General features: G+C 37.6%; 2 protein-coding genes across 4 annotated transcripts; one reads left to right on the top strand and one right to left on the bottom strand.

Annotated features, from left to right (window-relative positions):
* Nucleotides 1-2,856: 2,856 nt before the first annotated feature.
* LOC120782222 (glutamate receptor ionotropic, kainate 2) lies at nt 2,857-23,759 on the bottom strand. Of its 3 annotated transcripts, none has more exons than XM_040114385.1 (15): nt 23,439-23,759; nt 21,062-21,228; nt 20,756-20,981; nt 20,494-20,684; nt 20,239-20,431; nt 17,110-17,267; nt 14,208-14,426; nt 13,734-13,940; nt 11,363-11,447; nt 9,430-9,706; nt 8,991-9,192; nt 8,699-8,921; nt 6,553-6,668; nt 5,327-5,476; nt 2,857-3,343 (listed from the first exon to the last, which is right to left on the bottom strand). In XM_040114385.1, exons 1-15 carry the CDS (start codon nt 23,572-23,574, stop codon nt 3,119-3,121), a joined length of 2,775 nt encoding a protein of 924 aa, XP_039970319.1. In that variant the 5' UTR covers nt 23,575-23,759; the 3' UTR covers nt 2,857-3,118. The 3 variants fall into 3 exon arrangements, with proteins under 3 accessions (XP_039970319.1, XP_039970318.1, XP_039970320.1); XM_040114384.1 differs by lacking the exon at nt 5,327-5,476 and adding an exon at nt 6,287-6,436 and having other exon boundaries at nt 23,439-23,758; XM_040114386.1 differs by lacking the exon at nt 5,327-5,476.
* A 29,530-nt stretch (nt 23,760-53,289) lies between these two features.
* LOC120782401 (BTB/POZ domain-containing protein KCTD12) lies at nt 53,290-56,276 on the top strand. Its single transcript, XM_040114647.1, has one exon. The coding sequence runs from the start codon at nt 53,977-53,979 to the stop codon at nt 54,658-54,660; it is 684 nt and encodes a 227-aa protein (XP_039970581.1). The 5' UTR covers nt 53,290-53,976; the 3' UTR covers nt 54,661-56,276.
* Nucleotides 56,277-60,948: the final 4,672 nt, after the last annotated feature.

The following is a 60,948-nucleotide window of genomic DNA, read 5'->3' as shown; positions in this document are numbered from 1 at the left end:
TTGAGAAGCTAATCAAAAAATATGACATAAAACTAGCGTTTAAATATGAAAATGAAATCTTACTGTAACTGATATTTGAAGCAGAACTTTGTGAGCGTGAAATAAATACCTTTTCCATTTCTAAGTGTCTAACTGAATGTGCATATTTGGATGAAACTAATAAAAATTACTGAAAACGTTGAAACAGCGTTTGATTTATGCCGCTTTAGAATTGCTAACATTTATTAACCGGTTGAGTAACCAAAACCCTCTACAGTGGTCGTAGGTGTGAGGTGAGTGTTTAGTTTCATTTTAACCTAATTAAAAACGGGTTTTCCAATAAGAGTGCTACATAAGTTTTTTTTAATAAAAATAAAAACGGTTTGGGATATCAATAAAATTCTTTATTCCTGTGAAGGTACATTCGATGGCATTATTATTATTTACGAGGATTTTCATGCATAAATCGGCCGATACTGCTGCAATTTCGCTTTCGATATTCGTACAAAGTTCATCAATCATCGCTGGCATATGGGAATACATCATAGACTTGACGTAGCCCACACAGAAATAGTCTAACGGCGTCAAATCGCGCGACCGAGGCGGCCAATTGACTGGGCCATTTCGTGATATAACACGTTCACTAAATTTGGTTTTCAATAAATCGATTGTGACATTCTCTGTGTGGCTTGTGGCGCCACATATTTTCGAAGTCCATATTATCCAATTCGTGGGATTTCCATTCACAGTAACGTGCCGGTCTTGATCATTACGGAAGATGCCGCTGCCGCCCCATAAACCGTACTAAACCGTAATTTTTTCGGGATGCAATGGTGACTTATGGAGTATTGCTGCCCAACCAATAACTCACATTTTACTTATTGACGATGCCACTCAGCCAGAAATGAGCCTCATCGCTGAAGATGATTTCCGATAAAATCCGGATCAATTTCAAGTGAGGACATCCACGCCTTGACTAGCTTTGAGCGCACAGTTAGCGAACTCAGAGCTAGTATTGCCGCTCTACTGTCGAAGTGAAGGCTCACCTCTTTGAGCACCTCGATATCAGCCACCTTTGCCTGGAAAACACTACATTGGCTTAAGTTAGGATTATCAGAGAGCTCCTTACATCCGTGAAAAAGTTCATTACACCTTTCCTCCAGCGACTTCACTCCAACCACATATCCCTCGACGGAATGTGAGCAGAGAAGTGTGCCTTAGAGTTCCTTAGAGCACTCTTCACAGCCATAGACTTGCAGGCAATATCCACAACTTAAAGTGAGTATATATTTTCGAGCGGTCTCAATCGGACGAATATCCCATAGAACATATTCTCCAATTTAATTATGTTTGTATATTCGATAAACAGTGAAATCTCCCATAATGGACACTGGCAGAACTAGCCTTTCTGTGCGGTTAACAGAGTTGTCCGCTTAATATATTGTCCTTAATAAACATCAAATAATATTGAGACCGTTTGTTACTGTTGTAGCGACAGAAATCTGTCGAGTTGACAGTCCTTGGCCGGATATATATTCGGGTCCGTTCCGGTTGCGAAGAGCCTACTGTCATGGAAACGGTGTTATTGTGTTGGGACCAGTTAATGTGCACGGTTAATTGAGATATCCGCATTATAGAGATCTCACTGTTTAAACAAAAAAATTATTTTTTAGAAATTCACAAGTGGATATATTTAAAGCCTCAAATGATTTAGAAAGAATTCAATAATAAGTGGCTGATGCTTCTTTCGTTTTTAAGGCACTAACATAGTTCTCTGTGTGTGTATAAGTCCAGGGACTTCGGCTATACGTAAGTAAGTATACGTATACATAAGTCTCTCAATGAAAACGTTATGTATTCGTATATAGTACTTGTATGTGATGTGCTTCAAAACATCTTGGAGCTTTTGGAAACATAAGCTTTTACTTCTTAGTCAATGTTGTGCTTAAGTGGCTTTTGAAAGCTTTTTGCTTAATAAGTTTCAAAAGCTAAATGTTAAGCTTTCACACCAAATAAAAAAAATATATTCCATGACTTTGCTAAGCACTGTGCGAAATCTCCGGAAAGAAATTTTATATTAAATAATACAGAGTGTCTCAAAAGCAAGAAAATATGTGGAATTTAAAGATTTGCAAATTTGGCAAAAAACAAATATTTTGAAATCTTCAAACTATATTTAACTCTCCTTATCGGACGGGTTGTCCGTTAGTATTAGTGCAACATAGGAATTCGCTCATTTAAAAGGTCATCCATTTCGACGTTCCCTACTTTTTTAAAGAGAAAACACAGAAACTTTAAATTTAATGGGGAATGTTTATTATCATTCGAAAAAACATTCTTTGGCATTTAGTCTGTGAAGATGATTTCTTGCAAATGTTGATCGTGGCATCTCAGATGGTCTATCCGTTGAGTCCAATTTTCAAGGACTCGTTCGTACTTCGACTGGTAACTAGTGGATCGAGCGGGACATTTTGCATAGGCCTTAGACTAGCGGTGTGATATCACGCGATCTTTGTGACCACTCGACCGGCCCAAAACGTGAAATTATCTGCTCACGGAAGTGTACTCACAATCAATTGATTGATGCGATGTGTGGGAAGTGACTATCTTGTTGAAACTAAATGTCGCCATGATCGCGAGATTCAATTTCAGGCATCAAATAATCGGTTATCATATGAATACGGTTACGTTCTCGACGCCATCATTTTTGAAGAAATATGGATCGATGATTCCACTGGTTCACAAACCACCGTTGTTTTTTCTGGATGAAATGGTAGCTCTCGAATCTCTGAATCGGGTAGCTGAGAGCTAGCAAAGAACTTTCAATAGTATTAAAATTATGCCTTGCTATAAAAACATTTTAAAATCAAATCCGAATTTTAATTTTTAACTGGGTTTATATTCAGTAAACGCTTTAATTTATACTTAAAAAAACATACAAGTGAATAACGGCAACAAACTCCCTTCGTGAAAGTGTTATTATGGCACAGCAGCTTAAAGTAAATGCCGCACAACGAATATAATAAACAGCATACTTAACGGTAAAATACGAATAAGAGTAAAAATTCAAGTCAAGTCATTTAAAGACACGACGCTAAAACTTTCACTTTAGCCTGTTTCCTGTCCGTGCACCGTGCACTTACTTGGCGTGCTTGGTGTGCTCGCTAATGTGATGTAATTTACTCTCATCCATCGGCAAAGAATCTACGGACAATGTAGAACTCTTCGAACTGGAACGAGAATGTGAGCGGGAACGAGAACTGCGACTGCGACTCGAATTCTTTGGATATTTTACGGGTCTTGTGTTACCGGAGCATTGCATAACGAAGCGGAACTCCTCGATGAGTTCGGCCTTGAAGGACACCTGCGCGTAGTAAGGCCGACGGAAAGAAATAAATGAAAGAAATCATTAGATTATCTCTAATACATCATACAATATATAAGCACAAATATATATACACATACTCGGTGGGTGCAAGCGAAGCGAAGCAGTGAGTGTGTGCTTAGAGCGAGACTGAGTGAGTGAGTGGGTGAGTGTGGCAGAGTGCTGGTGAAAGCGGGGTTTTTAGGCTGATGCGCATGTAAATATGTGGTGACATGCTATATTTATTTATTTACTTACAAAACACACAGACAGAATTGACATAATTGTTAAGTAAACCTGCATTGAAAAGTACAATATTTGCATAATTTTTAAGAAAACATCATCGACGACAACAAAGCCAGAAAAATTATTAATTTGTTTCACGAAGTTAGCACACATAAAGGCATGCATGGTGGTTGCTTGAAAAGTTTTGGCAAAGTCCTTATCAATATTTTATAATAAGTCCGAAGAAAGTACTATAAAAGCTCGAAGTGTTACGTTTCTGCGGCTACTAAGAGGCAGTGAGACCTAATGAATGAATAAAAAAACCGATCTTAAATAGAAAGCGTACAAAATACAGCTTGTGCAAGAATTGAAGCCGCTTGACCTTCCCAAACGATATAGCTTCGCTGTATGGGCTCTTAAAAAGTTCAAAGAAGATCTGACATGTTCGGACCGAATTTTGTTCAGCGATGAGACCCATTTCTAGTTCATTGGGTATGAAAACAAGCAAAATTTCAGCATTTGGAACGTAGGGCAAGAGATTCAGGAGCTGCCATTTCATCCAGAAAAACCAACGGTTTGATGTGGTGTGAGAACGTAACCGCCATTGCGCGATAATAATTGTTTGATACCTGAGATTAAAGCTTGTGATCTAGGCGACATTTGCTTTCAACAAGATGGCGCCACTTCCCACACATCGAACTACTCAATAGATTTATTGAGAGAACACTTCCGTCGATTGGCCACCAAGAACGTGTGGGGATTTGTAAAATCTATATTCTACAGAGATTCTCCGAAAAGTAATAGGACTGCAGCGCAGCCAGTGCGATTTCTAAGCATTGAAGGCTTCACGGAAGGTATTCTGCGGAACTCTGTCGTCTACATAATATTTGCCCTTTATCGGCCTTTTCATGCAAGAAAACAAAAAAAGTCCTACCGGCCTTGGTTACGTGTTCACAAGAAAGCCGATGTGAGCTGGAACGTTGACGTGGTGCAACTTCCAATCAGCTGCGATGTCTTTTCGGACCCGATTGACGTTTCGTTGGAGTCTCTTGAGGACTTCCACGTAAAACTTTGCGTTGACGATTTGCCTAGGAGGAACAAATTTCATGCGAAAATGTTTGTTCTGACTTTCCAGGTGCTCGGAGACAACTGACCAACCGCTCGTTCGTTAGCTAGGAACGCCGTCTACCGAATCCAGTCTGTGCGCACATGCTCCGAATCACAGTCCCGGCGGGAGAAAATCACTCCTATTACTTTCCAAACCATGTATGTGAACAATCCCGCTTCGATTCAGCCCATTCGCCAGTTACCAATCGAAATGCTCAAACGAGTCATAGAAAATTGAGCTCAATGGATGAACCATCTGAGACGTAGCTGGGGCCAACTTTTTATAGAGATAATCTTAAAAAAATAAATGGCAAAGACTGTTCTTTCGAATGATGATAAACATTCTCCATTAAATTTGAAGTTTCTGTGTTTTTTCATTAAAAAAGTAGGAAAACTCGAATTGCATCACCCTTTACTTTTGTTTATAAACCTAGAAATGAAGTTTAATTTCACCCCCACAAACAACCATTAAAGAAACAAAAGTAGCAACATGTTGCTAAAGTATAAAATTCCATTCAACTTAATTAGCCTTGTTTATTATCCAGCCTGCGCTAATCCGAAAAATTAATAAGAAGCACAAATCGAAGTCTTTTCAAGCAACCTTGCGGTACTCATATACCAGGTGTAAGTATGGTATTGCCACACGTGTACCTTGTTGCGACGCGCTGTTCCATAAACATGACGAAGCCACTCCAATAAGCCCCAGACGCTGGCGAACACACTGCCAACACATAAGACAAAAAACACGCCACCCAAATTGGCGATACCCAACTCCTCGGCGCCGTCGTTCTCGCCCTCTTGCTGCAAACGCACGCAAAACGCCAAGTGGGCGCGTGTTCGATTGGTTGGGATGTTGTTGGTTGTTGTTCAGGTTGGTTGGTTGATTATTTAGTTGCATGGTTCAGCGATGGCGTTTGCATGGACGGATGCATCATGACGATCGCATGGCGGCGATGGTAGGCGGGCAAGACAAGGTTGTTGCGGTGTGTACATATGTATGTATGCAGATTGGTGTTTGGTAAACGCAAGCGGAGAGTATGTATCGAGTGTCCACGGCAGAGCAAAGGAAAAATGGAAGCGTGTCGTTTTCGGTAACGTTGTTGATGTTGTGGATTTATATTACATTTTCGATACATCAATTGTATTGAAGTGGAAATCGTTTGATGGTTCGTATTTGTTTTCAACCAAATTCGCCAGAATGCGTTGGAGAAAGCAGTAAATAAATGGTGGAAAAACGAAAGTAAACTTAAATTGAAATATGAGAGTGTGCAAAGTGCAGTGAAACAAAAAGAAAATATATTAAAATAATAAATAAAGACTACAAATGCTATAAAACAGAGTTTATTTCAAGTGCTTCGAGTAAAACGCACTACAAGCTGTTGCCTGGTTCACACCAACAACTTTACTACAAACTACGTCTACTACCACCAGTGTGGAAGCTTTGAACACTACTTAAAACAGCACTATGCAAATAACTCTGAGAAAATGCTTGCTTTGTGTGCATTCGCCTATGTAGTGTATGTAAATGCTGTTTGGAGGACTTGAAAGCATTGGCGCATATTTATAATAAATTCTCAAATATCGATTTTCTGCTTTCTTCGGTCTGTCTACCTTATTCTCATCGGAGCGTTCCTTCACACCCAATACCATTTCAAGGAATGCGACCAACACACCAAAGAAAGAGCCTACAATCAACACCAAGTAAACGCCACCTAAGTTGCTTAGCTCTAAGGCCACTGCGCCACCCTCACTGCTGGTATCCTTCGGAAATAATAGCATTTTAGCATTGCCTCTTTATTTTGCTTGCCACAATATTTGGTTATTTTCCGTAGTTTATTTTAGCTGGCACTTTATTAGTTTGGTAACTGAACACTTACCGAACATGCACCGCCGCCACGTTTCTCTTTCCACCATTTCGTTTTCATTTTGGTAAGGACGCCTTGCTCCTGCAGTTCCAGCACAGCCTGACTGAGCGTATCACGGTAGGGCCAATCTGTAATGTGTTGCAAGATTTTTTTGGAGGGTTAAGTATTTGTTGTAGTGTTTTCAACTGAATTTCGCTTTAAAAAATATTAGTGAATCTGAAATAATGAAGGCATTTGTTTTCTTCTGAGTTTTAAGCTCCTAATTTCAAACCCTAAAAATTAGTACTCAATATGTTTTAATCTGGAGAGAAGAGCAGGTTTTCTATGATATGCTACCATCTCAGGGAACTTCATCTTGTACTCCTAGATATTATTTCCCTCATCGACGTAAATGTTTGTGAAAGCGTAGCTCTCGGTTAAATCCAAAAAGAACTGTAACATATCCCCTAAGCAGCCATATAAATCCGGCTTAAGGTTTTTCATTTTTGAAAGCATTAATTTCGAAAATAATTTAAAAAGAAAAGAAGCAATTAAGTTGAGATATCTATATTTCCCTTCATTGGAATTTCCGAAATAGTAAATTACTTTATTACTTCTTTAACAAGTGTTTTAATGAAACAACGTTTTTTGTTAGTCCGTCCTTTTTACCTTTTCTGAGACAATTTTGGGATGTAACACGTCAAAAATAATATTAGATCTCATCCAAATGATGTGTTTCCTACTTTAATTCTTGAAAAATTATATCAGCTATCTACTCGGTCTATTTTCAGCCTTTAAAAACTTTAAAAGCTTTTGTAGCTTCAAATTTCAAATCAAAATTTTATAATAACGGGTGAGCCAAGTAGACGTACATTTTTCCATATCTTTTTTGACCCTCTACCCCTTTACAAATCGTTCAACTTTATCGGCCTACAGAGCGTGCTACGAGTATTCGCAATGATTGATTATTGGATAATATTTGACCGAATAGACCAAGTTCAGCTCGCACTGAAGGAAATATAGCAGTGTGTACACGAAGGCCGTAGATATTCCATTCGTAGCAACTAGTACTAACGTATGGAATGACTCGACCTTCCCAAACGACATTGATTCGCTCTATGGGTTCTTGAAAAGTTCCAAGAAGAATCGACGTTTCAAGTCAAATGTTGTTCAGTTGCTCAATGGGTATGTAAACAAGCAAACTTGTCTCGTTTGAGATGAAGAGCAACCTGAAGAGATTCAAGAGCTGCCATTACATTCAGAAAAGACAATGCGTGTCATTAGCCAGTTACCAGGCGAAATGTTCGAACGAGTCATCGAAAATTGAACTCAACGGACGGACCATTTGAGATGTAGCCGCGGTTAACATTTTGAAGAGGTAATGTTCTAAAAATAAATGCCATTTCGCATTAAGTTTAAAGTTTCAGAAAATGGATCACCCGTAATATACGAATAGACCTTCAAAAATTCATCTCCGGTGTTAAGCTACTCCGATCCTAGAATCAAGTAAACAGCTGCTTTTAACGGAAGTAGAAATAAAGCTGGCTTTAGTTTGCCATTGCACACTTCTGTAACTTTGGGCTCTGCTCATTTTTCAAAGTATTTACAGATTCGGAGTTTGATACAAGTTTTATAGGGATAAAACTCAAACTTGCGTTCTTCAGTGCTGCCAATTTTTTTTTTTTACAGATTTTAGACAAAACTATTGCGAATAATACAAATAACAAGCTTCGAAATTGTTTTCAGCTGCGGAGATAAGTATTCCTCTTCTAAATCCAGCCACTCTATCGTAGTTTACTGAACCCCAATTCAAAATTTCTGCATCAAACATAATCGTCTACATTAACCCCCTTCTTTATACCAAAGATGTACCACTCCTAATCCCATTTTTGGACCCTCAATCCAAGTACTTTCGGGGACTCTTTCTCATTACCGCCTTATTGAGGAGCTGAAATAATGTGTTCGATTCGCTACTCTCTAACGCTTGGCGAAGCGAAGAAGGCTGTTTTAGTAAGCTGCCTAATATTTGTAATTGAGAAATTCAGAACTTGACTTCTTTTATTTTTTTGTAGCAAACTCGAATTATATTTTCCTTAGTTTATAGATAACTCTCTCAAAGAAAACTTAATTAATGGTATGTTTTTGGTTTTGAACTTTTAAGTTCCATTTCTTTACTTACTCTTTCGCATTGCAATGCCATAACCCTTCTCATCGAGCAGTGAACCGACTTGCGTCAAACTGCAACGGCGCTCGGTGATATATTCAATGGTGGTTGACTCCATTAGAAATGCGTAATTCTCATTTTCCACACGATCCACTCCTTCCGCATTGGTTGAGGTCATATATTCCGGATGGTCGCGCATAAATTCATACATTTTCTGATACGTTGGATACTTAGCATCCTATGACAGTAAATATGTGCAACACGCATTAACGTTAGACGCCCACACACACCACTAAATGAAGCTCACCTGAAAGAACGTGAACGTGCTGCCACCGACTTTGGCGCCATATTTAACGCCACCCTTGTTGTTGGCCAAGTCCTCGGCATTCTCTATGGGGCTGCTGAGCGATTCTATCGTCAGGAAAGCAGCCAAATTTGCGGTGTACGAAGAGACCAAAATCAACGTGAAAAACCACCAAATTGAGGCCACAGTGCGCGTTGAGTATGCTCTGGAAACAAAATTAATTTCTTTGATGGCAAAAGTACACCGGCGCTTTGGTGAAAGCGAAAAGCGGCAATGTGCAAATATGCAAATGTGGTTGTGTGCTTGTGGTGGCTCAACGTACCATCTGTATAAATCTACTTGTATATAAAGCATACCTGTAAATGTGCTCAACGCTCACTTATCTACATGCTTACTTACATACTAAGTCGAACATACAAGTAGCCGTTAGGCGTGTACTCACTTTGGCGCTAATTCAGAGCCCTGTTGCAACAGTGCACCGATGGAGAACCACAAGCAATTAGGAAAACTAAATTGGTTCTCCAATTCTGTGGGCTCTTCAATGCAAGGATACGGATTATCCCATTCGGTCGGTGAGATGCGTCCCAAAATGAAGAGCGTGAGTGAGACACTCATGTAGGCGATGCCCAGCCACATCCAAACAGTGCCCGAAAATGGTGACATGAATGAGAAGAGTTTCGGCGGCTCCTTCATCGGTTTGCGAAATAAAATGGCGATACCTGTTGGGCAAGAAAATGCAGTGTTACTTAGAGATGATGAGAGAGATGAATTGTTGAGTTCAAGGACGCAACTTGTGTCCGTTTCGAGCATATGCAATATGATTTTTTTTCGAAAGTAAGCTGGTTCAACTTTTTCAGCCAGCATACGCTTATGCTTATATGAAGATGTTGATACATGCGTAACCGATAAGTAAACTGGAGTCGAAAATGTGCTAAAATTTGCCGTAATTCAAATAAAACTACTTTGTTGTAAAAAAGTCTTAAAACATTTTATTGTTCATTAATATTTATTTTTTCGTCTTCAACGTAATCCCCACCAGATGTAATACATTGATGAAGCGATTCTTCCAGTCCTTGAAACACTATCCATAAGCACTTTTTGGGATACCCTTCAGCTCCTTCTGTGAATTTTGTTTTATCTCTTCGATCGACTGAAAACGGGTTCCATGGAGCGGCAATTTCAGTTTAAAGAACAAGAAATAATCACACGGAGCCAAATCTTGAAAATACTGTGGTTGATCGATGGTATTTATTGCGTTTTTGGCTTTAAATTTGGTTACAATGGAGACTTGTTGCGGTGGTGCGTTATCATCGTGAAAAATCCATGAATTGTTCTTCCATAATTCAGGCCGTTTTCGACGGATGTCCTCACGGAAATGATCAATATTACCAAATAGAACTCCTTATTGACCGTCTGTCCCTCAGAAAAAAGTTCATGATGTACCAAACCACGAATATCCAGTAAAACAACAAGCGTCACCTTGATTTTTGAACGGCTTTGACGTGTTTTTTTTGGTTTCTGCTCGAGTTTTCACTTCATTCCGCTGACTGTTGACTTGTTTGCATGTCAAATTCATAAACCCATGTCTCATCGGAAGTTATAATGCTCTCCTTGAATGTGGGATCGGAATTCGCACGATCAAGCATGTTCAAAGAAAACTGTTTACGGTAATCTTTTTGAAAAAATTCAGCTTTGTCGGAACGATTCGAACAAGAACGCGTTTAATTTCATCCAAAAATCCACTAAAATCATTCGGTCGGACTCGCGAGAGATGTAGTGCTCTCTTGCCATCTCTCTAACACTTAGCTGACGATTTTTAAGCATCATGTCATTCACTTTTTAATATTTTTTTTTCAGTTGAAGGGGTCGAAGGTCGTCCCGAACGAGGCATGTCTTCAATGATTTCTCGACCGTCTTTGAAGGCTTTGTACCACTCGCAGGTTTGTGTTTTGATAAAACTGAATTGCCGTAAGCCTTTTCCAACATTCACAATGATTCTGCACACGAAATTCGGTTAGATATACAAAATTTGTGACAAATTCTTTGTTCGATCTTTTTATCCATTTTAAAAATCACAGCACACTACAGAGGTAAGCTGACTTTAGCAGCTTCTATTAACAAACTGGTTGACAGATCGTGCTCATACTTGGCATAGTAATTAAGGACGCTCCTACTAGCATCGGTAGGACACATGTATCAACAAATTTTTTTGAAATATCATTTGCCCGGGGAATTTAATTACATTCACCCTAAGAAAATGGCTATTTTTGGATACTTTTTTTGCCATATTATATTTGTAGGTTTATAATAATTAATGTGCACGAGTTAATGATTTATGACTGATAGACTGTAGAATTAAACCTTTCTTAAATCACCTAAGTTCATAAACGGTATAGTGAAATCTACGCCTTCCTCACGTATGGATGTCATGGTCAAGTCCGTGATGCCCATGTCAGCTCGCTAATATGAAAAAATAAATAAATGAGAAAGTTTCAAGCTTTAGAGAAATGTCTTATAATACAGACACATACATATATAATATGTATTTGAATTGTTTTACTTGATTATTTAGGATTTACAATTTATTTGGAAGGGATTGGACATTGGTAAGCCAAGTATATAAATACATGGTTTGTGTAGGTACATAAGTATTGGGAGTAATTTGCGTCACTTCCAAGGTATATGTAAGTATAGTATTTTTGTAGGTATATGGTGTACGGCATTCCCAGATAACAATTTTTAGACCTCTTCATTCGTAGGAAGCCAGTGATACACGAAACTTATTACTAGAATTATAAAAATTAAGTAAAAATAATAAAAATTACAAAAAACTGTAGACTCTGGAATTATAAGAACCTCATCAGAGGTACGATTTTCTGTATAGCCTATAAATATTAAAATCAGTCTTCAAAGTGCACATTATTCTTAGGGAAACTTGACCTGGTAACTTTTTAGTTCACTAAATTATTCATATTGTGTATTCTATAACTGAAAAAAGTCATGCGAATGTAAAAAAAATGGAATTATATGAGCTCGTTCATATTAAATGGAATTCTGGCGGAATTCTTTCTTTGATGAAGCACAGTACTGGCGGATTCACCTCAATCAGACCATTCAATGCTGATAAACAGACATCCAAGTTCAACTCAGACTCTGATGAAAAACTGTACTGAAAGTACACCGTCACAGGTACTCTTAGACAACATGCAAACAGACTATCTAGGTAGCATTTGAGGCTTACTTGGTTACCTCTAACAAACCATGAATGCTGCATCTACACAAATTCGGTTATTTATTGGGATAAGCTATTCATCATTTACTAAATATCTCGGTAATACAATGAAAATAAATGCCAACCGCAATTGTGGTTGAATTAATTACGCAAAGCTGCATAGTGAAATGCGGAGACGAAGTATTATGTTGATAAAATATAGGAGATTTGCTGACCAACTAAGCAACATTTTCGGCCAAGCACGTAATATATATTTATAACAGTAAACGTACTAGAGAATATACCCTGTAGGATATTATATCCATTAATATGATGTGCCTCATTGTCAAGCGGTAGTTTGAATATTTATTAAAAGATAAAAAGAGAGAGAAGATATGAAGTTTGCCAGAGAAATAATACAATCATCGACAGAATGCGCTGACTTTTCGTTCAAGTTAAGGGTCATTCAAGAAACTTATATCGAATATGTCAATTGAGCTATTCAAAAAAAAAAAAAAAATCTATAAAATTAATATTCCTATACAAGAAATGTTCGCTTTTCCATCCCTAATCGAAGGATTCGTGCCATAAGCTTAGCACGTAAAATTTTTAAGGGGTTTATCTGGAAATTTATAGACTTAGATTTTTTTTTTTTTTTTTTTGGTAAGATAACTCGTGTTCTCAGCTTTTCTGTAGAAGCACACTTAAAATAGTGATACCTAGGCTTGACCCAAATTTTATAAGAAAATTTCCAAAAAAATTTTAAGTTTTATTTTCTTTACTTCCAGAATAATTCCCAATATTAGGACTTTTTAAGGACTTCGGGCGCGCCTAGCACCTTTCGTAAGTTCATCGGAACTGTAGCTGCATAACATGCAGAGTTTCCTACTGGGCATTAATTCTATACAAGTTAATACAAACTCAGCGCTGTATTCATGTATGTGTATATAAGACACATACATACATATGTATTTACTCACTCAGCTTGACAAAAGCCGCACCATTTGAATGACTTACTCGGTAAGCGCCGGGAAATGTGGCAAGATTAATATAGACTGCTGTATATGATTTTGAATGAACGAAAGCCATTTATGTTAATGACGGTCATTTGATTTCCCAAAGAGGAATTGATAACTTTATCTGCTCATTAAAATATTTTCAATATCAACCACACACAAATGGGTCCCTTGAAATCACGGTAGAAATATGCTTTATGCCCACTTAGCTAAGGCGAAGACTTATTGATATAAATTTTTGTTATTTATGCCTGTAAGCTGCCGGCTTTCAAACCAATACACACGCAATAAATCATATAAATCGCTTCAATTTGTTGGTGGCTTTTATATACAGTTACATGCTGAAATAAATATGGAACCACATAACGGTGCGGATATTGTTTACTTAAATAAATGCGCTCAACTCGTCAGCGGCGATTGACAGGAAAGACGAAAAAAAATAAAAATATATTATGAAATAAAATCGCATGCAATATATCAGACAGACGACTGCCTCAACGTGTGTCAACGGCTACTCACTTCTTCGATTATTTCCAGCATCATGCCGTCATATTTGCCAGTTTTCGGATTGAACGAACCGTATTTGTTGTCCACTTGCAGACGGAAAGTATAAGTGAAACCCAATTTCTTGCCCAGCTCCTCGATTAACTCAATGCCGAAGCCTTCGAATTGATCATTGCCCTCCAATTTAGCAGGCGTCTCCTTCAGCATGCCGTACGGTTCGCTCTGAGTGTAGGGAGACGAAAATAACAAATTTAATAGGAATTAATATATACCGTTATACATAAGTAAAAGGTAGAAGAAAATAATTTGAAAGGAAAAATGTGAAAATCTGCAACTTTAACTAAGCCAGTTGCCAGGCAACTTAAGCTACCAACCGAAAAGTAATCATCGTGTGCAACAGTTAAGCAGACATACACGTGTTCGTATATAGCAAAGTTTGCATGTGCCTGCTAAGCTTGTGCTAAGTGAACTTGTGAAAGCAACACTTACTATGGCTGTGATAACCACGAAGCTCTTATTCACCAACGAACGCTGATCCACCTCCACTATCTTTGGCGGCGGTCGATTAGCGAAGAAGCCGTCCTCCGTCTTCCATTCACCTATTTTCTGCATACCCGACATAGTTAACTCAATAACGTCCAGTACGAAGTCGGTGCGCAAACCTTCGTAGTCGAATTTTACTTCACCGGTGAGTCCAGTTAAGCTCAGCTGAAAGTGTATTGAAAATGTGAGCGTTAAAGCGCTTACAAGTGTAGATAAACATATACATACATACATACATACTTATAAAAAGTACTTATTAGTAGATGAAATGGTAGTTGAGGCAATGAAAATAGTTTGTGATAGTGGAGAGTTCGAATAAACCTGTTATGTCTATGATTCGGTAATGGAAGTCCATTTCGACATTTTGTTATGTAAGTATCTCTGTTCGTGAATTCGTAAGTGAAGTCTTTAATTCCAGTACACGAACTGGGAATCATGTTACTACCTCCTAACGATGCACTGTGGTATTTAAACAAAAGTTATACGGAATACCGATCGATTATTGTCAAAGTACAGAGCCGCAACGAATTTCTCAAGTTGCTAGCCGGCAGCACAAGGGAAAAGTGCAAAGGAACGTTGTTGGCAACATACATGGCAATCGGCCGGTCGGTCCTTAACTACGCCGCGCCAATATGGTCGTCTGTATGCAATGAAACGCAGCCGAGAAAGCTACAATAATGTCAGAACACTCCGAACTATTAAAGATGCCTCGTAATATCTCCTATCGAACATATGCACAGTGAAGCCCGCATGATGTTCCTAGTTAAGGAATATAAAGAACTCCGCTCCAAGCAGTTTCTGCTGGAGTGTTTTCGTATAAATCATACCTGCAATCATTTGCTTGAAGCGGAACCGCCTCCTAACAGCATCAAGAGGCACTTTCTCAACTACGTCGGCGACATAAAACAATACGCCTACCAGATTTCGAACGCAACTAACTTCAGACATGCACTGACTGCCATTCTCAGTGGACCCATATACACCTTCACGGACTCCCTCTCATTAAATGGCGTACTTGGAGTCAAACCACCACCCATTTCAAACGAAGAGCTCGAGTTGCCGCGAGTATCAAGAGTGACCCTTGCGCAGCATCGTTCCGGATACTGTAACAGGTTAAACTCCTACTTATGCAGAATCGACCTTGACATATCAATCATATGTATTTCCAGCATGCAACGAGTCCCCGTATTACTCTAACCGCCTCTTTGCATGCCCAACTAACCCCTATGGTCCGACTCCATCGAAAGAGTAGGTTTCCTGGACCTACCGTCGGATGGCCTCGATGACAATTTTTCTGAACCTTACCACCCTAACAGAAAACAGATTACCGTTAAAACAACACGGCTTTTGACGGCTAGTGGCGGACAGATTTGTTTACGGATTTGTGTAAAACTGTTAATTTCGAGAAATGGACCTGTCAAACGGCCGCAAAGATCATCCGACTGTACTACTTTCTCTGTCGCAATGTTAAACCAAAAGCCTACGCCAATGAACCGGAAATCTTCGAAGATCTCGAAGACAACATTCAGCGCAGTATTGCCGAAGTTCCAGCCAAGATGTTGCACCGGATCATCTGATGTAAATATGCAAACAGAGTCGTGACGGCCGACCTTTTATTCAAATAATGAATGACAAAAAATTATCTGCATAACAAAAAAATTCAGAACCCATTTTGATCAAATTTTAGTGGTTTATTTCATTTTATCATCAACCTTTCTTGTTGGTAGGCCTTGTACTTTCCATGCGAATAGGACGATAAAATACAAAAGAAAGGTATACTTGCATGGAAGACAGTGCTTTTGGTGTTTCATAAACTCAACCCAATCAGCGAAGTCATAGTCGGGATATATTACTCTCGAATATTCTCAAAGAAATTGGACCGGACCATGCAGAAGTTGTAATTATCATCATCTAAACCACTTAGTCCTGCAATAAGATCTGTTACAAATTCCATAAGATCTGTTACAAATTCAGGCCGTTATATTGTAAATTGGTATTGGCGACGCTGTTCGAATCAAAGATTTCTTGCGACTCTCCAAATTTCTCCAACTCAGGTCTTTAGTCCAATGGATTGAAATGTGAACTTACAGGCGGCCAACCATCTGTAGTTAGTAAGCCGAGAATATTGCTTTAAACCCACTGCTGTGAGGTTTTAGCCTTGTATGATTGTGCAGAATTTTACTTCAAGATCGAATGCACTCCATCCAACGGAGCATTGCTTAACTGATTTACCACGCCTTCTAAAGCATCCAGCTAACACAGAAATGGTTAGTTGCAATGCCTTTACAGAAAACTCTCCACTTGACATAAAGACAACACTTAAGGTTCTTGATAGTCAACATAACCCTTGGGAAACCCAGTATTTGCCGGATTTTATTTTAACATGGTAAGAGTGATCTTAAGACAACCGGTATTTAATTTATTAATCATCGTTAGCTAGATTATACTTTCATAATAATTTGAACTGAAATCTGAATATCGTTCTTCCGCAAGCATGCCGTCGGTCACTTAAATCCGTATATTTTAATTCGCCAACATAAACACACACACGTTTAGAAGAACTATTTAACGAAGCACACCGACGCAGACCGGCTATTACCCCAACGCATCAGATTTCGTCTATACCATAAATGAAGGTCAGGCGTCAAGTGAAGAGTGGTAAAGTAGTCGCTAAGAAAGCGAGCGGAAATCACAAAGCACAGAAGTAGAAGTAGCAGCGTGTTATGCTGAGCCAATTCAGGCTTAAGATGAGCACACACACTTCTTATGTGCTCGACTAACTGTAAATGTGTTATTGTATATGCATGCATGTGCGTGCGTGTTAGTAGTTGTCACTCCATTAACTCACCGATTTCATGTAGTTGACGAGCGTGTATCCCTTATCCCATGAGCTGGCGTCGTTACAATTTAATGGCACCGCACGGAACATAACATGTTTGAATGTCTCAGCCAGCAACTGAACACCGTCGTACACCAATGCCATGCTGGTGGTCAAAGGACACGACACTGCAAATATAAGTGACATAGAGATACAAGTCTAATGTGGAGCCATATAAAGTGTAAGTACAGTTGAGGGTATCGACAACAAAGTGGGAATTGTGTATATGTATTTGTAATGTTTACATTTGTCGCAATATATTCGATATGTGTGTGTTGGATATGTATACGAGTATGCATACGTGTGTGTGGGATTTCAAGTGTTCCGTGAAAGAGGAATTTTGATATCTCTCCTAAGTGCGCCACTTATTGCGGCCAAAGTGCTAGAGCACATCTAATAATGGTGGCAGCAGCGGTGACACATAATTAAATAATCATAAATAAAGTGTAGTTTTCTTTGGCCTCTCCACAAATTTTTCGCTTGGTCCACTTATTCTATAAAAATTACATATATGCGATTGATTATTTGTATGTTTATGCAAACTTGTATATATATTTGTATATGTGTTTGTGTGTTTGTGTAATCGTGTGTCAAAAGTTGAGCATTGCATCATTTATCATAGATTTTCCTTCCGGCTGTGCGAAATTCACAAATTTGTGAGATAACATCACGAAGAATAAATTATGCAAATGTGGTAGTATAACTATGTATCTGTGAATTTAAGTAGGGCGTATTCCAGGAAAAGGCCTTTGAATAACTGAAACATATGTGAAGGTTGTTCTAGAAATTTTTAGTACAAGCTCAATAGATCTCGAAAATATCTGATTATATCAGGGCGATCAGAAAAGTACTTACGCTACAAAGAAAAGTATATGAAAATTTGAAAAAATGTCGATTTACTCCTTCTTTTAACGGGTGATTAAAGTATATGTACTTTTTCAATAGACCTTTTGTGACAGATTACGCATGAGTCGTGTCAAGCTGTTTTGATATTTTTGTTCAATATTGTGTGACATTTCATCATGGAAAGACTTAAGCCTGAAAAAGGTTTACAAATCGTTGAAATTTATTACGAAAATTCACGCTCATTTTATGGTCAACATAATCGGCCTACTGATCTTACTATTCGCAACAACATCACCCATCTTGAGACCCAGCATTCATTATTGGACAATACAAGTAATTGATCGAGTAGGCCACGTCCGGTATGCAGTGAAGAACATATAACTGCCGTAGTTGAGAGGGTGGAGAGTCTGTTCGGCGCCGTTCTCAGCAACTCGGACTGACGTATCAAACAAGAGACATTGAATGGAAAGCATACCAAATATAGATTGTGCATGAACTGAAGCCGCCCGACCTTCCCAAGCGATATCGCTTCGCACTATGGGCTCTTGAAAAATTTCAAAAAGGTCCGACGTTCCCTCTTCATTACACCCAACAAAAAAATGGTTTGGTGTGATTTGTGGCTCGTTAGAATTATCGGTCCATATTTCTTCAAATATGATGCCGATGAGAACGTAGTCTTCTATGGTGACCGTTATCGTGCCATGATAACCGATTATTTGATGCCTGAAATTGAAGCTCGTGATCTTGGCAACACTTCGATGAGATGATAATTTCACGTTTTGGATCGGTCAATTGGCCCCCAGGATCGCGTCATATTACAGCGTTAGACTTTTTCCTAATCTACAGTCTGAAGTCTGATGATTACCGCCATCCTTTGCTTATAATTTTTGTCCATCTAGCTCCTTTTCCAAGTTTCGAACAACAGGAAGTCGCGTGGGACCAAAACTGGAGAGATTGCATTGTATGAGGCAGAAATGTGTTGTTGTTGTAGAAGGAGAAAATGTTCCTGAAGTTATTTGGACGAATGCTGGCGGTTCGACAGTCCTTGGTCGGATAAGAATGCAGCTTCGTTCCAGCTTCGTAGACCCGACTGTCGCTGAAACAGTCAGTGTTTTGTATTTTCGGCGGAAATTCATAGTCTGATTGAGCTATTTGGTAGAGGGCATGCGCTGTCATGGTCCAAAACTACTTTTTTATTCGCCAAGTGGCACACTTTACGCATGGTAGAGCTCTGTGACTGCTTCTTTCCTTCCCAGATAGTAAAAATCGCAACTTATGAATCTCAGAAAGCGATGGTTAACAGTATTCCAACTTGTAGGACTGCCTTCTCGTTCCACGGAACACGTTCGCTGATAAGACCCCACTATTGTGAACGTCCTTTGGCATCTGCTGTGTACCATCGGCTTGAAACTACTGTGACCAAATTGAAAGGTGAATTTTGTCCATTTCATCTCCTTCAATCTCCTCCCGCTGCAATATACTTATGCCTACAAATTTCATCATAGCACTTGGAAAAATCCTCCGTCGTGATGGCCATCAGAGCCTTCTTCGATTTGGCTTTTATATTCATTGTCATGAATAGCCAGAAGTTACACGGAGGCAAATCAGGCAAATGCGGTGATTGCGGCACGATATTAGTTGAAAATGTGGGGAAATGATCACGAATAACCAATGTAGTATGAGACAGTGCAGTATCGCACTTCTTTGTTCAATAAATTCAGACATAGTAAAAATCGAAGAATTCACTTTTAGAGTCTCACAAAACGACGTGTATCTCAAATACTAGTGATTACTTTGACGTGAAATTTGTGCTTGAACAATGTGAAAGTGTTCGTAATTAGTCTCATCGCCTCTCTAGTTGATTTGATTGAGCAAATGCGCAATGCGGCGAGTCGAAGGTTTCATCATACCAAATATGCTAAAACTGAAGTTTTGACAGTAGTCTTCTACGAAAGTGTAATACGTGATAGAGATTTATTTTGGAATAGTGACAGTGGAACAGTGAGACCATGTACTTATCAGAACGCCAAAGGCGTCGAAAATAAAATGTTTCAGATGTACGCAAATGAATCACACCATTTTCTTTGGAATGCACCATCATAAAGAAATGACACCCAAGCAGAAAGAGCTAAACGCATTAATTCACGCATTTTGACATATCCGACAAGACAATTTATGGATTTAGATGGGTACAACACATTTATGTTTGAGTGTGGCAAATTCTAAACGTTTCTTGACAAATGATTTCCTTACCATTTTGAAAAGGCTCTTCCGTTTCGTATAAAGTTTTTGCAAGATCTTGCACGAGCTTTTCATCCGGCGAGACCAAGCGTATGCCAGTTATGTTAGTGTCCCCATGTTGGAAGGGCTCCAGGTCCATGGTTTGGAAGTCTAAATTGCCGACAATGTAACGATAGTCATCAGTCATGAGACCAACTTGTTGCGCCTGACAAAAAATCGCCAAATGTTACCACAAAATAAAGCACATCTTCAACACACAAAGCCTACCTGCTTAAAGAATTCCGGCAGCGTAGCCATCGAGCCCACCACGACAAAAGAGTAATCACCAGAATTTTTAATGCGTCGCAGCACATTCCGGTAATCGCCATTCAAGTCAAGCTCATAACGTCGCACAGTAATTGTAGGCCCCGTAGTGCCGTACATTTCCAATAATTCGTTTACCGTCGGCAGAAATTCACCTGTTGGCGCATATTTACGAAATTCAATCACGTTACAGCTTTCAATGTCATCGACTTTGCTGGGTACATACCCGTTTCATAGATGATTGTAAAGGTATCGGTCCATTCCAGCGCCACAACCAAGTCTTTTAGCGCCACCGCCAGCTGTGAGGCGTGCGGATACAAATTAACGGTTGGCATTTGCACAGCAAAATCCCAGCGTGTATCGATGAATGGCAGCTCTTTGGCATCGCAAATGCTCATCGCGTGCTTTGCGGCCAGATCTGTGGTGGGCCCAAATACGGCCACTAGATTTTGCTGTACATCAATGAAAATTTAGTGGAGAATAGCAGCAATTACATACATACATTATATACTTGTAGCGTAACTGTGCTTACCCGCAACATTTTGCATAGCTTCTTTGATGTTTCGAAGGCATTGCCAGGTTCAATGGCCACAGCGATGCCGTGCAGCTCGAGCGCACCACCGCTCTCTTCGTTCGCTTTGTCGATTGCTATTTGAAATATTTTCTCCATATCGGGGTTGTCGCTTTCATAGATAAGACCTGTAAGAGATTGTGTGTGTATGTAAGTAGATGTCTCAATAAAAAAGTTACATGGATTGGAAGGAAAGGTTTGTGACTTTGGAAACTCAGCTTTATATTACAGATACGCTATATTTTACATATATTAGAATTAAAAAGCTCTTATACGAACTAATTAAGTTTAAAATAGCATATAAGCAATAATAGCAATAGCATATTCTTCTTGTTTACCGGCGTAGAAAGCGCTAACGCGGTTATAGCCGAGTTAACAACAGGCAAGATGGCCTGTCCTGGTCCTTCTCCACCTGGTCTTTCCAACGGAGTGGAGGTCTTCCTCTGCTTTCTGACCTAGCTAGCGTAGCCACTGTCTCTTAATTCGCTGAACTATGTATGTCAACTTTGTCGTATTTCTCATACAGCTCATCGTTCAATCAAATGAGATATTCCCCGTGGTCAATGCGCAAAGGACCATAAATCTTTCGCAGAACCTTTCACTCGAAAACTCCTAAGACCGAATCATCAGATGTTGTCATTGTCTATGCCTCTACACCATATAGCAGGACGGAAATAATGAGTGAATTACTTCTCAATTGCCTACTCAGAGTTATTCTGCTTTGGATTTCCGAATTATGAATCAAATTTTCTGGCTACCCAGAGAATACTTGGTCTAAGACCGGAAGCCGTGGGCTGCTTGAGCCATATGTAAAAGAATCATTTCTGGCCACTCCCTAGTGAATGGCAATCAGAGAACTTTCTTCACTTGCGTGAACTTCTGCACATGACTCCTACAACACTCATCTGAATATTGGTTCAAAACAATGTTTTTCGAGAGATTGAGTCCAAAGCAAATTGCCTTAAATTTTTCGGAATAGGTTTTATTTGCTGCCCTGCGAAGGTGGAAAACCGTAAAGATCATTTTGTTCATATTTTACCGAAAGGTTAAAAACTCGATTTAAGCAAGGCGAAAATTTTGGTTCGACAATTTCGATATTGAAGACGCACGACGTCCTGGAAGGCTTCTTTTAGTCGATATGGATAAAATAATATCGTTGGTCGATGCAAATCGTCGATTTAACAAGTCGAGAGATTACTAAAAGATTAAATTTCTTTAACACGGCCGTTTACAAGAGCTTGGCATATATGTAGGTTCCTCATGTTCTTACGGAAGGAAATTCGCTTTGTCACATTAACCATAATGATTTGCTAATCAGAAGTCAAAGAAGTGATACATTTTTGATTCGCATTGTTATTGGAGACAAAAACTGGGTTATTTCCAAGAGGGTAGAACGCAAAAAATCATGGTCTAAAGAGGATTGACCAGCTTAAACCACTTCGAAGGCCAATAGTAACCAAAAAACGGATTGCATTCAAACAGAAGAGGCCAGAATTGATCAACAGAAAAGCTGAAGTGATATTTTGAGACCTCCAATACGTTTGATGACTCGCCAAAAGCTTTACTGCTTTAATGGATTATGCTATTAAACGCACCATATTCTCTCGACTAGGCGGTTTCGGACTAAAACTTGTTTCCGCCTATGCAAAATTTTTGAAATCTTCGCATAAAATCAGCAGGTCAGAAGCCACTTTTTCCCATTTTTTTGCTTCAAAAATTCTAGCAGCGAGGAATCTATGCAAAAAGTATTATATCAAAATAGAGAATATATAATTTCATAAAATCATTTGCACAATAAAAAGTTCGTGTTAAAATTTCACTAAAAGAACGAAACTACTTAGGGAACAACTCAATACTACCCATCATTTTGTATTTGTTGTGTTCGAATTGTTTATTTTGCCTTATTTTTTTCATCCACCAAAATGCACCAGCCTCTTTCACTTTGTTTTTGTTTTTATGCAAGACGCAGCAACGATGCAAAAGCGATCACAACGTCAGCGTCGCGCCAAATGCCAACTACTTTGGTACTTTGGCGTCTATCCATAGATTGGCGTCTATCCATGTATTCTTAGATATTGTTGTTTTTGTTTTTTCATATGTTTATTTGTTTTCAAACGCAAAATGCCAGGTGCCTTGAGAGCTGCAGCGAAGAGCAAAGCGTTTTTGGATGCGCTGCTTAAGTGGAACACTTTGGCGCAAATAACTGCATTGCACTGGGGAGCCGCCGAGCAAGAGTGGCGCAGCGCCGATTTTTCAAGATATTTTACGTAACCAAATTGTGCATATGAAAAATATTTCTACAAATGCCTGACAATTTCCAAAGCAAAATACAACTCACCGACGTTTGTCTTCTGCGAAGCTGCAATTTGCAAGCAACTTAAGGAACTTAATGCTAGCAAAAGTATTAGAGTTATGCGGGAGCAACGAGTTGTTGTCGTAGAATGGGGTAAGCTGTGTCTATACGGCCTGGCCATGTTGTGTCACTTTTCGTTTTGAAAATTTACACAATTTTACTTCGAAAAACTTTTTAACAAATTAAACAGTCAAGTTTATCTGCTGGTTAGCATGTGACTTGCTTTTTTTATTTATTTGCAATATTTAAGACTGAAAACATTTTTTTTCGTTAAATTTTAATAAGCTTCTCTCCACACGCGCCACGCGAACAGTTGAACGAACAGAGCTAAACTGATCGCGAAATCGCAAGGAAATTTTGAACAATGAAAAGAGAAGTGAAAGTGAAAATCGCCATTAATAAATTGACAGGGTGATTTTGAATATTTTAAAGTAAACAAACGGCATTTGGAAAATATTTCATTTAAATGTTAATGGTACGGATATCTATGAAAAGTTTATGGTGTATATGCAAGGTAGACAAAAAAATCTTTTCGTATTTCTAATCAAACTTCAACTTATATTTTTTATAATGGGTTGTCAAAAAAGTCTTGCGGCATTTTTATTGAATTTTTTTTATTGAAATTTAAATGAATTTTTGATGCCTCATACCCAGCTCTTGACCGATGCTACGGCTGCTACTATGCCGGTCTCTTTCTACCAATTCAGCGATTCAGCGAAAATACCGCAAGACTTTTTGACAACCTATTATTTATAATGAACTTTAACGAACCAAATATGTAAATTTGCGATTTTGCTAGAGACATTATTCCATCAGTGTAAAACTTTTCTGGTTTCTCTGCGAAAAACTGCGACAAGTAATCTTCACAAGCTTCTCTTGAAGCCATAAAGGCAGTTCTGTATTGACCGAAACAAATGGTAGTCCAATAGTGAATGCATCAGAACTTCCCAGCCAAGCTCTACCAGTTTTTGCCGAGCCATCAAAGATGTGTGTGGTCTAGGGTTGTTCTGATGAAAGGCGAAGCCCTTTCTGTTGATCAATTCTGGTCGTTTTTTTCGATTGCTTGCTTCAACCTCATCAGTTGTTGACAGTAAAATATAGAATCAAGCGCTCGACCAGGCTGGAGTAGCTCATAGAGGATGATTCGTTTCCAATCCCACCAAACACACAGCAGAACCTTTCGAGGCGTCAATCGAGGCCTTGCGACCGTTTGTTGAGTTTCACCACACTTGGACCATGATCTTTTTCACACATTATTATCGTATTTCATCCACTTTTCGACTCCTGTTACCCTTCGCTTTAGAAATGGTTCGATTTCATATCGTTTCAGCAAAGAATCGCAGATGTTAATTCGGCCCATTAAATTTTCCCTAGACAATTCATGTTGTGCCCAAAACATTGAGCTTCTTTTTGTAGCCAGCCTTTTTTAAATGATTCAAAACCGTTTGATGATGAATGTTAAGTTCCTTAGCGTTGTCATGGCTGCCTATGTGATGGTCCTGGAAAATCTTTTTCATAATTCCATCGACTTTTTCAACGTAAAGTCGACCACAGCGATGTGCTTCCTTTACATAATTTTTAATTCAAAAATTTGAAAATATAGCGAATTTCTTCATTATTTACATATATACTCATTTTTGAACAGCTGTAGCTTTCACAATAACAACAACAACAAAGGGATATATAAAAGAGAATATTGCCCGTTCATTAATCTCCAAAAGCCTAAATCAATCAGGCAATGTGGAATTTTATATCTCACAAAGATCTTTCATGATCGTTGTATCGTACGAAAAATTTAACCGTTATGATTTCAGTTTTTTTTTTTTTTGTTAAGAAAAGTACTTATAAGAATTTTTAAATTTTTGGAAATATATGTGAAAGTTTCTCATCCACAACCTGATCTTTGAAGATTTGGCCACATTGGACTCAGTTCTTTCAATATTGTTAAACACTATGAGCCTCAAATAAATTATATGCACTTTTTATATTTAGGCACTACTTTTATTTCGAATTTGTAAAATGATTTTGTTCTTAAAAACTTTTGAGAAGATCTAAGGGATCGCACTCTGTCAAATGCTGACTCTTTTCGGCGATGTGCTCCTCTATACGATTCGCAAACGAAACTTCCGAGAAATTGCAACAATTGCGTATGGCCCTACTGCTTTTCACCTCCTTTCCTGTACAAATCAACCGTTTCACCCTCCTACATGTCCCGATCGCCGATTTGTATCGCGTTTTGGACTTTGGCCTCACCTACCCTTGCTTTTTATAAGTACAGTTTTCTTGTTGCCAAAGTTGGAACTCTCGATCACTGAGGAAAGCGCGGAAGCTCTTCCTTTTCTTTTATTATATTAGCTAACAGCGCTTTCTTGGTCCAAATCTTTATGAACAAGTGCGCTGTAGAGCTGGCTTGGCAGTACTTTACTTTATAGTACTATAACCCCGTTGCAGTGGAGATGTGGTCGCTGGCGGATGGGCCCGCTCGTGGTATCAGCTTGTCTCCCACCGACGTTTGGGCTGATAAGCTAGACCTTCATCTCTTCCTTTTTTCCATATTGAGTTCTGACTTCGGAACCTCATTAAGATTTGCTGTTGTATTCCGTCATTCACAAGAAGATGAATGGGGAAATACACCTCGCGGGATGACGCCTGCTTGCAATGTCATGACCCAGCCAGCCCAAAGGCCGTTAAGACGACGACATTACAAGCAGCGACTCAGTTAACACTCGCGCGAAGAATACAGCTAGTAGTTTTATCTTACTTAGCAAGGTAAATCTTCTTGGAATCTATTGCTTGTTTATCTAACTTCAAAGTCTCAGTCAAAATGTAAGTACCAAAAGTCTTACATGTAGCCTTCTGGAGAATCAACAGCGCAGCAAACAAACAATTTAACTTGTAGGGATGAAGATCAATCCACAAACGTTAAAAATTTGCAAAATTCGATTCAAACGTTGTGATTCATTACACCTTTTGAAAGAAAAGTACCTATGATTGGAAATATTTCAATATTTATACAAAACCTTAAGTTTCAAACCTTTACATAATAACAGTTTTGCACACACTGGATTCTGATTCTTGAATATTGTTATATACTCCGGGACTCCAATAAATTTTGAAGTATTCTCCATTGAATCGTAGCAATCCTTTATTCCTAATCCATAACACGGCTTTGTTCATAAAAATATCGTAAAAAGTTCGGAAAATTTTATAATTCTGTTTACCAATGTACTGGGACCATCATTTCGGTTACAAAAAAATACCTAAGCTTCTCTTTCTGTTACTTTCGACAGTTAGCATTTTGCCTTTAATCCACTCATTACACGCTCGTATGCGCCGCAAGACCATTGAACGGCAAAAGTGTCAATATTAATTAACTGCGATGCATTTGAGCTCCTTTGAGCCATCATTTAAGCCAACTAACATCAAATTATTGCTATCAATGGAAGCTCTACGTGCCAAGTTCACACTTTCCAAGCATTAAACGAGCTGACAGCCGCCACCACTGAAGCAGTCACGCTTCGTAATTGGCAATTTAATTCCATCAAAGTCGCTATTGGCAGCGCTTAGCAAAACCAGTATCCAGTTTATGAAAAGACAACGCCGACAACAATAACACTACTACAACTGTGTCCTCAATGCATATATACAATTCAAAAACGCATTCCCTTGTTTCAATATATAACTGTCGTTGTACAGTATAACGGTAATGAAAGTCACTACAGTACAATGGAAAAACTTCTATTAGCGAAGGCTGAAAAGCCATAAAGTTGCAAAATTGTAAACTGTCAAATGAACGTTTGTGGCGCTTCAGTAAAGCGCATAACTTGACAGCTCAGCTTAGTAGCAACACTGAATCCGGCGAGCTACATGCCTCATGGCAGCAAGGAAATGGCAATATTTCACTTTAATCACAGTGCATATCCAAACAGAAGTGCAACAAATATGGCTGCTTGCAACGCTAACTGAGCTTATGAACGAGTAGACAGCTTTAGCTTACATAATTGCTTCTACAGGGTAACATACGCAGAATCATGTGCATATTATTGCTCGCAGAAAGTTGCTAGTCAAGGTTTCATATTTCGTAAGAAGATTAAAAGCTGAAATTTAAAGTCAGACATTTTTTAACCTTTCTAAGTTCCTTCCGAGGTTCTCTACTTTTTTAAAGAAAAAACAAAGGAACTTCAAATTTATTGCGGAATGTTTATTATTATTTGAAAAACCATTCTTTGGCATTTATTGTTTGAAGACTATTTCTTTCAAATGTTGACCATGGCTACGTCTCAGATGGCCGATCCTTTGATGTCAATTTTTGAGCATTTCGACAGGTAGCTGGCGTATGAAACGTGAAATATTTTGCTGCAAGGCCTGAATCGAAGCAGTACTATCCGCATAGTTTTTACATATCCCCACAGGAAAATTCCAACGGTAAGATATCACAGAATCCTTGTGACCAATCGATCGGCCCAAAACGTGAAATTATCTACTTACCGAGGTGTTCTCTCAATAAATCCATTGATTGTTGCGATGTGTGGGTAGTGGCGTCGTCTTGTTGAAACTACATAAATGTCTTCGAGATCATATTTTTCAATTTTAGACATCAAGTAGTCGGCTATCTTGACGCGATAACGATCGCAATTGACGGTTACACCTTTCGAATCAAAATTTTATAGTATTTTTTCCGACAAACAAAAATTGTCGAAGTTTGACTTAAATTTTCGAGTACTTTTTCCACTAAATCAAGTCCTATGTATTGGAGAGCACGTCCAATATTGACTTCTAAAGCTAGAAGAGAGCCTACTTTATTGCTAAAGACTAATGACTTCAAATATGGCCACAAGAAGTAAATTTATAGTATTAAACCACAACTTCTGGGAAGCTATTCAATGTCACAATTTCTTGAAATAATCTCCAAACTTTTCTCGCAACAATTCGGTTGTTGCACGTGCTGTGTGGTACATAGCCTGTCTTTTTGGAATCAGATGTTGTCAAGATCAACTTCTTCCAATTGCTGTCATAAAAAGTAACAGTATAGTAGAGAGACAGTAACGGCTTCACTTTGAAAGACGTACGGACCGATGATTCCACAAAACCAAAAACCACACTAAACTATCACTTTAGATGAATGTAATGGATGTTCATGAATAATTTGTGGATATTCTTCGCATCAGAATCGAGAGTATTGTTTATTTACCGCACCACTCAGATGAAAGTGGGCCTCATAGGAGAAGATAATTAAAAAAAAAATCGTTATCGTTTTCAGGTTAGGCTGAGAGGGACCTCAGGGTCCTCAACTACGTACTAAAGCGTTTTTTTGCGACCTCATCGTTTGTGCAAAAGATACAGGTCTCTTGGTACGAGTGCAGCATTGACCCGCTTTATACCGAAAACGTTAACGACACATTAGATAAGTTTTTGATGATTTGATTAGTTTATGTCAAAAATTATTGTTTAGCTATTAAGCCGTATGCACTAACAATTGTTGTATTTTCTATGTCGAATTTAGCTCATGTACTTGTATATGCAATAGGTATATTGAGGACATACAAGCCATACATGAATGAATTTGTGCGTAATTAAGCTTTATAGCTTCCCGGTTGCGTGCATCTAAACCGATCATTAGTGTGCGCATAAGCGATTATTAACGTTTAGTGTCCCATGTACATTGCCGAAACCGCATTGTTTATGCGTAATTAATAAATGCAGCGAGGCATAACATCAAGCCAAAACATCAGCAGAAATAATTACCCATTTTAATGTGGTTGTGGGTGCAAAAGACTTACCGCCAAAACTAAGTCACTTTAGAATTGTGATTTATACTCAAATCATACAATTTCAATCAACAAATCTTTTTCGTAAGCGAAACTTAAGAATTCTACCAAATTTAATAATATATTTCATTTTATTATACCCTGAACAGGGTATATTAAGTTTTTCACGAAGTTTGTAACACCCAGAATAAAGTGTCGGAGACCCTTTAAAGTAAACTATTATATATAAATGATCAATATGTTGAGCTGAGTCGATTCCGTCTGTCTGTCTGTCCGTCTGTCCGTCTGTCTGTCTGGATATATACGAACTAGTCAATCAGTTTTTAAGATATCCTTTTGAAATTTTGCAAACGTCATTTTCTCTTCAAGAAGCTGCTCAATTGTCGGAACGGTAGATATCGGACCACCATAACATATAGCTGCCATATAAACTTAACGATCGGAATCAAGTTCTTGTATGGAAAACTTTCACATTTGACAACGTATCTTCACGAAATTCGGTATGAATTATTGTGTGTAAAAATAATGTGATATTCGAAGAAATTGTTTAGATCGGCTTACTATAGCATATAGCTGCCATACAAACTGAATGATCGGAATCAAATGCTGGTATGGAAAACTTTTGCATTTGACAACATCTATTTACGAGATTTGGTATAAATTATTTTCTAAGGCACCAATGTAATCTGTGAAGGGTATATTAGCTTCGGTGCAGCCGAATTTATACAATTTTAAACTTAATAGATATCACTTATGGGTATCAATTGTTTTGCTATCTTCTTGCAGTATTTTTAACCTCATTATACACATAAAAGGGTTAAGAGTTTCAATTCGCCTTTTCTCAGCTTGGTATCTTTGAACACTGCTGTTAAAAAATTTACTCATGATAGCAACAATTTAGTTAACGAGTTGAAAAAGAGAGTAAGAGGGGAAAAATGCATGATTAATTTAACTGTGAAAGCATTTTTCTCGAAACACTTTTCGAATTTGCTGCAGTGATTACTCGGAGATAAATAATTTATCTGTTTATAGTTCTCCATGCAATGGTTTTCCAGTATTTTGAGAACAGGTTACCATGATGATTCTAACTCCCATACTTAAATATAAATATATATATGTATATTACTATAACAGTATTAGTTGCCTTACAAAATTAACTAAATTAAGTTCTTGCATACAAACTTCATATTTGACGGAGAATCTTTTTGAGCTGTCGGACATCGCGTGTTACTCGAAAAATATTTAAGTTTTACTGAAAAAATTTTATTATGTATTCTTAAACTGTGTATACTTGTATTCCTAAAATTTAACAACTAAAAACAATTAATACATTAATACATTAATTGTTTCACAATCTCCTAAATCATATAATTTGGGCCACGCTAGATGTGCCCCTTTAAGTGGCATATCCGCGATCTTCAGTGTTACAAAGTCACCCAACTTGAGACGCAGCATTCATTGTTGAATAATATTCGAAAGAATAGACGTCCAGCGCGCAGTGAATAAATAAATTATAGCAGCCGTAGCTAAGAGTGTACACGAAGACCGTAAAGATTCGATTCGGCGCCGTTCGTTGACGCATGGAACGACTTGGCGCATTTTACGTCGAGATCTTGTATTAAAAGCATACAAAATACAGCTTGTGCAAGAACTGAAGCTGCTCGACTAAGCGACATCGCTTAGATCTACCTGTATGGGCTCTTAAAAAGTGCAAATAAGATTCGACGTGTTCGAGCCAAAGTTTTTCCAGCAATGAGGGTCATTTCTGACTTAATGGATGTACGTATGGACCATCTGAGGCAACACTTGGAAGAGAAAGTCTTCGAAAAATAAATGTTCTTTCGAATGATAATAAAACTTTCTCCATTAAATTTGAAGTTTCATTGTTTTTTCTTTAAAAAAGTAAAAAATTCGAAATGGATAACATTTTATTTTATAGATATATGGTGGTTAGTTCAAATCTGCAGCAATGCTTCTATTCTCTGTTTTTGTTAAAATTTTCACACATATTTCCAACCCTCCTGAACTACGCTTTTCGATTGCCTTATCTGAAATTGAATTCATTTTCAACACAAACTTATCATACTTAACGCGCAGCGTTGCATTTCCTCTAAGTCGAGCTATAAATTTAAGCATTTGCAATAACAGTAATATTTGATAACAATTTTGATATGAGTACATGCATTTCACGACGAGCTCCACTAACACACTACGAAGTCAACAAACCCATTTTCATAAACTGAATTCAAGAAGGGAGTGGCGATGCGCATGCAACGCTGTCGTAAGCTCTAAAACAAAAAAATCATGGTGTTACTTGTTTAGAAAGCACATCAACAAAGTCTTCGGTAACCTTGCGCACAACGCTGCTGCTTTTACTCTACCTTGCCACATTTCCGCACCAAACAGGCGTTGCACTCACATGTTCTTTAGCTCGCTTTTTGCTGTCTTTTTGTTGTTGCTTGTTGCTTTTATTGTATACACAAAGCTAGTTCTATATGTATGTGTATACCTCATAGGAAATTCTAACGCGCTTTACTTTCTTATGTGCTTGTCACCATTCTTCAGCTCTTCCTTCATCCGCTTATGAAGTAGTGTACGTACTGGACCAAAAAGGTCTTTGCTATATGCATCAGATCTAACAATATATGTACATACACTTATCGCTGCCGGCTTAGCGTGTCACTGTTTTATTTCTCACTCTTCCTTTTGCCATCTGCTTTCTTTTACGCGCGCCGCGGGCAAACGCTATTCTGCGAATGTTGCATGAATATGTTGCAACAATGGCGCATCATGCCACCGGCGTTGTGCCATTCACACTCGCTTGTTCTGTGCGAAATTGCAAACGGTCGCAAATAGCCGGACGACATGCAACGAGCTTAACGCTACTAACGGTAAGCTGTGCAACATGCTTAAATCTAAATGTGTGTGTGTGTATTCACACACATATATTTGAGCTGCCATTTGTAAAGGGAGTGTAGTACAAGAGATGCCGCTTGCAGTTGTTGCTTGTGAAAGTAAAAATTGTTGAATAATAAATGCATGCAAGCATGGACACACGCCCACATAAACATAATACACGCGTACATACAACTAACTGTATGTGAAAACACTAACCGTTGCAAAGGCGCCATCAAGAATGTGCCGTGTGACAACAAAATAAAAACGATTACCAACGGCAATCACGCTGTGGCACAGTGGGAGACAGTGGAAAATCTGTTCTTGACAAGCGGACAATATCGGTCATCATGAATAGGAGCATGACCAAATGTTTTTCAAGCGCAATTCGGTTTTTGTCACCGGATATTATATAACTGTAAGATTTTTTGCTTTATTTCTCTCTCTTCTTCTTTATTGGCGTAGACACCGCCTTCGCGCTTAAGGTCGAATTGCAAATTACAAGTGTCCTTCTCCATCTGGTCTTTCAAATGGAGTAGAGGTCTTCCTCTTCCTTTGCTTCCCACGGCAGGTAATACTCTCAGAGCTGGAGTCTTCCGCAGAACCTTTCTCTCGAAAACTCTTCACGTCGACTCATCAGATGTTATTATCGTCTATGCCTCGCACCATATAGTAGAGCGGAAATAATGAGTGACTTGTAGAATTTGGTCTTTGTTCGTCGAGTGAGGACTTTACTTCTACTCAGTCCGAAGTAGCACCTGTTGACAAGAGTTATTCCGCGCTGTATTTCGAGGCTGACATTATTGTTGGTGTTAATGCTGGCTCCAAGATAGACTAAATTACCTACGACTTAGAAATATTGACTATCAAAAGTGACATCGGAGCTGTGTCGCGCTTGGAATGACTGTTTGTTTGATGACAAGTGATATTTCAACATGTTCTCGTTCACTATCAGACGCATTTGTTTCGTTTCTTTGTCCGACCTAGGGAAAGCAGAGCTAATAGCGTGGTTGTTATGGCCAATGATGATTATATGAAAATAATTAATATTTCCTTCCATGAATGAGGTTTGTTGTGCACCATTTATCCCACTGTTTTTAGATACTCATATGGTTGATCGGCAGTATTATTTATTTTAGCCTTACTATATATGAACACAAATTCAAAATTAGGCACCAGTAAATACCACTGTATAGCGAGGCAACGATAGGACATCTGAAACTTCTTAAAAAATAAAATTGTTCTCTTAAAGTCCATATCAGACGTGGTCGTTGATATACTGCATGCTGCAGATCTTTCACTATCCGATACTCAGTAAAAATCGGCACCAAACAGTTTTTCGGTTGGTGTCGCTATTTTCGATGATATGCATCAACGGAATCAACTAGGAAATGTCAAATTTCTTCAAAACTTAAAAAGCCCAATATGGCGCTCCTTGCGGTATAACGATATGCTGCATAACTATTTGTAAACCTCAAGAAGTTTCAAATTACATTCTCAAAACTATTCGATCTTATTTCAAAAAAGGCAGATTTCGTAGACACTATCAAATATACATATCTTGGGTACTTTTTCAAGCGCTCCTTTCGACATTTTGTACTCAGCTTTATTTTGTCATTTCATATCAAACAGACCAAACGACCATCAAGCGTATAACATATTCGTTGAATGGGCCCAAAACGCAAAACGAAATAGCCACCGACATCGGTTAGGCGGTTCATTAACAAACAAATTGTCGCCTTTGTAGAGATAATAATTCACAAGTCATTATTGGGTCGCCGTTACATCCAAATTACTTTAAAAATGAAACTGGTTATAATGTTAGAGTCAATGGAAAAGATTACAGAGCCATGATTAATGACTTTTACGTGCATGAATCGGGAAAGTTGATGTGGATGACCTCTGGTTTCAACAAGACAGAGCTATATGCCATGCAGCCAAGGAAACTTTTGGTGCACGCATTATTTCGGGTCGTAGGCCTGAGGCGTTTCCTCCAAGATCGTGTGACTTACCACTACTGTAGTATTTTATGTGGGGTTATGTGAAAACGCTTGTCTACGCCCATAAGCCCGAAACGATTGAAGCATAAAAATGAAATGTTCAATGCTATAATCTCCGAACAAATTGTTGAAATCAGACCACTATAGCATAAAGCTGCCATTCAAATTGGCCAATCAAAAGCCTTCATAAAATATATGTTTCCTTTTTATGTAACCTTAGTTTGAAAGTGGTGGATAGAAGTAGCGTGGTTTCTTACGTATTCAGATTTAGTTAGACATACTACTTTAAGCAAGAAATAGTAAAACCTTTAATTTCAATTTCGCGCGAAAGCCCATTCGTCGAAACAACGTTCTGGAGCTGAAACGTTCAAAATATTGGGAAATTGTTTGTAGTGAGAAAGAGTTTTTGATTGGTGAAAATTGTTCAAAAGCCGCGAAAGCGTTTACGACGAACAACGGCCTGGACAGTCATCAAAATCAATTGATTATCCACACGACTATAAGATAAAGGAATTAGTGCTAGAGAATCAACGATTAATAGTGGGAGATCCTACTAGAATCGTTGAAATATCGAAAGGATCAGTATAACCATTTTGAAACATTATTTGGGTTGAAGAATAGTGAAAGCACGATTTGTTCCAAAATCACAAAATTTTTTCGAAATACAGCGTCGCCTTAACGTCTGTAAAACAATGCTTTCCGACTACCAAACTGTCATGAAACGTATTGTTACTAGCGATGAGTCTTGGATCTATGCTTACAACTCGGAATCAGACGGCCGATTAACCTTGGCAAAGATGAGCAAAAGCCGAAACAACCACGTGAAAGCAGGAAACAAGAAAAAAGGTTAACTTCGGCTGCACCGAAACTAATATACCCTTCACAGGTGCATTTCGTTTAGTAATTATGTGTTCAGTTTGTATGGTAGCTATATGCTATAGTCAACCGATCTGAACAATTTTTTGGGAGATTATATTATTACCTTAAGCAGTAATCCATGTCAAATTTCGTGAAGATACCACGTCAAATGCGAAAGTTTTCCATACAAGAACTTTTTTCCGATCGTTCAGTTTGTATGGCAGCTATATGTTATAGTGGTCCGATATCGGCAGTTTCGAAAAATGAGCAGCTTCTTGCGGAGAAAATGACGTTTGCAAAATTTCAAAACGATATCTTAAAAACTGAGGGACTAGTTCGTATATATACAGACAGACAGACGGACAGACAGACGGACATGGCTAAATCGGCTCAGCTCAACATACTGATCATTTATATACATATATACTTTATAGGGTCTCCGACGCTTCCTTCTGGCTGCTACAAACTTCGTGGCAAATTTAATAAACCCTATTCAGGGTATAAAAATTCATATTTCTTAATTATACGATAACATAACAGTTATGCTAGACTTAACTTTAAGTAATTTCAAAAGCAGTAGCCAACTTAATATCCATTTACTTTATTCAAACTACCCACAGCAGAATTCTATCGAATTTTATGAGAAAGTTGTCGAAAGTACGCACCTCAAAATGTAAGTTATACAAATATGTGTATATACAAGTATATATGAAACTAAAGGCATAATTCCAGAGAAATTTCGAACTTTCAGCAAATATTTTAATTGGCCAAAAATGTTCTCCAGCAACTGTAAGCACACACGCATGTAAGATAAGCGCAAAAGTTGACTGTGATTCCCAAAACATTTTAGTAGACTAAAATTTAACTTTCAACAAACAAATTATAACTGTAATTTGCACATAAGCACGCATGACGTACACACACATAACCTCAACTCGATGCTGTTGCATTCATTCATTTGGGGCATAAGTCAAACTAGACTAGCATTTGTCGAATTTACTTAACAAATTCACTTACCGAGATTGCTGACGAGCGGCTTTAATACATTAATAAGTCTTCGCCAGAGCTCACAAATTTTGTACACAAACTTACACACGCACAAGTGGTGAAGCCTTAAGCTTATGAATTGAAAAGTAAACAATGCACTCAATTAGCAAATTTCTTCAGCTTGTATGTGTGTCTGCGTATTAATGTGTGTCAGCTCCTCAATATTTGCAACACATTTCCACTTTGCACTTGGTGGAAGGTGAAGCTCTGTCGGGGTATCCTGGTTGGCGCCTGTGTTTGCTCTTTGGATCAAAGCCAATTTCGGCAGCCTAGCAATTTTGGCTTTCGTAAATTTTAAAGGCTCAGCATGGATTTATGTATTTATTTGTGGCAACATATGCGTGTTTGGGTGTGTATGTCGGTGGTTTGGCGTGTGTGTGCAGTCATATCTGCGCTTTAAATTATTTTATTTGTATTATCTGTTTATTAAATGCTTGATCCATTAGCTTTGCCTCATAATTATGAATTTATATTATTGGTGTGGCACTAATTTGCATATTAATGTTGAATAACTGTTAATATTTTCAGGTAATTGGTAAGCAATTCAATGAAAATTTTCTCAAAGTCATATTTCGTACACATCGTATATGCTTTGGAAATTGAAATTTTCACATCTAAATAAGGTCTAAAATTAATATCAATTTGTAAATTATGTGTAAAAATGTATAAAAAACAAGAAAAAACCTTAATTTCGGTTGCACCGCAGCTCTAATAGCCTTCACAAATAAAAAAGTTTCCATACAAAAACTTGATTTCGATGGTTCAGTTTGTATGGCAGCTATACACTTAAGTAGCCCGATCTGAACAATTTTTTCGGCATATGTACCATTATTTTGGGAAACAAGCCATGCCAAATTTCGTGAAGACATCTCTTCAAACAAAAAGTTTCCCATATAAGGCCTTGATTTCGATCGTTCAGTTTGCATGGCTGCTATATGCTACAGTGGTCCGATATCGGCGTTTCCTCCAAATAGGTAGCCTCTTGGGTAGAAAACCACATATACAAAATTTCAGATTGATATCTGAAAAACTACGGGACTACTTTGCGCGTAACTGAGACTTCAGATTCTGTCTGAGTCTAGGTTTTCTGCTTATGGGCCATGGGCCTCTGAATGTATTTTTGCATCTGATAGGTCGGGGTGTTCTTGTGGGGCAAGGGTCGTGGACTGGGTGCTTGTAATTGCAGAATGCCCGATGTACTCGAACATTAGGGATCTAGGTGATAGCTGGTCTGATGTATGTTTAAATGTTAGCGGTTTGATCTCTGCGCGTCGGAATGCCAAACAGTTAGGGTCGTTTGCGCGTGAATTGTTTAGGCGGCGAAGGCTTTTAACTGCGAATTAGGGTTAGCTTCTTGTGTGAATGAAAAGTGCGTATAATGTGCGTATGGGGTCCAAACCTTGGTCACCAGACGAGAGTAGTATGGTAGCTCAACTGGTAGCTCAACTGGTAGTAGTTGGCGGCTACGGATTTTGGCCGAAGACTTACTTCTGGCACTACGAGGAGCAGAAGCCCTTGGAGTTCGACTGGCCTACCGGGCTGTGGTTAAAACCCGAATACGGAAAGAACTGACAGTTTACCAGTTGAATGTGGAGTTGTTTTGCAACCGGGTGCAGGATTCAAAGTACCGCAAAGGTTTTAGTTGGGCCTAGAATCTCTATCAAGGTTCTTAAATGGCATCCTACCTTCAACACATTCTCAAAAACATTATTAGATATTAAATTTATCCAGATTGCAATCTGATCTCAACAGCCCGGAAGGCTGACATCACCGCCGTCCAAAAAGCGCGATGAACGGGACAGGGATACTCGTCTCAGTCCTTGTAGCATTTACTACATTGGCCATATAAAGGAGCGCAAATTTGGTGTGGGAGCAAAATTCAGTCATTGAGTCCATCATTCATCCCGGCGGATGAACGTCTAAGCCGTAACATAAGGAAGTTCTTCAACATATCGCTGATTTGCGCCCACGCCCTGACGGATGAGAAGGACGATGTGACCTATGAGAGCTGCCCCCGCCATGATGTCAAAATCGCCCCTGGCGACTTTACGGTCAAGGTTGGCAAAGAAGATATCTTTGTCAAAACGGGTGGGAAATTCAACCTCCATGAGGAAACATCCCCAAATGGGTTAGGACTGATCGACTTCGCCGGGTTATTTGTAGATTCTAGCATAGGAAAATACACCAAGCTGTCTCCGGATCGAAAAACCACAAACCAGTTCGATCTTATTCTGATAGACGGAACACACGTTTCCATTGTTTTAGACGTGCGTATGCTCCGAGACCCTGGAATTGACTCGGATCTTGTTGTAGCGAATATACGCACCCACCTCTGTGAAGAAAAAAAACGCATGTCAAGAACACAAGGCAGATTCGACTTCGAGAAACTGCAATCCCTATAGACAGCCGAACGATTTTCTACTGGACTGGTACTCCTGAGCCCTCATCTGCAACTCGATATAAGGGAACTGTGGGACGGCATTTCACACTCCTTACGTATAGCTGCAAACGTAACCCTTGGTTTTCGGAAAAAACAAAAGAACAGCTGGTACGACGAGGAGTGCCATGTCACAGTGGAAAGAAAGCAGACTGCATACGTCGAAAAGTTACAATCAACCACAACACGCGCGGGATGAGATAAATACCAAAAGTTGAAAAGGGAAGCGAAACGCATTTGCAGCCAAAAAAAGGGAGAGGCCGAAATGCATGAATACGAAGAGCTTGACAGGCTGACCGACAGGGGTAATGCTCGAAATTTCTACGAAAAGATGCGGTGCCTAACAGAGGGTTTCAAGACCGGAGCATACACTTTCAGAGGCGATCTAGTGACTGACAATTCTGCTAACATACTTTACTAGATTTTTTAACTTATACGCAAATAGGTTTTCAAAGTATATTACTTATTTAAAAGTGCGAGGAAGCTCTAAACTAGAAGGTACCATCAATTATTGAAAGAAAAAATGTTGTATCTTGCTTATAAGTACTACTGTGATCAAATTGAAAGGTAAATTTTTAATTTTTTTCTGTAAGTTGGTAGTACTGTTATTTTCACGTCAAAATATGCATTAGTATTTGAGATACGTGTCTTTTTGTGAGACTCTAAAAGTGAATTTTTCGATTTTTACTATGTCTGAATTTATTGAACAAAGCTATAACGCACCATCTCATACTGAATTGATTATTCGTCATCATTTTGCCACATTTCCTACTAATATCGTGCCGCAACCACCGCATTCACCTAATTTACCTTCGTCTAACTTCTGGCTATTCAGCAAGTACACATGACCTCTTCGAGAACACCGTTTTGACTCGATTGAGAATATAGAAAAGCTGAATCGAAGAAGGCTCGGATGGCCATCACGACGGAGGATTTTTCCAAGTGCTATGATGACTTGAAAATTTGTTAGCATAAGTGCATTGCAGCGGGAGGGAATTACTTTGAAGGATCGCAGTAGTATATATGACCTTGTATACTATGATTTCCGTAAAATTTGTAGTGTTTCGAAAGCGTGGAAATTATCATTATTTATGGCAGACAGTTTGTTTGCGCTGAAATCATTTATTTTTCAAAATTCAAGAAGCAAGCTCATTATTGAACTTTTTTTAGTTTTGCTACGCAAATATTTACTAACAATCATAGCGCAAGTATAAATGCTGCTGCTGAAATCTTTCTTTCGCAATCTTCAAATCCCAGCACGATTTACACTCAACCTTCTGATTTTAGTTGCAACGCCAAATCTGCAGTTGAGAAAGTCAAACAAAGATCGCAACTAAAAGGAGAAAACAAGAAACATAAAAAACTTTGCTACGCGAAACAACTACCAAACTAAAAACAAGTTAGTTAGACGCAACTAAAACAACAACTAAAGCCCTGAAGTGCCAAAGGGGAGCATGAGGAAACGAAACTACGAAAGAAATACACGCAAATATTGATTATTTTGGGTGTACCGACTACCCAATTCGGATGGGTATACCAGGTGGGAGAACACCCACACACACACGCAAACACACGCACGAAAAAGCCACAAATCCGCCCGTCGACACAGCCACACCGTGAACGAGCAGCACGTAGCTGCCCGCTGACTGACAGGCCGACTTAGGCGCTGGCGAAGCCATGCAATTCCAGCGGACGTGCGGGGAATACGCCGTCACTTTAGAAAATTCTCATTTTGTATTGCCACGCTTTATTATTGTGCGCTGTCACTATGCAATGTACTCTGCTGCTGATGCTGTCGGAGGGGCTTTTCAGCGGAAAGCAGCGCAAAAAGTTGCAAATTCATTCATATGATTTCTTCCTGCCCGCCACCCACTAACCACGGCGCGCACAGCCGCCCATTTGTATTGCTGTTGCTTATTAGACGGTATCTGCCCAGCGTGGCATGTTGCACTTAGCAGGCCAGTGCTACCGCGCAACGGGTATTTCCCACAAATCAACATTGACACTGAGTCCGACAAGCGGCGGAGCAGCTGTGCGAAGCGCCAGATCCGCCTGCAACGAAGTCTGTCAGACTTTCAGCCGGGTGGTTTTGGCTAGCCCCCCGCTGCGAAAGATTGCAATGGCGGCCACAGCGTAGCATAGTTTGAAACTGGGTGGCTAAATGTTTGTTTCACGCTTGACACGCCATGAAAAATGGCCGCAGCCGGATGGGTGAGTGTGAAAAATGAGAAACGCGGCAAACAAAGTACAAGCAAGAGTGTATATAAATACAATGGCCACAACATGCCAACCAAGTGATAAGTGGACAAGCAATGCACAGCAGCGTTGTAGCGCCTGCCGCACCACAGCCTCAACGCCGCCGAGCGCGCACTTTATTTGTTTTGCTCACTCAAGCCAGTGGCTGCTTTTGACGGTCACCATAATCAGATTTTCTACGCAGCCTGTTGTACGGACATGGACTACTGTTTTTGTTGTTGCTTTTTGAAATATTTTCATCGCTGCCAACATGCAGGAAGGATACGTTACAATGCAATTACAGTTGGGCAAGCGCAAGTTAAATACTCATTTCCTTGTTATGCCCATATTTCATGAACCAACACGGGCTCTAGGTACACATACATACATACATATTCCTAGGCTCCCGCATCAAGGCATGTGAAATTTGTTTAAAACAACAAAATCACTTTGTTTTGAATATTATATACAACATTGGTAGTACCAAGTGCCTGTCGTGGTTTGTGGATAACGCTTGCAATGTCGAGGGGAAACAAGCCTAAGTCGCCAAGATAAAACTGTTGTAATTTGTTTCAGAAACTCTGTTTGGCGTGAGCAGGTGGTGTTCCTGATTGCCGGAGAGCAGTTAACAACCTTCAACTGTTGAGTATAACGCTTGTATTCTAATAAAGAAGGCCAGTGAGCGCGGAACAGAGAGAGAGTAAGTTGTGCTGAATAAGCGCAACCAGTGTGCTTTGTAAGCTCTTCAGCAGCAGCTAGCTCTCTGGAGCACCCATGAGCGGGAAATCATTGTTGCCATGGTCGGTTAACAGCATTAGCAAGGATGATGGATTGGTGGCAGCTTATTTTATAAGAAAAAACTTACGAGTTGTAAATTTAAGTCCACTAGATATTTCCTAAAACAATAACTGAGTTATATAAAATATTTTTATATATTTTTTCAATAATTTTTTTCTTATGTAAAAAATGAAATATTTTATTAGAATTTTTCATTATAACTAACATACACTATAAACACAGAAATTGTTAAATTTTCGGAAAAAAGTATTTTAAGCTTGGCCATTGCGCCGTCAAGGATCACCTAAAGTAAAAAAATATGTGTTTTAGTTAAAACTTTTGCTTAAAACTTGTACAAAGGAAAAAAAACTGAAAATTGGATTTCCGCAGATATTTAAAAAAAAAAAATAAAATTTCTTGACATTTTTTTCAAATAGTTGATCGGTTGAGTAATTCACGAGAAATCTTGCCAACCGACTTCAGAAAAACAGTTTCGAAAAAAAACGCATTTAAAGATGATGCACATAGCTTAGGTAGCCTCTAACGCAAAAGTTCTCAAGGCTTTATCTCCAAAACTATTATTCGGATCAACATGAAATTTTAGGAGAATTTTCTAGAGGACAATAAAAATATTCGACTTTTTGAAGCCCGTAAACCCTTAAGAAGGTCATGTGAAATTTTCTAATTCTTAGGTCTGTTAGTATCGCCGAAATTTGGTACACCGACTCTGAAAACAGCGTTTCGCGAAAAATGTAGTTTTGGAATTCGATTGAAAATGGGTTACAATGTTAGTTAAATGAGTTTTAGAAATACGCACATACCTCCCAAGCTTTTTGTCGAAATAATTTTCAGAGAATATTCTCAAATATTTATCGACTTACATGCAAAAAATATATTTTTTAAATTCACAAATGTAAACTACAACCCTGAAAACTCCACTCCCCGTATGACATGCACCAAGAAAAGGTAATTTTTCATAAAATTCGCAAATCTTTCACCTTTTAAAGAAGAATTTAGGTGAACTCTGAAATGTATTTGCCTAAAACTGAAAAAGAGTGCAGAACATAAATCTATGAAGCTCACTTCCTTTGATGATTCCAGGAACCAACGACATCTGATACAACATAAACAAACTAGATCCTTATTTATAAATACATAATACTTATTACGAATGTATTCGTATGTTTCAGCTTTAAGCAACTTTTTTTCGATAATAGTGAACTTAAAATATGTTTCAGTGATTCTGAAAAAATTTATCAGAACTGTAAATAAATCGTAATTCAATGCTATTACAGAAATTAATAAAAAACCAATAAAGACTTAAAATGATTAAAAATATTCAATATTGGCAACCCAGCACTCAACGACAATGAAATGCTGAATGACCTTTTGTGCTTCAACAGTTTATCTCTATGAAAATATGAAAATATGAAAATATACAAATAATTTACACACTCACAGCGTACCAAAAATATTTTAACAAACTTTCTACAAATATTGTTGAGCTGATAAGCTCAGTTGCTGAATACGCTGGGAGTGCCATATGCGGAGCGTAAACTGTTTTTCCTAAGAGCACACATTAACGGAAATAACCTACTGCTCCAGTTTTCCTGTTTTCTTTGCGGCAGCTTTATTCTTCCTCCCACCACGACTTAAGCTGCCCAATGCAATTAAATGTAAGGCACGAAAATGACAAAGGCGCATGAAAAGAATTGTAGCGCCACTGTGACATGAATGGAAGTGCACTCAAAGTGTAGAGAAAAGTTTAACTCGTTCAATTGATGTCGAAAAATAGTATATGTGTGTATATACTGTACATCAGAGATTTATAAATTTTTATAAAATAAGTATATAAATATATGAATGTATGCATATTTGTATTTTTTGTATATTTTTTTGAATATAAATTTCATGTTATTTTTGTTAAAAAAGTATATAAAGTAATGAAAACTTAACCTTTTCAATTTATTGGTTCATTGCAGCGAAAATTTATAAATGTTACTTATACGCCGCGTTGATCCATGATAGCTGAGAAGCAAAAGTGCTCGTTCAAAAATAGTTTGTGTCTTTTGTTAAGAAATGTATATGTAAACTAATAATCACCTTTATTATGTAGAAGAGGAAATATGTAATTATTACCTATACGCCCTGGAGCTCCATCGTAATTATTTATTTCTTAAAAGTCATATTCATGGTTAAGAATGTGTATGCTTCTGTTTGCCAATCAAACTAAGATTAAATCACTTCAGTGCGGAATAAAGCCCAGTTTCATCAGATATGATTTTTTACCTTCGTTTGTTTTGATTTCAAGGCTTTTAGCTCCCAACCAAACCAAAGAATTTCAAATTTTACTGTCGCAAAGCTCTAATTTTCAAAAAATATGGTTAATCCACTACTCATTAGTATAAGCAAATCAAATTTAACTATTACACTTCTTTGCTGTTACTAAACCAACAGTTTTTCATATTTGCAAACACTAAAACAAAGCGAATTCAATTTGACATCAAGTCCAGCTAGCCACTAAATACTCACAGTATTATATGTGTGTGCAGACGCTGCATGACTTTAGTGACCAGTAAATAACTGTGCACTATTCGGCTCATCACCAAGAGCAACAACAACAAGAAATTAACAAAACTAACCAGTTTTGCTGTGGGCCACACAAAGCAAACAACTTCGAATCCGCTATCTCAATCCAACACCCACCTGGAGAGTTTACAACAACCACTAGCATATGCAGCGGCTATTTTGGCTAACACCTATGCGCCACACATCCACAACACTTACCCATATGCTCACACATGTAAATATTTGAGCGTTCGCAGCTTTGTGTCCGGCTTGTGTGCTGCGGTCGCGGTGTGCAGCTCGATTAGCTGCTGTCAAGAGCAATGCACGTATGGTTTATAGTTTCAAAAATAGAAGTATTTGCGAAAATAGCAGTTTTTGCATAGTATATACAAGTATGTAATTACACAAGCAAGTTAAAACTGAAATTTTAATTTTTTAACCTCCACTCATAGTTTAGTTGCTTGAGTCACTCAAACTTTAGACAACACTTCGTACTTCAGCTGGATTCACAGATAAATCTACCGTAAGAAAATCTATTTTTTGTATATATCAGTAAAGTTCATATCGTCACTTTAAGGAAGGAAAACGATCAAATTGAAAAAAATATCTCAAAGAGAATTCCGAATGTTGATAAAGTACAAGTATTTGGAGATCTTCAATCATAACAAACTCGAGTTTTTGTGTTAATATTTGACAATGGATGAAACATGGTCCAACAATTTCATTCAAAAGTCCAATCGACATTCATGCAAATGAACTGCACACGATAAAGCCGCTTTAAAGCGTGGAAAAACGCAACAGTCGGCTGGCTATGTTATGGCGCCTACATCTTGGGATGCGCATGGAATAATTTTTATTGCATACTTTGACAAGAGGAGGACCATCAAAAGCAACTATTGCATAGCGTTATTGAAACATTTAAAGGATGAAATCATCGAAAGACGCGCGTATTTTAAAAAAAAAGTGCGGTTTCACCAAAACAAGGCACCGTGTCACAAATCAGTGAGAATGATGGCGAAAATTCATGAATTGTGTTTCAAACTGATTAATCATTCACCGTATTCCCCCGAACTGGCCCTCAGATCTCAATGGAATACTCGCTAAGAAGAAATTTTCATCGAATGAATAGCTGATCGCCGAAACTGAGACCTATTTGTAAGCAAATGAGAAATCGTACTTCAAAAATTATATCATAATTGGAGGGTCGCTCTAATCAGTCTCTCACCTTTGAAGAAAACTGTATTGAATAAAGAAAAACGAATTTCGCCAAAAAAAATTGCTTTTTTATGGAAGGCCAGGCACTTCTCAATTGTTAGGTATGCTACCTATTTGCAACATTATAGTTTGTAGTGGAATAAAATATAATACAAAAATTTGCAATTTAGCTTATTTTTCAATTAAAGATTTTTTTTAAAGCTGAGTTTACAAAGAACTCATTCTTTATTAGCTATTTCTATAAGTCAATGATTCCTTGAATAGGTTTATTGTCTCCATTTTGACCATGAATTAATAGTCATTGTAGTAGTAGTCACTGATGACAAAAAATAGCAAAACATGTACATGTTCCTTTTTATTTGGGTAAAACTGTTATTTACAGTCCCTTATCATCTTAAATAACAACTTTTATTTTTTTAATAAAATCAATCTGCACTGGAAACCATATATTTTAAAGTTAGTGTGAAATTAAAAAACTACAAGTACATGGCTTTTTTCATGTTCCAAAAGACATAACTAAGTTTCGATCTTTTCCAGCTATATTTCCCTTAACCGTTGCATTTTTATTGCATAAAAGTGTATAAAAGAACTTTATCTTGATTTTGATCGATCAGTTTGAATGACAGTGTTCCGATCTGAACTATTTGTTCAGAGTTTGTAGCGCTGCCTTCGCAATAATCTAAGCCAAATTTCGTGAATAGTCCTCATCAAATAAACATTTTTTCAACACGGCGATTTGAGTTTAATGGATCTTTTCGTATTGCGTTTATGTTCCATAGTGGTGCGTTATCGGCGCATTGTCAGCTTCTTGTTGAGAAAACACATGTGCAACTGTGCAGACAGTCAGACGGATGCACAAACGTCAGGTCAGCTTATGCTGATTATTTATATATATAGTATTCGTGGCAATCTTAAATCCTGTCCAGAGTATAAAAAGTACCCTCAGTTCAGTTGGGAAGCTGGTTCATTGCTTCTAAGACAGCGTTAAACTATGGTGTGATCTCTGTTTGAGTGAAACCTTTAAATAACTCAAAAAACACAGTCGCTATAGTCTGCATCGAATTATTTTCAACTTGGAAGTTGGAAAAAATTTTACACTCCAAGTCACCTTGTATTGCCGTTATTCTTTGAAAGTAAGCAAACTTTTTATGGCAATTGTTAAGTAATTAGCTAACAGCACATCTGCTTTCTGCTGGCAATTAATTATGCTCTTGTTTATTTTCATTTAAAACGCATAGAAATACTGGAAAGCAAATAAATTATGCTTTTCCCGTTTGTTTTATATCTTCACTTTGTTGAAAACATAATATATAAATGCTCATTAAAGGAAGAATAGACGAAAAGGTAAACAAACAACATTTAACATATGTATGTTACATTCCGAAGCATGCAATGAACTACATATAGCGCTTACTATATACATATGTGTTATAAAAGATTTATTGTTGTTGTGATGCGCGTTTAATGTTAACTTAATGTGCGCTAATTGAGTAAAATATATATATGTATACAAAAAAGTATTGCTTGCTGATTTATTGTTGTTTGTTTTTTCTTCAGAATTGTTGTTTATTTAGTCGGAATTGCAAACAAAATGTATTAATGCTATTTTACTCGTAATTGGTTCGTTAAAGTTTGTAATTACCACCTTTACTTTAGTTGGAAATAATAAATATAAGTAAGCAGAAATAATATTTAAACAGGTATAGATTTTATACTACCATTATTCATATAATAAACTATTCAATTCTGTGAAACTTTTATTTACGAATAATGTCGGTATAGGAATCTCAGGAATTGAGATTTTATTTTGAATATGTTCATATAAATGAATTTCATTGGAAAAAATAAGGAATTTAAGGCTGCTTTCTTAATGTCTGGTTACCAGCCTTTCTGTCCAGTTAATAGAGTTGTCCATTTAATAGATTGTACTTAATAAACTTCAACAATGTCTATAGCTAATGGAGATGTCTGCTTAAAAGGTCGTCCATTCACTGTATTCTTTATTATACCCTGAACAGGGTATATTAAGCTTGTCACGAAGTTTGTAACACCCAGAAGGAAGTGTCGGAGACCCTATAAAGTATATATATAAATGATCAGTATGTTGAGCTGAGTCGATTCAGCCATGTCCGTCCCACTGTCTGTCTGTATATATACGAACTAGTCCCTCAGTCTTTAAGATAATGTTTTGAAATTTTGCAAATGTCATTTTCTCTTCAAGAAGCTGCTCATTTGTCGGAACTGCCTCGGATAGCCGACCACTGTAACATATAGCTGCCATACAAACTGAACGATCGGAATCTAGGGTTTGTATGGAAAACTTTCACATTTGACGTGGTTTCTTCACAAAATTTGACATGGATTACTGCTTAAGGTAATGATATAATCTCCGAAGAAATTGCTCAGATCGGATTACTATAGCACATAGCTTCCATATAAACTGAACACATAGGTTGTAAAAGAAATGCGCCTGTTAAGGGTATATCAGCATCAGTGCAGCCGAAGTTAACATTTTTTCTTGTTTATGAATTGTTTTTACTATCCTATCTTCTAAGCTAGATCAAACTGGACACTGTGTGCTAAATTTTACTAAAATCGGTTCAGTAGTTTACGAGTCCATCGCGGACAAACAACGTGATACATACTTTTTATATATAAAGATATAGCAGTCTTTATACAATTTAATATCAGGGAAGAAAATTTTCAAATCGACCTTATAATATCAAACCCTACCAAGTTGAACAAACACACATTATAAATCGAAGACGTGTAGGTTGTCAGACATTATTCCAATGTAAGACACAGTAGTCAGCGCGTGTATTGAATAGAAAAAATTCACAAAAAACAAAATGATGTGAGCCAAGTTTTAAGAATCTTTTGAGAACTTCGTCTGCGGTGATTTCAATGTCATGATGCGTATCCAACAATTTATCTTGAAGCATGTTCATGGCATGTCGAAAAGAACGTTCAGAGTTCGCGTTCGTCACAGGTAGTGTGCGGAATATGTGAAAAACTATGAATTATGTAGTTTACATACAAAAGTCTACATCGCAGTTCTTCAACGTTTCCAATACAGTAGTCGACAACTTGTTGTCTTTTGACTTTTGCTGCTACTTGAGTTTCAATAGTCGCATGACGTTGTCATTATCAAAAAGGCCTTTGAATCTATCTATCACGCAGTCAATAGCTTTTCCATTTCTTTGGTTTTTAAAGCACATTATTTTTCTGGTTGCAGCTTCCATCCATCCAATACTTCTATAGAACACCGTGTTTTCAAACCTTCGCCGATTGTATCCTGCAGGAAAATGTATATAAACAGCCTGTAGTATTCTTCGCAAGTTCTCATACAGAAATTTTTGCGTTTTGTTTGTCGGTCGGAGATTCTTGTTTTTCTTTATCAAATTTCTGTTCTGCCACATTTTTCGTTAGTTAAATTTCCCCCTCTGAATGTGTCACTGCTTAACATATGGGTCCTATAATGCACTACATACATTAAAAAAAATATACAAAATTGACAAAATTGCAGCTTTTAAGATAAAAAAGTCAAACTTTAATGGAAAACGATATACAGTACGTGCAAAAAAATGTGTTTATGATCGAAACATTTGCGTCCGCGTTATCACTCCAGCAAATTTGGAAAAGGTAGATTTGACAAAAACCTGATTTAAACCTAATGACAAAGCTGACTTAATGTCCAAAATATCAGCTGGCCTTATAGTCAACACAGACATAAATAACCAAGTATATATTATATTTAACGGTATTATAATATAAATCAAAATCAGAGAAAATCATTTTTTTTTTTAACAATTAATATTAAAAGGTGCTTGTGCCTAACTTTTCATTTTCTGTATACTTATGATATTTGATATGGAATTTTTGTAACTTAAACATTTATTCTGGCAGCAACGTTTCAAGCAAGGCAATGTTTCGTATATTTTTGGAACTGGCATGAGACTGAACCACCGAAAATTATATTCCATTATATTTCATAACATAATCAACACGTAAGATTTAGAATTACTTGTATCGAAGAAAGATAGTCAGCTGACTATTTATGTTTTTGGCTTCAAGTAGTTGCTAAGTAGTATATAACCATCTTATTTAACTGCCGGGCATAAGCAGTTCTCTTCACTTATACTTGTATATTCATGCATCACACACAACACAAATTGTAATATTCTGTTCAATTCATAAGAGAAGAAAGCTTAACAAGTGGTTGCTTATTACTAAGAATTTATACACTTCAAAAATATATATAAATTGCGAGCAAAATATTCAACAATTTCACAACGGCAACAATAAAATCCACACGAAAACAACAGCAAGCTGCAGCTGATGTACTGAAGTGCTGAGCTGAATGTCTGAAAATGTTAAGGTTAATCAGCTACACGGGAACTGTGCCAGTCCGAGGTCAAACTTGAGCAACAAATAAAGCCAAGGATTAGTTGGACAAGAGTTGCATATGAGCGCCGCATTGACGTTGTAGACAGGGCAATTTGCGCATGTAAAGGCACATTATGCATACACATCATTAGGTATGAGCAATCATACATACACACAGCCGCACACACTTATATAGACAGACATACTCAGACATTGCATTACTGGTGCTTATTCTGCTCGCAGTACATTGCCAGCGATTTGAAGCGCTCAACTGCAAGCACTTCTGACATCTTCCTCGCCCACAATCGCCGCACGTCTACCCGAATTCGTGTTTACTATACTTACGTTTGGATTTGCATTCGCATTCCGCTTTTATATGCTAAATGCAGAAGATTGATTTATGCACTGCTTGAAGAAGATTTATGGTGAATTTAATGGAGTAGGTAAACGGAGCGCTGTTTGCATTAAGCAAGAATGATATTGGCAAGTATTATTGCAGTTGGAAATTGTGTTTACATTTGCATTTTCATTGGCTAGTTGAGATAATTCTCTTGATAAGATTCATTTTAATATACACACATACGTACACCTAAAGGAATGTGAAAAGCAAAGGAAATGTAAGCGTGTGGAACAAGTTCATGGCTATTTTGTGCTAAGTCATGAGTAGGAAGTTTTAGCTTTATAGCTATTTTCTAACGAGATCGGAATATTTTTGTTAAACTGGAGTCTGATATTTACTATAACTTTTGGGTTCAAATTAAGAAATTTAATAAGTGAAAAGGCATTTTTAAATAATTTGGCTGTATGTGGCAAATGACATTTTGCTTATTATGAGGTTTCGAATAAAACGTAATTAAAACAAGCAAAAACGTTCGATAGCACCGAAGCTCCTTGGGCAGGAGTAAAACGAAAAGATAGGCGGTCATGTCTAAATCGTCTCACTTAGTCATACTGATAATTTGTATATAGTATATATATTACTAGAAGATACTGTCTTTTCACTGACCTATGGACTGAAAAAAATAAAAAGTGACTATATGACGATAGTTTCCAAAAAACTTAAATCTACTCAAAGTTTGGGTCTTCTTTGGCTTGGAAAATTAAATTTTTATTTTAATTTTCAAAAGCCGTAGCATATCGTCAGCTAAACTGCAAAACAACAACAAGAGGGTATAACCTAATGAAAAATGGAAAACAAGTCTTCATTTTTTCACACTAGCTGTGCTTCTTAATCTCCATTAACTTGCAATTGCGTCATTAACTTCTAAACTTCATGAACGCCCAGGAATGCGTGGACCTTCATTTATCTTTGTTCTGATTGATACATATGCTTTTGGAAGCAGGCAAGTATGCGAATAGCCGCTTGTACTCGCTAACTGTTTGGCTTTTAAAAGCAGGTCCTTTGGTAAGAGAGCAGCAATCAGAGATGGTGGATATCGGTAACGGTTAGAAATTAAAAAAAGCAATGATGCAAAGTATAAGAATCAAAACCTTACTTTGTTTTCACTTTTAAATCCTTAATTTACTCTTCAAACTCTATATCGTCCTCCTCAAAATTCTCCCTCTTGACCACAACACACTTGTGCCAACATTTTTTCCAATCCTCGAAACTGTTCTTACAGTCAATTTCAATGAGGGTAGCGATTCAGGTTTAAAGTTCTCAATTGACTCAAAACGGTTTCCTCGGACCGGTCGTTTGGGTGGTTGTGGCACGATATTGATTGAGAATTTGACAAAAACTCGTGAAGCATCAGTGCAGTTTGCAACGGTGCATTATTGTGGTGCAAAAGCCAAGAGTTGTCGGCCCATAATTAAAGCCTATTGTTACGAATAGCTTCGCGCAAATGACGCATAACACACAAATAGTTGTTGTCAGTTTAGCCGATCGGAAGGAGTTTGGTATCATCACACCTTGATAATCGAAGAAAACTGTCAACATTAACCTGGATTTTTGACCTGTTGCTGAGCTTGGGTGCTTCGGTTTCCATTTGACTCGAGATTCGTCCGATTTATTGTCTGTTTGCGGGACGTAAGCATAGATCCAAAACTTATCTCCACTAATAATATGTTTTATGACAGCCTGGTAGTTGGAAAGCATTGTTTCACTAACGTTTCACTTTCCTTAGACCCAATTATTCTTTTGAAATGGTTTTCACTGATCCTTCCGATATTCCAACGATGCAGTGAGATCTCTAACTGTTCATGGCCGATTCTCGAACATTAATTCTTTTATTTTATTGACGATTTATTTTATTTTATTCGACATCAAAGTATTCTCGCTCTTTGAATAATTTGTATTAATCAAAAACACTTGTCCGCCACAAACAATTATCACCATGGGCCTTTTCCAACATTCAGAACGTTTCGGCATCAGAAATTTGCTTCAGCACACAAAATTTAATGAAAGTTTATTGTTCAATATTTTCATTCATCATAAATATTGGCGAATGTACTTTATGTACTTCAGAAAGGCAAGTGTGTACAAACGCTGATAATTATTTCGATGTGACATTTTGCTCAGATGTCAAACCAACCCAGAAAAAAAAAACTTCAAAGAATGGGTTGCGAGAAATTTATTAAAAAGTCCCACAGTTGTACAATTAGGAATTTCAAATATTCAAACGAGTAATTTTTCCACCTAAAAGGGTCTAAAATAAATAATTTATAAACTCACCAATAAGGAAACCAAACTTATTGGAATAATTTTTATTCATGGAAGTACAAAAACTTTCGTATTTACAGATTTGCTACATTAAGCACGTTTTACAAAAAACACTTTCTCCTCAGCTTTTGGAGTTTAGTTTTTAATCTTTTGAAATTTTCAAAATAAGTGGGGAAACTAAATTTGGATGATTTCACATAACTAATTTTATGAAATCATATATATGTATGTGATGCCATAAGTCGCATTTCCCCACAAATAATTGCGCTCATTATAATAAAGGGGATCCACACACTATTATCTTCCGCATCCAAAGTGGTGGGATTATTATTGGCGCATTGTCAGCACACAATCCCTGCCAGCACAAATATGAACATTTAATAAGTGTATGTGATTTGTTTTCTTTTTGTCAATGAAAACACTGAACACATCTGTGCTGAGTGGCTCCATAAGAGCACTAAGCGTTCAGTGGCAGCGCCAGTCAGTTTAGTGCATGTCAGTGCAATGGGAAATCCTTGACTTTGTAAACACTTGACCACTTGTTAACCAGCGGGGCGGGAACCAGATTAAAATAGCAAAAACGTAAAAGTAGAAAAAGGAAGAAGTTGAAAAGAAATAAACAAAACTGCGCTGAAGAGAGAAGCGCACAGCTGACACTGAGCCAAAGCATTCAGCAATGGGCTCGCAATTGTAATTGATGAAGAGAGTGAGCGAGAGAGAATAAGAGAGAATGCGATAAACAATTTCGCCAACTTGCTTGCTGTTCATGGACGTTGCGTATACGCAGTGGCTGACACACAGCACAGGCATATTTTGAAGCAATGAATGTAATTTATGTAAAATATGAGTACATGTGGTTGTGTTTAAAATATGTATACGTATGTGTGTCTAGTATTTATGTATGTGTACGTTAGTGTTATATGTATGTGTGTATAAGGTAACAGAGCCAGCAGACGGTCCAGTTTCCATTCAGTTCAGCTCGAGAGTTCAACGTCAGTAGACGTTTCAGTTAAACAGGCGCTACTGACCAGCGGGCGATAAGAAAAAAAATTTCAATGAAATAGAAAATATATATAAACTAGATATATGTGTATGAGCTGAGTGATTCAATTTAGTTACTTGTGCATCAATATTAAAAATCAGCAACATAAAATTAAACGAAAAATAAGCGTGCAACGTAAAAGCCAGCTGAAGTGCAGTGATAACCCAAGTATTTGTCTGAGAAGAGCAGCCAGTGCAATTGGCTGTAGTTTAAAGCAAGAGTGTAGATACAAAAGCGAACAGTCAGCATTGAACGGTGCACAGCTGCAGGTGGAGGATGCTGAGCGCATAGCTGACTTGATGTCTATATAAATTAGAAAAATCGTGACGCTACTACCATATGCGAACTCAGACGTGAAGAAGTGATGAGAATTAAACAAAAAATTACAAAAAACAATTAAATAATAAAAATAAAAATTATTTTATTTGAGATATTAAAATAAAATAAAACACGTTTTTATTGAAATTAAACACAGGTGTCTATAACGCTGCTAAAAGTGACGTGAAGACTCAGCTAAAAAAGTGCATAAATCGAATTCATTATATACAAAAAATAATTATTTTCAAAATATATGAATATCAACAACTAATACGCTTCCCTGACTACACTTCCACTAAAGCACCGCAATACAATATGACCGAAGTGATTGAGCTGAATGTTGGTGGCGTACACTACACCACCGTGCTGGACACATTGCTGCAGGAGAAGTCCTCACAGCTGCACGAACTCTTCAGCAACACCGACGCACTGGTGAAGGACAACAAAGGACGCTACTTTCTGGACCGCGATGGCGTACTCTTCCGCTACATACTGGACTATTTGCGCGATAAGCAGCTCAGCCTGCCGGAGGGCTTCCGCGAGAAGCAACGCCTACAGCGCGAAGCGGAACACTTCAAATTGACCGGCATGTTGGAGTGCCTACGCAACGCCAGCGATATGCGTGCCCCCGGCTGCATCACTATCGGCTATCGCGGCAGCTTCCAGTTCGGCAAGGACGGACTGGCCGATGTGAAGTTTCGCAAACTCTCACGTATACTGGTGTGCGGGCGTGTGGCGTTGTGTCGCGAAATTTTCGGTGATACCTTGAATGAGTCGCGCGATCCCGATCATGGTGGTCCGGATCGTTACACATCACGCTTCTTCCTCAAGCATTGTTTTATCGAGCAGGCTTTCGATATGCTGCACGAGCGTGGCTTCCGCATGGCGGGCAGTTGTGGTTCGGGTACGGCGGGTTCGGTGGCGGAACCCAAACCCGGTGTGGACACAGAGGAGAACCGATGGAATCACTATAATGAATTTGTTTTTGTGCGCGAATAAGCAGTTGATGGTGGCCAAACAACAGTTGTTGTTGTTGTTGTGGCAGTTGAGCAACAGTCGTCGATTTTAAGTACGCATTTTTTTAGATTGTAAGTAGCAGCGGCGTTCGCTTGTCATGTTGCATGTGTATGTGAGAGATTTGTTGGCGTGGAGACAAAGCAAGTGAAGAAAGTAGTGAGAAAGCAGCCGATCATAAAAAGGATATGCCACAAAGCTGTAAGAAAATGGTGAGAAAGCAGCGCACATAACCGCAGGCAACTCATACCCCCAAGCCATTCAGCGAGCTAGTCTTCTGCAACATAACTTTGCCACAATGCGAAGCAACATGTCATTGCAAACAATTCTCTGCGCTGCCACACACACACAAATGAGCGCGTGTGTGCCATTAGCCATACTCAGAGCTGTATTTTTTTCCATTTTTTATTACAACTTGCAACGTGCCACACTCGTGCTAAATAACACTCAGCCAGCGGCAACTTGTTTCTACCGCCTTTAGTGGCACGGGAAGGTCAAAGCATCCATATTGTACGTGGTGTAAAGCAAAAAATACAGTTAATGCATGTCAAGACAAGAAATGTATCTCACAATATATGTACACTTAAATAGTTAGACACACGCAAACACACACGTGCAACATTTATGTTGTATTTGCTCCGTGGAATGTGCGAAATAAAAGCAAAGCAGAAAACTGCGTAAATACTTACCGTAAGTAAAGTGGGAAAATGCATACATACATACATGCAAATATATAAATGGCTAAGCGTTTGCTTATATTTATTTTAAGCACCAAAACGTGTGGCAATTAAAATAAAATATAAGATATGTGCACTTGCCTATAGATGAAAGTGACATCAACTTTTTCACTTAAAGCCACGCATGCAGGTAATTAGCTGGCCGGCTCTATAAACCAGCAAGTACTCAATGTACTAAGCTGACATTGGATGGTTTTTTTTATAAAAAAGCTAAAGCTCTGCAAATGGGGAGCAATTAAAGTTTAGAATGCCAACTTGCGCTCGCAACACGTAAACACTCAAGATGCCTTGAGTGCTCTGCTGCTTTCCTTTTGTCATTTGCGAAATTTTTGTTGTTGTGGCAAGCGTTTAATCTGTTACACCATTTTAAGTGATCCTAGTTTACAGCCTCCGGCCGCTAGATGTTTTATCGAAAGTCATAAAGTGCAAGTTTTGATAACAAAAATAAATTTCAACTTGGCATCTCTAGAGTCAAGAGGTGAGTTGAGGCACTATACTGCAGCGTTCGTTACAGGAAATGATGTTGATGATCTTTAGTAATATCAAACTAGAATTAATTTACTGAGCCCGAATTGTACTTTTATTAAACATTTAAAAAAAATCCATGTGAATCAATATACACTTGATTTGTAGGATTATTAAAAGCAGGTGTTTGGAGAGCAGTTGACGTTAAGTGCATGTACTTTAGTCAACATTGAGCATATTACTCCTCAAGCGCACATACACTATATCATATATTGAGTCAGTTCAAGGTGTTTAGTTAATAAAATATCCACGATATATTTCCATAAACAACTCCTTTGAATCGATATGTTTTCTCAGATTTGCGTTGACGTTCTCAGTCACAATATAGCAACATAAAAAGCCGAAGTGCGGAACTTCAATCCGCTAAACCTAACCTACTCCCTGCTCTAGACTCTCCCTCGGAATCACCTGATTAAGTATTACTCCGTGGAAGTGATAAGGCATTTAAGTCTCCTCTATGGCACGGTCTGATGCACGCCTAATCTATTCCATATGTGTCATTGTATTGTCATGATTTAGGCTGCCGCTTCGCTGACAGCTTTCCAGTTCTCAGTGGACTGACACATGAGTGTCGTCAAATTTTTCACAGTAAAACTACTATCGAGTGTAACTCTAAGTTTTTCCCTTGTACTGGAAAAACGCTTTAATGCCTAACGCCTGGATCCATATTGGAGCCGCATACTATATAATACAACCGATCTCATTTACCTTTGCAAGTAAATATCACCGCCTAGAACGCACGCAGTCTTTCTTTGCCATCGTCCATAAAAATACGTTTAAAATTGTATTCGCTTTACCTGCAGTATACTCTAGGTGATCCTTAAATTTGAGCCCAAGTCTATTATTACTCCCAAAGGCTGCGAATGATACACTTCTCTATGGTGAGAGTTATACTTTTCTCCATTTTTTTTCAGTACTTAAAAGCAAGACTTCTGTTTGCTTAGCCGGTTCTAATCTCATTGAAGAGACCCATTTATGAACTCATTGCATTTGCTCCGGATCATTTAGGTGTTTAGTCACTACTGCCACAATAAGGTCTTCTGCGTATGCAATTATTTTAACAGCTTTTGGTTGGTGTCTCCTTAGCACCCCTTCATACATTACGTTCCATAAAAGAGGGCTAAGAAGTTCACACGACACCTATTACTTTCTTCCTGAACATAGTGCCGCCAAATTTGAGTAAGTATCAAAAGTGCAAAGATTTGGGCTAAAACCAGTTTTAGAAATTTGGTATGAAAAATGCGAGCTCTCATTTTCTCTCATGACAATTGCATGTCATGAAATAATCTAAAACATAATCGCACATCAAGTCTCTTGGTGATGAGACTAGGTCACCGCGTAATCTCAGGCAACTGTGAAGTTCACGAGCTGCCAGGAAAAAGCACCTTAGCTCCGCTATCAATAGAATGGACGAAGCTCCAAATACGAGAGCGTTCTACTACTGAATTAATAGTTTGACTTTATGAGAGTTTGGCCAACATTGGGTTAGCGTTAATTCTTGCGCTGTCGCCACCCGAAGAGATCTAGTAATCTCTTCGCAATCAATAACGTTAGCTGTTTCTAGCTGTAAAGGTTCTAAATGGTCACTGCCATTTCGGAATTTACGTGGTAAACTGAGTACCTTATCGAATGCCAGTTGTAGATGCTGTTTGAAAGAAAACGAAATAAAAATATCTCAACAACCTTTTATACAAAGCACAGTCTTCAATTGCCAATTTTTTACCTTTGCAGGAGCAATGTATTAGTTTCGTGAAATATTCAAATAAACAAGTATTAATTTTTTATACAAAAAAATATTAAAAAAATTTTTATTTTATTTTGTTAATTTTTAAAACAAATGTTTCATTAATTTTTTTAATTAAAAAATATTTAAAATTTAAAATTAAAAAAAAAAAAATTATTGAGTTAAAAAATTTAATTAATTTAATTTTAAAGAAAAAAATTAATTATTTGAAATTAAAAAATTTAATTAATTTAAAATTAAAAAAAAAATTTATTTAATTTAAAATTAAAAAAAAAATTAATTTAAAATTTAAAATTAATTATTTGAAAATAAAAAAAGGTAATAATTTAAAAAATTTTATTAATTTAAAAATTAAAAAAAAATTAATGAATCATGGTGGTTGCTGCACCGAGCTTAATGTATGTACGTATGCATTTCACACTAAGCTTACATTTCCAAAAACTAGGCGTAATGACGAACTTAACACGACTGTTTGCGACACTTTGTAAACGAATGCCAAATATTTAAAAACGAAATGAAAGTAGCAAATTATATCATTTATAGGAGGGTAGAAAATAAAATTGCAAACAAACTTATGCAAATAAAACTATGTTGATATAAAATAAATGAAATACAAGTATTGAACTAATATTAGTACGGGTCTTAGCATTTAATTAAAGAAAACAAAAAAAATAAATAAATACAAAACTAAAATTAAGTAAAAATGATTTTAAATTGAATTGGGGCTGCAGCAAATTTATGCAAATATATGGCAACGCTGCCAAGCGACATAAATTTGCGCTTGTGGCCGATTTGGGAAAATAAATGGCGAACCAAAATAGCGTAGAACAAATTTATGTAATGAAAACCTAAACAAATGTAATGCAAATACAACAAAAAGTATAAAAATGGTAAAAGAATTTAATGAGAATGCAAATTGAAAAGCAAAATAGAAAACACTATTAATTTCAATGTGCATAAAACAACAACAAACTATACATTTGAACAAACACAAAGCGATATTAGCTGGCGCAAATATTTGAAGAAATATTTGTGCAAATTGAAATTTGTAATGGCAAATGTAATGTATTATACTTATTATAATTAGTAGCGTATTTGATAAAGCATTGCAAACAAACCAAACACAACAACAAACAGTAGGCAAAAAGACACAGTAGAAATGAAGAAAGTAATAATGGACAAATATTTGGCGAAATAGATATGGCAGAAATACTGATAAGTAGGGCTGTAATACAAAGCAAATAATTAAAATCCACGCTAATGATAGCAAGCGATAGCGAGCAGGCAGACAGTCGAAAAAGAAGCGCGGCAATTTACAAATGAAAGCGAAATTGTTCGGAGAAATTTTGTGCTTAATTGAAATAAAATGTAGCAAACGTGCTTTGTGAGAGGCGCTGTCTGCTGACAGCCGAGCGAGTGGCGTTAAGGCCACAAAATAGCCAACAAACAATCACCACTAGATAATGGAACTCTAACAACACCACCAACAAAAGCAGCACTAATGAAGAAAAACACAAAACAAAAAAGCAAAAAAAGTAAGAATAAATAATTACAAAATAAATACAACAAAATCCAACAAACACCCACCTTCTATGCAACGAGTTCTATTCAGTACTCTCCAATTTCTACGCGCTGTGTATTTGTGTCAGCAACTAAAGCCCGACTATTACACCGAATTGTAATGAAATGTTGGTGTTGCTTGCGGCCAGCACAGATACCACGAAAACAAAAACAACAAGTAATACTAAAAGAAAACAATAACAACAAATAATACAAAAACAAAAATAACACAAAATACAAAAATAACAACAACAAAAATACAAAAACAACAACAACAAAACCAACAAGTAGCGAGTTGCGAAATTCATTTTTGAAAGCATCATTTGGAATGTGGTAACTTTTCACATTTATTAAATGGTTGCCGAAGTGCACCGACACAAGTTGCCATGACTATTATATATGTATATGCGTGTGTGTTGGGGAATAGCACAGCGCATATGAGTTTAGCTAAGCTTAAAATGAAATGTCAGAGGGCGTACAAAAACTATAAAAGTTCATTTTCCCCAAAAAGAGTTACTGCAAAAAGTTACCAAAAATATTTCATGGTTTATTTGCAGTTGCGGGAAGTGTCGCAGGAAAAAATATTTCATGATTGATAGCTGTTTCCAACTCCCTTTGGCACCTACTGCCATAATTCACGCACTTTTTCGTTGACTTTTAACATTAACCGCTTCCGTTGCCCGCGAGCAGCACACGGTGGCGTGGGCTACACGTACGAAATACAAATATATTTTTGATTTGTGAGCGTCGCTTATGCTTTGCGTAAATACCCATCAATCATAAATTTGCGCATATGCTCTTCAACAATTCTAATCGCTGCTTGGCCGCTGCCGTTTGTATTGTATGACTGATAGTTTTTTGGTTTACAGGCGACTGAACATTGAGCGGTTTGTTTACGGTGGCAAAACAAATATTACAATGATGAAAAAAACATATGTATATGTGTTTTAACGGATTTAAAAGTGATTTGGTGTTCAATGCTACAGCGCACTTTTCTGTTTGCTTTGAAAGTATGACACTGCGTATGAGTAACATATTTGTTACCTTCACTCAGTAATGAGTTCTAATTTAAAAAATATAGAAATATCATACGCAAAGTTTGATTTGACGGTAAATTCCATATCGACAAAGCATAAAAATAATATACAGCCCGAAAGCAAGATCGGCACTAAAATTTCCAAAATTCTTAACTTTCTTAACGAAAATATAAAGCTCAAAATCCAAATTTATAAAGTTTGATTTGTGAAATAGCCCCTTTGCTGTTATTTTCTGTTTAACTCTTTTCTAAGGAAGGATGTCTTAGCAATTTTGAATATATGTATTTATGTGTGTTTTTAAAGAAAGCTTGATTTTTTTTAAGTTTAGAATACGTTTTTTCACTATTTTGATCAAATTTTTTAGGAAATTGGCGAAAAATTTGTTTTTCTTTTTGAAAAATATTTATTTTTTGAGATTTTTGGCAAAATTCTAAAACAGTTTCTCACTTTAAGCACAAGACGGCAAGTCGAATGAGATTTTATAAATGTTCTCATACTTAATTTGCATTACGCTTCAAATGTCCAATTGATTTATTCAATCTTTTCTATGTGAAAATGCAATGACTTTGGGTATTCGAGGGACAATATAGTGTAAAAGTAATTCTAATATGAAACTAATGCGTTTAATAACTTTTCAATTCCAAACTGTGGGCAGTGAACTTATCGAATA

Source organism: Bactrocera tryoni, chromosome 1 (assembly GCF_016617805.1).
Source record: "Bactrocera tryoni isolate S06 chromosome 1, CSIRO_BtryS06_freeze2, whole genome shotgun sequence".
Taxonomy (NCBI): Eukaryota; Metazoa; Arthropoda; class Insecta; order Diptera; family Tephritidae; genus Bactrocera; species Bactrocera tryoni.
Note: the sequence above shows the minus strand (reverse complement) of the source record. Positions and strands in the feature narration are given on the sequence as shown.

Excerpts from the sequence above, each read along its gene's own strand:
- LOC120782222 (XM_040114385.1), bottom strand. The coding sequence starts at position 23,574 with ATGGCCAGGCCGTATAGACACAGCTTACCCCATTCTACGACAACAACT. Across the intron at positions 11,448-13,733 it reads TGCTGGAAATAATCGAAGAA|CGAGCTGACATGGGCATCAC; the intron begins GTGAGTAGCCGT and ends TTTTCATATTAG. Across the intron at positions 5,477-6,552 it reads GTGGCGGCGGTGCATGTTCG|CAAGAGGGCGAGAACGACGG; the intron begins GTAAGTGTTCAG and ends GTGCGTTTGCAG.
- LOC120782401 (XM_040114647.1), top strand. The coding sequence starts at position 53,977 with ATGACCGAAGTGATTGAGCTGAATGTTGGTGGCGTACACTACACCACC.